The 72,089-nt window shown below is 35.5% G+C and overlaps 1 protein-coding gene and 1 long non-coding RNA gene across 2 annotated transcripts; both read left to right on the top strand.

Moving 5' to 3' along the window:
• Positions 1–33,998: 33,998 nt before the first annotated feature.
• On the top strand, positions 33,999–35,372 carry LOC143144191 (uncharacterized). Its single transcript, XR_012991358.1, has 2 exons — positions 33,999–34,464; positions 34,531–35,372. It is a non-coding gene; the product is annotated as an uncharacterized LOC143144191 (long non-coding RNA).
• Positions 35,373–35,710: 338 nt separating this feature from the next.
• LOC143144899 (uncharacterized) lies at positions 35,711–36,813 on the top strand. Its single transcript, XM_076307781.1, has 3 exons — positions 35,711–35,719; positions 36,033–36,093; positions 36,374–36,813. The coding sequence occupies exons 1-3, from the start codon at positions 35,711–35,713 to the stop codon at positions 36,811–36,813; spliced, it is 510 nt and encodes a 169-aa protein (XP_076163896.1).
• The last annotated feature ends 35,276 nt before the right edge of the window (positions 36,814–72,089 follow it).

Here is a 72,089-nt window from a genome sequence, read left to right as displayed (position 1 = left end):
TCCGGTGAGGAAATATAAAGAAAATTGAATTTGTTATATAACTTTGAAATGCTTTTAATTTCATTAGGAAGAGAAATATCAAACAAATTCATAAACCACTTATTATTATTAATGTGAGAAATAGCATTGTTGTTAGTATTGTTAATACAATATTATTTCAGTCTGAATTCGAAACTCTAGAGAATAAAGTTATAACATCTGTAATCATTTATATTGAAACGAGGTGTTATATTTACATACTAAAGAAATACCATAAAAAATGTAGTTTAAGCATTCTCTTATTGTATATAAAAATGCATCAATGTAGGCGGTTGATACTTTGAGCATTTTAAATAAAATAACGTAAGTTATATCGTTTCTATATTCTTTAAATTTCAATTCATTTTTCAATTGTCAAGCTCACCTCAAGGTTACGATATTATAGGTCATTGAATTCGTCTCGATGCAAATAATAACATCGCGTTGTAAAAAGTGAATGTTAATGTGCAAAACATGTTGATGGCCTTAAAAAAATCATTAAAATGACATTAGTAGAACGATTCTTTGTTACCAACAGATGCACACTTCGAAACCATTTAAATAACATTTTCTCGGGTTTTCCTACCTTTCATAATGACACTAATGACTTAGATGTTCAATTTAAGTGAATCACCCTGTATATATGTTTTAGTTCGGATGTAGAGAAGTTCTTTGATAATATTTCACGTTCTTTGTATCGAGTATTTGCTTAGCTCGGTGTGTTGTGTAAATACAAAAATCTAAAGTGATACGAACTGGAAAAATACTGCATATCTTGAACTCAAGGTCCAATAACTTCATGTTAAAAGAATTAAGTAAAATATAAACATTGGAATTTTCCAAGTTAAAAATGTTAGATTTGAACTTAGCAAGATAAAATTTATATCTATAACTGAGATTATTATGGTTGAACATAATATCGTTAAACAGAACCTTACAGATATTATTAACAAAGTAAACTGAATGTTGGCATTTAATTGGGAAGGAAGGTTCTTCGATGTCTCTTTTTCTTTAATGTTAGTTTTATATTTTTATTTACTTTTATCTCAAATTTTGTACGCAATATTATCATCTCTTATTAATACTATTGTACCTATGATTACATTTATATTGTAATTAATCTGAAGAGAATCAGAATAGAATAATTGCAAAGGAAGTAGCGAAGATATATCACAAAATTGCATTTTAATAACTACTGTAGTATTAAAATTATTTTCATTCAATAATGTGATTTAATACTATATCATACACATGCTAGTGTATGTAATTCAAATTGTCATTTACTTGCATTACTGAACTGAAAGACATTATCTTAACGATTATGCAAAGCGCCGTAAAAGAATATTTTCATTGTAAGTTTTCAAAGATAGAAAACCGAACGAACAGAAAATCAACGTAAGCGCATGAAAAAGAATTGCAAGCAATTGTTCATATCTCGAGTCAACGACGCGTCGATTCTTGAGTCGAAGAAGCCAATTGCGGGGCATCGTAGAAACGGAGCAAGAAGAACAGGAAGTGAGGAAAAAATACAAGCGATATTTATAAGATTAACAATAAGACGCAGGAGGTCGGAGATGTTTCAGATCTACAAAGACACCGCTTAGATAAATACGTGTAGCGCACCGAAACTGGCTACTTAGCAGACCCATTACGAGAAGCGATTTCACGATCGGCAACGTATTGCCAGTCATCATTAATATGAACAGAGAAGCTCATGAGATCGCCAGGAAAGGAAAAAATGGTGGAGAGTGAAGGAAAATTCGAGTGGAAGCAAGAGAAAGTTAGATGGAAATGGGGAGAGAGGGATGAAGGAGAGAGAGAAAGAAGAGAGTCATGAGAATGAAAGAGGACAGAAAGACAAGTACAGAGAATAACCAACTATACTCTTCGAACCGCAAGATCCAGGATCCGATATACCCGGCGGAGGTGAGGTACGAAGCAATAACTGGTCATGTCGCCCAGTAATTCAGTAGCCAATTAGTTAGACGGCGGCGGGAGAGTTGGCGAAGATGTCTATCTGGTCTCGTACGAGGCGGCTGCAACAGCTCGCTGTTGCAGCTTCCTGCACCGTTGCACCTACACGAATGTACGCGCACTTACACATAATCCTATGAACGGAGTTCAGCATGGGTAAAAGGAACACCATGGAGTCCTGGCGAGGGGTCCCTGCGAGAGACAAGCGTGTACCTCCTAGAAACTGATTCAACGGTGATTTCTGTTCTTCTCCAACTGGGACCGATCCTGAAGATATATTGATCCTACGCGGACACAAATCTCTCTCGTTGCCACTCAACTTCTGGCTGACTCGAAAACGATAGTCGATGACATTCCACACCTCACGCGGTGACTTTGAGTACGCGTCGTTCAAATTTCATACTTGAATCTAATTTAATTTTCCGTACGAGGTTGTGAAGTTTAAGAGTTACATTCTTAAAATCGTATTGGAAAGTCACTAGATTGTACAGAGAAATTTGGGAATGACTGTCGATGACATTGCACACTTCACGGGGTGACTTTGAGTACGCGTGGTTAAAATTTCATACTTGAATCTAATTTAATTTTCCGTACGAGGTTGTGAAGTTTAAGAGTTACATTCTTAAAATCGTATTGGAAAGTCACTAGATTGTACAGAGAAATTTGGGAATGACTGTCGATGACATTGCACACTTCACGCGGTGACTTTGAGTACGCGTCGTTCAAATTTCATACTTGAATCTAATTTAATTTTCCGTACGAGGTTGTGAAGTTTAAGAGTTACATTCTTAAGATTCTTAAGATTGTACAGAGAAATTTGGGAATGACTATTTTTGTTAGATATAGAAGTAATATACAGAGTGTAACATGTTACGTGGAAACCGCTTGAAGGATAGAGTAAATACTTTTGAAATACCGGATATCCTATTTCACTTTCACCTTGTTTTTTTAGTTATAACGCTCGTTATGTTGCAGTAACATTTTTATGAATTCTAACCATAATAATGTTCTTCTAAGAAAAGTAGGTCATTAAAAGTGCTGCTCACATTTTAATGAGAATTTATACGATGATAGTGTTCGATGTACCGAGACTGATAATGTATGATTTTATGTAGATGGTTATTAGTTTAGAAGATATTTAGCATTAAAGTTTTTAGGTGGTCTATCCTCTGTGCTATATGCAATATTACCTACCTACATTTATCATAGTTAAGCGTGTAATGTATTTATTTTTTGTACGCAGATCCAAATTCCCTTGGATGTTACAATCTCTCTTTAAACTTCAAACACTGAATTTGTGGAAAGTATGGATTATATTTAATCAATTTTTTTGTAATATTGTGTAAGTATCATACATTTAGACGATATTAACGAAAATATTACGTACAAACGTGCAAAGAAGAAAAATATATTTTTATGCAAGCATATGGTATAGGTTAAATTAGAAAAATTATAGAAATCTAAAAAGATGTATTATATTCTGTTAAAAAGTGGGTTCTTTTGAGATGTCCGCGATGTATAAAATTCCTATGATCTAATTGTTTCTATAATAAATATATGGAATTCGAATTTGTTCAGAAAGCATCTACGTATACCAATTGCGTCACTGGTTTATATTCCAATATTGTTCATCGAATAGAAGATATTCTCAAAAGTAAAACACAAAAATGGTTATTGTCACTTCGGGATTGTTCTATGGAATCGCAATATTGTCTGAGCAGTTATCATGTTATCTGCGATCGCGTGAAATCTCTGATGTAATTACAAGTGTCGAGCCAAAGATATAATAACGATCGAATTATTTATTTGTCTGAAATATTGTAAAACGTTTCAAATCGATTCTGTGACAACTTCAAAGGCAATACGATACTATGCGAAGAACATGTAACCGTATCTCGTATGCTGCCACTATTTTTTATTTATTCTAACTGTTTTTCAGTTTTGTCTCCGATGTACTCACAAGGGAAGATTGTTAGATACAAATTTGACTTCTCAGTGAAATTTTACACAACGATAGAGCTTGAAATATCGAAGCTTGTGATTATGGTTTTCTCGACATGTGGTTAACAATTTACTGTTAACCACATTATGTTAAGAGACTTAACATTAACATTTTAATAGTTTATTAAAGGTTCATCTGCTAATGCAGAAACACAGCTTCCAATGAAGAGCATAACATAATTGCTTAGACGTTTATTTATTATATATCGTTTTTATTTATTCTGATACGTTTTCTGGTGCAAGTTAGAGAATTATTAAGGTTTTGTCAATGTTGCGTACTTTCATCGGTCTATGTTTGCTTTTATTGTACGACCCTCATATTATATTATATATTTGAGTATCGAAACTGAATTTTGTCGTGAATATTGCATTTAATTACTATCTTTTTTTCATAATTTATTAATTGTAGTAACATATTGTGTAGTAACACAAAATTGAAATTTTTGTTTCTCACTACATCAATGATGACTCGATGAGTTAAATATGTCTACTACTCTTTTTTTGGACTTCCAAACAGTATTAATAATAAACACGGTTTAATGTGAAAATTGGTGTCTGTTTTAAAAATTTCACTTCGATGTTTCTCAAATTTCACAATATTTATACGCAAAAATTGAAACCATTATGACATTTTGTTTATTACAGCCATACACGCTAAACATAAGTAAAAAAGGGATTCTATAATAAGAAAAAGAAACGATAATAAAGAAACTATTTATATAATCCGAAAAAATCCTAAAGTGGCTCGAATCTGCGCCGTACAATTTTTTTATTGTAAAGAAACACGTTACCAACTGAGCTACACTTTTATTTCACAACCATGTTTGTACTTTAATAGATACATGATCATCGAAAATTCAACATTGAGTATCTCGTAAACTATTAACCATATGCCTACAAAACTATAATCAGTGGTTTCAAAATTTCAAACACTATGACTATGCAGAGTCTCATTGATAAGTGAGACTTGTACCTAGGAATATTCCCTTGTCACAGACAAGCGAGTCAAATTTCTGGAATATCCACCTATTTCTGAAACTGTCACGACGTAATCCCGAGCTTTAAAGCCTTAAACATAGCGGTCAACCTTGTCGATTATTCTCTCAAGCACTATCTTTCAGTACAACAGTACATTAGCATAGGTCTGTCATTTCAGAATTAGAATGACCGAATTTCCATTTCAAACGCTATTACCAATTTTCAACACGAAATACTCTTATCAAGGAAACGAACTGCTGTTGAAGAAATAATCCATAAAATTTAAAATGCAAAGTGTTGTTACAAAACTAGTAAGAATTTCTGCAAGTATTACTAGCTAGCTAGACAGCTATAATTCCAGAATAATGTGATTTGTACGTATACCACTGTATCGGATGAAAATATATATTAATGCAACTTACTGACTTTCGTATACTTTGTAAAAAATAGAATAAAATTCTTCAGAAAAGTCAGATGCCCAGAGTTAACACACAAATATATATTAGATTAGACATAAACAATAACATTACTGTTTAGTAACTTCTATCTTCACCACATTAGATTCTCATAGAAACGCTCACGAAGTCGAGAAACATTCCCCTTAATTCGTAGCAATTCTTAAATCACTTCCTGTCAGCTCCCAATGGCAGCTACTAGGTTGTTCGATAAGTTTTGTCGTTTTTTTGTAAATTGTAAAAAAAATTACTATGTAAAAACAAAAAATACTGTGACACTTGAATTTTGAACAACTGTAAATATACGAACGAGTCGACAGATCTACATGAAACTTCAGACATGTTTATCAAACACTAGTACCATTTTCAGAAAAATAAAACAACGAATCTAATAGCTCCATCTTTATCGAACGACGAAACTTATCGAGCTAACCTATTACTTATGTTTCTCAGAACGTATCATATTGCTCTAAAATACTGAAACCTAACCGTTAAACGAATTCCACGTATTAACTAACACCGTGTACTTTTCTTCGTCTTATAGAGAATACTATTCCTATTAAAGAGAATTCTACAACCTATTACTTGTGTTTGTCAGAACGTACCATATTGCTCTAAAATACTGAAACCTAACCGTTAAACGAATTCCACGTATTAACTAACACCGTGTATTTTCCTTCGTCTTATAGAGAATACCATTCGATCGATTATAATTACAGACGAAAACTGCGTACAACATAAATGTTTATTAAGCTTTGTTCACACTTGTCCTCTCTGCAACGTACCGACTAACTTGACGCAGATCACCATTTCCATTGAACGTAGCGAGCTCCGAATAAACAATGAAAAACTAAATACTTTGAATGTCATCGACGAATGGTTCCAAGAGACTACCAAGGTATCGCATCGAACCAGGGCGCAAGTACTTCGTCAAAAATTGCAAGAGAAATCGCTGGAGGGTTTTCGAAATCCCCGCTTGGTTAATCGAAGTCGACGAAATCGATCTTTCTGCGCGGCGGGTACCGTTTAATGTTTCAGCGAAAGATACCGCAACGTCAAGATACGAGGAATCGGCTATAAGTTTCCAAGCCGGTACCGAGCACTGGTCTTTCCGAATTTAAGAAAGTGGATTTCAATTAGCCCGAAGACTTTGGAGGCGGCCGGCAGCCGATAAAATAACGAGGAGCCAAGCCCTTACACGAACACGTCCGAGAGAGGTAGACCCACACTTTCTTGGCTCGGGTGAATTATGCTCTCTCCGGACCGTAACTTACCCACACGGAATTAATGCGTGCTTGTGCAATCTTACCTGCCACGGTCCAGCCTACCTGGGCTAATGAGTAGGTGTTTGTTGGACATTCTGACACGTTTTACGACTCACCAGATTACTTCCCTCCCTCCTGTAGTCGATAGATAGAGCCGCCGGCTGTTCCGAGTGTGCCGCCAACAAAGATTGGAATAGGACAGTTGATTTACTACGGTCAAGCCATACGATTTCATTCGAGGATACGCCTGGTATCGCCAGCTCGTTACTCTTTCGATCTTGTCGAATGGAATCGACTCGTCGATCTGCCAAAGGATTAAAAATTACGATTGATGCTGATTTAGTGTCCCGATGCCTTCTACCTCGCGGCTCGCGAAAATCTCTATCGTCGCGCTGATCTTCCTTTACGCATGGTCCAATGCGAGTACCTTCGAAGCAGGACTATTCACTTCACCCGGATACACCGAGTTACTCGGGTACTTGACACCAGAGTTGGACGTTATTCGAATAAATTTCCATCGAGACGATTAACCAGAGCAAATTTTATCTCTATTCGAGTCATTCGTTCGGAAAATCGTTACTCGTTACTCGTTACTCGTTACGTCGTAGCGTTCGACGTTGACGAATAAAGTTTCAACCGAATAACACGAACGAAAGGTTACTGGCATTCGTTGCGTGGATTAAACGGAGAATTTTCATCGCATCTTCGTTTTTACACAACGGTACACTCTTCGCGAGGTATTTCTACAATAAGAACGCATCTTCGTTGCTATCGAGTAATCTTTGATCCACTTTCTCTTCTCGCAGTACGATACGAGAATAATTAATTATTCGCAATTAGTAAATTTCACAAGTGATATAAATTTTGGAATTTATCACCGTTGTTACGGCCAAAGGAAAGATACATTAACGAAAATAATTGTAAACGATACGAGAACGAAAACGAAACGATAAAGCTTGTTGCAATTATGCGAAGTTTTGGTAGTTTACTTGGTCTATAGCGTAACAAGTATCGCAGAGTTGCATTTTAACGATGATCGTCGTCTTCCTGGGTCTGGATCGGGTTATCGCGTCCTGTGCGCTGTTTTAAAATATCGTATAGTTATCGCAATTTGTTCTTGTTAGCATCGCAATCAAACGACCTTCCTTTATTTTACGCGGTTTTGCACCGTATCGCGATTTCGTTTATACACTCCGTGGAAAAAGAAACTCGGGTCATCGGAAATAAAGTTAAACAACTTGTTTCTACTTGGCGCGGCAAAAGGGTACGATATTGTAGCATTCAGGTACCGACAAAAGGATTGCACGCTCTTCGAAGCGAGTTATCTGATTTTTGGAACTCATCTAAATAATTCTAAATAGCCGAGCGCGTCGTTCTTTTTAGTATTTTCTTCTTATCGAGATTCTCGCCACGGTTCCTCGAAGGAAGGTCGGCGCGTTAACGTCGGATGCGCTATTTCGGTTCGCGCCGTATCCGCTCGTAAAAGTCGCCCAAGGCGTGGGCATCCATCCTAATTAACAACCATGGAACCAGGTACGGGACCATCTGATACCACGCGGAGAGTATAATCCGCTCGTTACCAACACGAAGCCCACACGGACAAGTACTCTTTACCGCCGTAAACCGTCTCTTCGGCTCCTCTTGCAGTTTGGATGCGATAGGCTTGGCGCCTTAGGCGGAACGAACAGCGGACGCGAAAAAATTCGATACCTTGGACATTTAAAATTTCGGAGATCCACCTCGGCTGAACTCTTAACAGTAATATATTTCACTTTTTCACCATCGGCCCCGTTCAATTTTTATTTCGAAATTAAGCTACATTTTCGACAATTTTACGAAATCTACCTAATTGGTCCTACATCGATCCGGACTGTGAAATTGACTGGGATACAAGAATAATTTTTCCCTCGAGATAACTAATGTTTCAGGATTAAATTTTGAGTATTTTATTTTTTCACGGCGAATAAAGCCGTAAATATGGCCGAAAATATATAATAAAACGGAGCTAGTAAAAAATGGACCAGCGTCAGAAAATATAATAGGTTGTTCGATAAGTTTCGTCGTTCGATAAAGCTTATTGAACAGTATGGTACTGGATTGCTCGATAAGTTTCATCGATCGAATGTTATAACTAACTGACGCAAAAATAACAAAATATATCCGTGGACCTAGTTACTAAAAATAAGTTACTATTGAATTACAACGATACTACTTCAACTATCATCGATTCGAGCTAGTCTGACCATAGTTAGAGAGGGAAGCAAGTGTTCCAGAAATATATACCATTATATATTTTTGTAATAAGTCGTTCGCCTTTGAACACGTCAAAATGGTATGAATAATTATACAGACATTCAAAGTGACCATACTGTTCGTATAAACATGATATCTCTACTTCAAAAAATTGTGTATATTACAGATAAGATACACTCAAATTACATATTTCATCTAATATACAAATCGTATAAACTTTCTCGTTTAACGAATTCGCATATTTTCAGTTGACGTATCGAGCGTTTTATGTAAATTCAATTCTCTCGATATTTACCAATTGAATTGAACCGTTGAAACCGTACTCGAATTATTACGATTGCTATAAAAGAACGAAACTTTTTGTATTTTAAACACAGCCTTTGCAAGACAATACCTTCAATACACGTAAATCTATGGTACACGCGAGAACTTAGGGGGCAATAACATTGACGGTTTCGCAAAAAAAATTGAGTCTCTCGTGGTAGTTTTATTGCTCGTGTACATTGTCACGGAATGAATTGCACGTGTGTATCGTCGCCGCGCGTAATACATTACGCAGTAATCAGTTTGAAACGCGTAGCACTAACGTGTCCTCTCGCTTGAACGTGTATCATCGAATCGAAGGGAACGACACGGTTAAGCCTGGTCGTATCGTAATAAATTTTTGAACTCGCACCACGGTCGAGTCCCGGCCGTGGCACGGTCGATCAGTGCCGCGCAACTGTCGCTCGACAGCGCGACACTGGCGCAGCGCGGCGCGTTATTCCACGAATCGTTCCGCTTAATTCGTTGATTTACTTAGGGCGCCCCGTCGCGTCGTTTACGCCAAGTGTCTCGGTACAACGGGCCGCGAGACTGTCGAAAATTCGTAGAATCGTGCCAACTCGGCGAGGAAATTTCCATTCACAATTTGTAGACACGCGTTAATAGAAACGAACCGCGTTGGTTCGGCAACCAACGTGGCTCGAAATTCGTTTAACGGAAAGGAATAGTCGTGGGAGCAGTGCGTCCTTTATTCGCGCGGTAGGAGAGAAAACGCTCGAGGAAGCGAGCGGTAGGTCTGGGATGCAGGTTACGGGTCGCGGAGTTAGTCGCGTCGTAATAAATTCGAACGGTAGCGTCCCGACGATTTCGACTCGGCTTGATCGAGCACACGAAAATAAAGTAAAACACGGCAGTGCTAAGTCGGTTATAAACAAAGATACAAACTACTGTGTCTTGCGGGACCGCGACTCACGCATGGCTGCCGGCGATAGAAGCAGCCAGTTCCGCTTTATGATCCCATAAATATCTCAATAGGATCTTAAATTACCTCTCCGGCCGGAGTCTGCGACTCCCTCAACCGCTCGCTCGCTGCTGTTCCGCCACTGCCGTTGGCTGCTGCCGCCTCTGGATATACATTTACCCGGCCGAGTTTTCGGTGGAGACGTTACTGTTATTTATGGGCTCGTTTATCAAGGTGGCACCCCTTTCCCCTATCGTTGCTTCGATGCAGACTATCCGCCACTGCGAAGCCAATCTCGAGATATATCGCTTCGATACCAATCCGGCTCTCTGGAGTGAAAGAGAGTTACGAAGAAGCAATCGGCTTCGTCTCTCTGATCCCTTCTTTCAACTTTTCGCCCAAGGGCGCACTCCGGAACTTCTTTCGATGATAAATGCTCGTGAAGAATCGCTGCCGAACGATAGCGGCAATTAGCGGTGCCTCGTTTGTCTCCTTGTCCGCTCGATGCTTGACGAGCATCGCGGCTCCATTTACAAGTCCGCTGGAAAACTACTCTTTTATCGGCTATCAATTTCAACGCGTACCGTACGATTTATGTACAAGGTGTTTCGAAAAACGCGGAGCTCCGAAGGTGAATTTCATTCAACGAAGCAATCTAAACAGCTCGCGGAAACGTTTCAACTGTAGCGACCTTGTTTTTAGGTTATACCCGTTGTTGGCGCGTAAACGATTTTCATTTCAACGATAAACTACCAAACAGGTCATTTGACTCGTTTTCAATTTCTTTTTAAAGTTGCCTACTCAATTATCAACGCTTTTCACTGCAATATTCATAATTATTGAACGAGTAACTAATTATATTCGTAAACCAATTCGTCGTTTCTCCTTCTATTTTCCGAGATACGCATGAAGTCTGGTAGAAGTAGAAAAACTACTCTTTTATCGGCTATCAATTTCAACTGTAGCGACCTTGTTTTTAGGTTATACCCGTTGTTGGCGCGTAAACGATTTTCATTTCAACGATAAACTACCAAAGAGGTCATTTGACTCGTTTTCAATTTCTTTTTAAAATTGCCTACTCAATTATCAACGCTTTTCACTGCAATATTCATAATTATTGAACGAGTAACTAATTATATTCGTAAACTAATTCGTCGTTTCTCCTTCTATTTTCCGAGATACGCATGAAGTCCGGTGGAAGTAGAAAAACTACTCTTTTATCGACTATCAATTTCAACGCGTACCGTACGATTTATGCACAAGGTGTTTCGAAAAACGCGGAGCTTCGAAGGTGAATTTCATCCAACGAAGCAATCTAAAGAGTTCGCGGAAACGTTACAACTGTGGCGACCTTGTTTTTAGGTTATAGCTGTTGTTGGCGCGTTAACGATTTTCATTTCAACGCTAAACTACCATTGGGGCCATTTGACCCATTTTGAATTTCTTTTTAATTACTTGCTCAATTATTAACGCTTTTGTCTGCATATTCGGTGACAATTATCGAAACAAGAAACTAATTATATTCGTAAATTAATTTGTCTTTTCCCCTTCTACTTTCGAAGATATAAAGTCTGGTAGAAATAGGAATACGTTCACCGTTGGTAGTTTTGGTGTTAAATCAGCTTAATTGAATCGATTCCAGTCGGAAGGTATAATCTATAATATTAGATGCTTGATAATTTAAAAATGACAAATAATTAAACTTACGTACCTTGCGATATACGCTGCGAGTACACGTCCTTCGTATTCGATCGATAATATACGCGTCTAGAAATCGAATTTCTGTTTCAGGGCCGCGACAAGACAGAGACAAATGAGTCACGTGACCCGAACAGATTTGTCACAAGAACGAAAATTGAATTAATCGTTTCAACGTTTTACGACCAACGAATAGGCAAAGCCTCGTACTTCGTCGTTGCCCCGGGTACCAAAGATACTCAAGTACGTTCCTGCACGGTTCTAACGTACATAATACGTTGTTCGATAAGTTTTGTCGTTTTTTCCATTGTAGAAAAATACTACGACACTTAAACTTTGAACAACTGTAAATATACGAATTAGTCGACTGATCTACACGAAACTTTACACATCTTCGTCAAACAGTAGTACCATCTTTAGGAAAATAAAACAACCAAACTAATAGCGTCATTTCTTATCGAATGACAAAACTTACCGAGCAACCTATTATATGTGTATACTTTACTGGTTTCATTTGCAACGACAACAGCGACATTCGCGGTACCAAATTATATTAGAGAGGAACGTTAGATCATTCCAATATTAATGTACTTACTCGACGATGATTATTACCAAAGGTATTCTTTTGCAGGAAAGAAACAATACGTAGATACATCTTGGTCGTGTACCAATAAGTATCTTCACGATGTCGAATGTTTTTATGTTTTCGATGCACGTACTGTTTCGATAACTGTTATTCCGCATCGTGTACAATCAGTGACACAGATTCTTGCCGTTTGAGGGGTATACAACTCGGTCCACGTCCCCCTTTTTCCTTTTAGGCACGCTTCTCGGTTTCGTGTGGTAAAACGATCGATGGCTACGCAACGTGAATACTGTTCGTTCACGCGAAGAAGGCTAACGTGTGTTTACATCCCCACCCTAGTTTAGTCTACAAGCTCCCCTACCATTATATGCATTATGGTCATTGGTCGAGGACGGTGACGAAAATCAACAGCGTCCTTGAACGTGTCACGGATCGGTCCTAGGTAAACCCGTAATATGACTAAGAAAATCCGTAGAATAACAGTTTAAAGGTAAAAAATACTAAATTGAAGTAAAAGTTTGACCCATAGTACTTGCTACGTAAGTACTACTGCTACCAGTACTTGCTTGATAAGATTCTTTATTCGTACGTGGTTCTATAAAATAAGGTTAAGTCTTGTTGGTTTGACTTTAGGTGGTAAAGTACGAAGTAAAAGTTTGACCCATAGTACTTGCTACGTAAGTATTACTGCTACTAGTACTTGCTTGATAAGATTCTTTATTCGCACGTGGTTCTATAAAATAAGGTTAAGTCTTGTTGGTTTGACTTTAGGTGGTAAAGTACGAAGTAAAAGTTTGACCCATAGTACTTGCTACGTAAGTATTACTGCTACTAGTACTTGCTTGATAAGATTCTTTATTCGCACGTGGTTCTATAAAATAAGGTTAAGTCTTGTTGGTTTGAGTTTAGGTGGTAAAGTACGAAGTAAAAGTTTGACCCATAGTACTTGCTACGTAAGTATTACTGCCACTAGTACTTGCTTGATAAGATTCTTTATTCGTACGTGGTTCTATAAAATAAGATTTTATCTTGTTGGTTTGAGTTTAGGTAGGTGAAAGTTCGGTTGATGTTGTTTAAGTATTATCATCCCTGGACTGTGGGTTGCTTTGGTGAGTTACAAGGGTAAGGTTCAAATCATCTGGGGTTGGGTTATCTCCGAATAATGTTCCGATGCTTCACAAACGACAATGCGTGTGACTATGTAGGGGCCAGTAGGGTATAAACTAAATCGGAGATGCAAACATTTGTCAGCATTCTTCTCACGGGCGGGCAATAGCCAAGTTCATAAAATTATACCATCGGGTGCACGATGAAGGGATTCCAATCTTCTGAATGTCTAATCTGTGTGCGGCGAGACGAACGACTCGTTACGAAATAACAATGCCCCGCCGATAGCTCTACGATGTTTCAAATTGAAAATAGGTCATCGATTCGAGGATTAACTTGTCGTATACGTAAATGTTTCATTGCGCATCGAAAATTTATTCTGTTACATATAAGCTATAGATTGTGTGTTTTATTTGAACGACACGCATAAATAAATTTCACGTATTTCGTAAGTCAGATTACACGGATGATGATGCACATTGCGTTTAGAATCAACGTTTCTGTTACACGATTGCACCAACTACTTTCGAAACTTTCGTGACACTTTGCGTCAATTTCCTCGGAGAAGAACAGTTCGTGTCGGTTACTTTTAATAGTATCTTCCGTAATAGCGTTCGTTAGTTTTATAACGTTGAATTAAGTTTCGAAATTACGCCTATGTTTAATATTCCCCCTTTGTCGGAGAACAGACTACTTGGAACGTTTCTATCGAAACGATACTCCCGGTTATAAAAATACCATCGCGCGTTTATAAGTCGATAAGTGGTGAAAATCTCGATAGTAGAAGAAGAAAGGCTATTTTCTAACGAGTTTTACAAAGCGCCACGTTCACGGGAAACTTTCGTGGAATCTTTCGCATTAACCTTTCATAGTGTTCACGTAACACCGAAAAAGGATCGTAGTCTTGGGTTTCCTTGTCGGAAGACAAATAGCAGCAGTCGACAGGGAGCGCAGCACACTTTGTCCCCGACAGCGTGGCGAATAAACGCCCGATTACTTTACGAGCTCGACAGGGTGAGAGTAGAGCAGATAGTGCGAACGCGAGCGAGAGGAAAGCCAGTGAACGGACAGAGAGAAAACCCACCCTTTCTCAATTCGTACGTATCCACCTACACCCTCGAGGCCAACGATCCATTTCCGTGCCGCCAACACTATCCAACCCCTGATCCGAAACGGGAGTGTGGGAGAGGACTTCGGGGATCTCGGCAGGGCAAAACCGCAGTGTTGATGTGAAAGCTGATAATCCCGTACCTCTGCACTCTACCTGATTAATTTCTGTTTCGCCAATGGTGTGATTTATGGAGAATCGGCATTTTCATGTGCGCGACAGTATCTGCATTCTGTTTCGTTCCAAATACCAATAACGCGTCTACGGATTTACTTGCATCGGTGTCTTATTAAAATTCGTTGCTCCTGCGTCTTGTAATTTATGGCTTACCTGCACAACCGAACGGAGAAAATTACGGTATACTATAATAATTCCCCGTACACGGAGGATATTTACAAATATCTGGTACGGTAACTCCTCGTTAAAACGTCGCGTTCGTCACTCGATAAAATGTACCAAATAATCCTCCTCCTTCCCCTCTGCTGTTCGCGTCGCACAACGTGAAGTAAATTAATAGTATTGGTATTTACAAATTTTACATTACCAATGGACTGATTTTCTAGGCTTTTCTGGGAACGTAAAGTCTGATTTCGATATTATTTGTTTACCGGAATAAGGAATTATCCTTATAAATTACGAGGATCGAATTTCTGTTACGTATATCTTTTACCATTTATCTTTTCGCGTTTATTTTCTTCTTGTTTTCGTATTTTTGAGATAAAAGTATTTTCAAATTGCAGTAATATTTTATCTGGAAGTAGTAAGTGTAATATATTACAACAAGAGCACAAATTTTTTCCTCAGTAATAATAATAAATATAAAATGCGCGGGAGATGTAAAAAAAATTGATACCGAGTAACTACTATTCGGGAAGCAAAATTTCTTTCGAAAGTCAATCGTTATGTTCTTTTAAGAATTTCGATTATGACTCACGACGCGAATCTCGACGTTTAAAATAATTACGTATGAAATTGTTCCACGTGTATAATACAAGCTCTTCGATCGCTGATCGATTCTCTTCGATATTAAAAGTCTTATTTAAAAAATTCAACGCAAGATTTTTTTTCCCTTCTATCGCCGATCATGAATCGTTTATCGTCCATTCGTGTAACATAAATCGGGTAATTTTCTTCAATGTTATTTCAAGAACATTGCATTTATCCCCAGTAATACTGAAACACGCGCAAACAAAACTTGCATCGACGAAAGACAACTCGATGGTTGCTCGTATATAGTACAACTGAAATGCATATTTTCCTAGAATATCCGAGGCTCGAAAATGAGAATGTACGAACAAGTGCAAACTGTTTTTAGAAACTGTATAAAACAATAAAGATGCTGGTTCTAAAGAAATTTGATGTACCTTATAGTTCCATTTTGTAGTTCAAACTATAATAAATTAGAGAAATGAAGAAAATGGGTATTTAGGAAAGAGAATTTTTCAACATGATAAATATATTTACCTCCTTATCCTTTTACGAACATGTAGTTAACAAAACACTGTTTACTCTTACGTAGTTGGTTTATAATTAATTCCAATTCAAAGAACAATGCAATAAGGAAATGACAGCAATTTTAAAGGAAAATTTAATTGTTTTGAAAGGGACTTTAGTGACAGGTAAATAACAATAATTAATAATGTACTTATCTGAGTCGAAAGTGAGAACCAACGAGCTCAAGTGAGAAGTACTGGGTTGCATACATACAGACACAAACACATGTCCACCTTCGTATGTAACTGTTCATACCTCGATAACGAAGTTTCAAATTGTATAATGAAAACTTATATTTTCATTCACATCAATGGAAAAGGATCGATCCTGGAAAGAGTTTCCACATTGTTCAAAACATCCCGTATATCGAGATAAAAGTAAGGGAGAGTGAAAGCGAGTTAGAAACTGCGAGGCTGAGTGACATGCAGTTAACATGGAGGGGGTAGGGTACCCGCGTGACAACTTCTCAGAGAATATTGTATGCCGATTTGCTGTCAAGTAGAAAGACGAAGGGCGGTGACTTTGCAATCAAGAAATGGTGTATCCAAATGACGTTGAGGTGAGGTTTCAAAGCGTCGAATCGTTCCAGCGCTAACGTAAACTGTCCTACGATGGAATAATGGACGGGCAGAGAAAAGACAAGAGGGTAAACGTTGCCAGCGGTTGACGGACAAAGATAAATAAATAAAGGAAACGGCGTTCGCGCACAAAGGGAAGCAATATCCCTGCCTTTAGCCTTACGCAAAGCCCGGTGGCTCGTAGTTGGACGAGGAGTTAATAGTGGTTGGAGTAAACAAGCCGCTTCTGCCACGGAAACATCGTGTGCTCCGCAGACTTTCCTCTTATCCTCCCATTCCTTCTTTTTGTTTCTCCCGTTTTCCTCTATCTTCCGTTTCCTTCCATTTGATCCTTGCTACCCCCTTTCCGTTCCCTTGCTTTGCAAATGCGTTTCCCTTTCTTCTTCGCGACCATTTCCGTTTCCAAGCCACCTTCTCACACCTGCACGCGTTTTCTTTCATTTTCGTGCACCGTCTGTTCTTTGCCCCTCGAGTTCGATTTTGATCAACAAAGCCACCGAATTCGTTTCATAGTTCAGGGCATCTAGTAACCACGTAGAATAGACTTCACGACTGACATTAATTTAGATAAACAAGATGAGAGAATAAAGTGGATGGATGAACAGATGTATCGTTTTCTAACGATAATTCGATAATTTTTAATGGCTTTTTGATTGTCAGAGACACGCAATCAAACGTGAAACGTTATGTACAAAGACGAATAATTCTTGACGATAGATTTTTGCACAATTGATTTAAAATCTGGAAATTTGGAAATATCCGATAAATGTACAGGAAGATTAGATGTTATTGATCCGAACGACTTGAATAAAATCATTCTCAATATGATATTAAGGAATATGAATTAAGATTTGTGATACTTTGATATATTCCACTCGAGAATTAATACTATGGCAATCGAAATTCTGTTCATTTTATTTTCAACGGTTTCTCGATCACTGATTTCCGCTTGTTTGTTTCGTTACACATTCGTACAAAATATAAAACTATTTTTGCATACTCGGTGTGCACTTTGCATTTCTTTCGATCAATGTAACAGGAAAAAGTACTTATCGTGAATCGATTTGATCTCAGTGATTATAAATATTTCAAACATCTGGAATCGAAAGAATGCAAGTAACATTTTTCTAATGTTGAAGAAATCGAGTTTAAAATTCATATCTGCTGAAAAAATCCCATAGAATGTTACTATTAAAATTAAGTTATATTTAATGCTTGATATCTAGTAAAGAGCATACTCGTAAATTTCTAACGCATAATATTCTAAAGACATGCTGGTGTAAGAAAATGCCTTTATTATAAATACCAATATTTAGGATATTATTAAAACTATATTAAATTTATCTTTACTCGTCGAATTCGTAGAAATTATTTTCCTCGTTGACTACGATGATTTCAGTAATACGAATTGTTCCGTGTGAGATCCTTAGAAAATTGATGGTAAATAGGTAGTATGAATTGAAGTAAGCCCATTAAGTCCTTATACTTGGACAGTTTAATTAAACGAGGGTCCTTGAAGAGAGAAGTTAGTTGAACAATGCATTCAGGACGACCTGGACCAGATTTTCTTAGGTCCATTACGATAAAAAGGTTGTCTTCTTTTAACGAACAATTTGTAAAAAAAATATCCTAAAATTTACCTCCCTTTTCCTTTGCAAAATGAAGCCATTAAGTTGTCTTCGTATCTTTAATTCTGTCTTTCATGACGGTCATTATTGGTTCAAAAACTAAACAAAATCACCTGTGGTCGTTCTTACAATTATAAAATTTTTACTAAAAGATAGTAAAAATATGTGAAAGATGCTTTTGTTTTTTCAATTAATTAGTAAAAATTTATGGTCAATTGTTTCACTATCAGTGATCATTACAATGAACATCCATAGTTCGATTATAAGTTTACTTTTATTTTGTTCTTCAGAATCATCACTAAAAGCTTCATTATAAGTGACAGTTCGTAATAACTGAAGAATATACTTCAATGTACAAGATGTAATATTCTGAGAACCTCTCGAAACTTCTTCATGCCACACGTATATGTTTACTAGTCTAACTGCCAAACTATGTAGTCCTAAACTACATGCCCATAATTATCAAGAATAATAAATTTTACTGGAGTAAGTTATTTTTTGAAGAAGGAAACTGACAAAATAAATAGCTTTGATTGAACTATCGATGCAATTTGTTCTTCTTTATGAGAAGAAGAGGAGCAATTGTTTTGCTTGCAAGCGAAATAGGGTCTCTGAGGGAAGCTCGGTGTGATTTAGGTCTCTAGAAGGAAGACATTTGACTTCTCTGGATCGAAAGTGTACTGAAAGGGATCGAATATTGTACCGAATGAATAAGAAGACAGTAAATTGGCTGAATTTTGAATGCAGCTAGAAAAACACAAGTGATCTGAGTTTAAATGACACGAGACACCGCCACTTTGCTCGTGGTTTTTACATGGCCTTCTTCTGAAATCGAGGATGAATATCAAAGCGGAAGCTGACTGGAAAAGCCCACGCAGGTTTTGTTATGTTAAATATCTCTTTCTCAGGTAGGAGTGTTTAAAGAGTTGGAACAAGGAAACGAGTTTTTGCGGAAATTACTTGCCAGCCTTTGCTCAAGAAGAAGACGCGCCATTGTGCAAAAGCGAGGACACGGTTCTGCCTGAGAAAATTTTAAAAAAGAAGTGTCGAAATGTCAAATCTCAAGGGGAAGATCGAGGATCTGACACAATGAGAAATTGATCATCTTCAATTGGATAAACATTAACAGAACGTATTTCCTTCTTACATCTACTTCAACTATTGTACCTTTATGATGTAGTTAATGTTTAAATTTAATTAATGTTTAAGTACACCTTAAATGTGTAATAGCTGGAATGGGTACAATGAAAGGATACGTTTATGGAGATTTTTGTTTCAGATAGCAATATCTGTTTTCTTTGAATTTTGGCGTGCCTTGTGAGTTTTGGTGTGTCTCGTGTAGTGAGTCAATAAATGGAGATAGACAGTTGTTAATTGTCGACGAGACAATTAACGAAATGTTTGGGAGTCACTCTTGAAATTTCAAATAGATACATTTTATTCCTTGTCAACTAATTGATGTATATGTCACCTTGTGGTCAAAGTAACACACGTCGTGCGGTTATAATATTAAACTTTATTTGTTCTAAACCTAACAACTAACAAGATATTTGCAAAAATGTAGTTTATATTCAAAATGATGCCTACTGATTTCCTTTTCATAATCGTGTAACTTATTGGCATGTTCTAAATGTATTTGAATTTGCCTGCACGTGCTTAGGGAAAGAAAGTGAGAAAACTGATCGTCGAACAAAATATACTAACCTCGAAAAAGCGTGTATGAAAAGGGCTGTGGTACTTGTCTAAATAAGCTTCACATTAAACAAAACTGAAGTTTAGTAATCCTGAAAAACTAGATATGCTCCTTGTTTACAATACATATGGTAAAAAGGTTGAAGAAACTAAAGTTCATTACGTTCAGAAGTTTCCTAAAAGAAATCAATCATCGCGACAAATTTTTAAAAGATTATGCTAATCTTTGTCTAAACATGATCTGTGTGTCTAGAAATGAACAGTTAGTGAAGAAAATACTGTTGTAATTTCATGAAAATAAATACCATGTTCAACACGTGTCTCTTCGTCAAGAGTTATACTGAACCAATTTCTTAAATCATTTACGATTTTACCAGTGATTCCTAAGTAAAATGTACGATAACTCGTCCCTTCTATTAAATATCCCAATCAGCAATGGGGCAATATTTATGAGTAAGTTAATTTAAGAAATATGCATTAGCGATCACCAAAAAACCCTCATTAGTCTCGAGGAATAGATCATCAACGTCTATGGGCTGTCAAATATTCGGTGCGACATTTTTGGAAATCGAGTAATTGATTTTTGCTTCATTGATGGACATATGACGAGCCAAAAATATTCAACATTTTTTAAAAAGCTTCACCGCTTTCCTGGAGGATGTACTAATGAGGTGTTAACGAGTATTCGTGCAGTAATATGGTATCAATATGATGGCTGCTCTGCACATTTTTACATAAAATTTACGGTAAACCACCAACTACAATAGAAAATATGAGAAACAGAATCATTGAAACGTGTATAACATTTAGAGATAATTGAATCTGATGTGTTATCATTAATAACTGCAAAAAAAAATTAACAGGCATCGTTCTAAATATCCACTATAATTACGATATTTAATGATATCAAGAACAACGTTTTCACAAATATCTCGTTAATTATTAAGTTTGGAACGAACAAAGTTTGATACTTCTTTTACGTAGAATTCACTGTTCTTTTAAATGTTGACACAAAAAGATATGTATTCCATTCAAAAATTCATAATTATCTTACTATCTCGCAAAAGAACAATTTTTTTGAAAAAATTCATATGTTTTCTTCGATACTGTGCAATTTCTATATGAAACATTTATTTGTAGAGAATGTATTTCAGAAGTTATTCGTCTTGAACGAATTATATGTTTCACTCTATATATACATATACTGTAATACATTCAGTATTACTCTAACTGCTATACTCTACGGTTAGTAAAGTTTTAAAAGTGTATCTTTTCCTTTTTTTTTTTTATTTACTTACTTAATATCATATCAGTTCAAAAGTGATTAGTGACCACTGTGAGTCATATTCTTAACATTGAATATCAATTTCGAATAAAATTAACAAATAGACATTTTAAAATTAAAAGATATCTACTTATATTCTACGTTATCTGTAGCGATATTTGAATTTTTAGATTTGAAAATCGATTAATAAATGTTTATGGTAACGTTTCTTTTCATTATATTTATATTTTGTCGAAAACTTTGACAGTGAATATCCTAATATATTGTAATTAGATACACCGTTATACCTTATACTTGGTATACCAATACAATAAGAGCATCAGCCACTTTTCCCCCTCCACCGCACGGTGTTCCTTACTCCTGACACGGGATTTAGCTTATTTTTCTGGCTTCGCTGATTATCAGACCTTTTAAACCATACAACTTTTATATTATCAGTTTATACGTAAAACTTATACCTATACTCCTGTACCCACAGTACAATCTGCTGAAAATTCGTCGAAAATTGAAATACTTGAGTTACCAATGTTAGATCGCCAAGATGTACAGTTAGGTTAAAAATAATAAAGTAACGGTTGTGAAATAAATAATCAAGGGAGATTTTATTAATCGTTAAGCTTGAGCGTAAGTCTACCGTAAAATTGAAACGTTCTCAGCGTCTATAATAAAGAAAAGGTTAGTAGAACCTAACATTCTTGAATTTTACGCGTTATTAAGTATGTATCAAAGGAAACTTCACTGATGTGCACTACGAAGCCCTGTAAAGCAATCTAAAAGCACTCTGGTAGAATACGTCTTTGTAGAATTATGCACACTCATTAGCACGTAATAAACGGTAATGCACTTCACACTATCTTTGTGCTGTCCACCGTACTTCATTCAACAGTTAATGCACTCCGCTTCACTATCGGGGCATAGTAACAGTAACATGTAATAATCGGTAACCTTCTTCATGAATTATTGCAAATTGAGACGAATATTCATATAAACGGACAAATACATAATTCGTCGAGTAAGGAACAGAACATTGTCATTCTACGCAAAACCGTTTTAGTTGTTTATTCGATAACTTCAATTTTTATGAGGCAATACATTTAAAAATTTTAACTCCAGGTAACATAAATAATTTCTAGGCAACTGAAATATTATGCAACAAAATAAAAAATATTAACATAAGATCGAATTTAAAATAATGACTTTACTAATATATATTTAGTTATGTTCCAAAGATCTATCATTTAAATGATTTCGTTCACAAACAGGGTGTTTAATTGGAAACTTTACATCGAAATATCTAATATTTTCGGAACAAATTTTAAGTGCAAAAGTTTCTAATTTTTAAGGCAGAAATACGATTGTCCCACTTATTATATATTTGTTGAGCGTTTTCAAAGTTATTCGAAGATTAGACCAGTTTTTAAGGATAGAAATTTATAATTTTTTTTACGAATTTTTATTCTAGAGGAAAAAAAATAAAATTTTTGTACAGAACTTGATAAAGATCTTTATTTTCAAGATGGAGCATCTTCACGTCATACATTAGCGATTCTCCAATAGTTGAATAATAATTTTCTAGGACAATAGATCGGTACAAGAATTTAAAGTTTAAAGACATTTAAAGTCTGCAATATTCAAAGAAGATCGTAATATATCAAAAACTTAAAAAATAAAATAGTAAGAGAATGCAAAAATATTCAAAATAAAAATCTAAAAAAAGTAAGAAGTAAATATCACAACAGATTTTATTACTGATTAGCACAAAGTGGAGAACATTTTGAAATCATGCTTTGAAGATTATGCAAAACTTTTATGCGGTTCTTTTTGTATTATAAATCACATAAAAAAGTGTAATTGTTATTGATTTGATCTTACCGTTATTTATCTCCAAAAAAATTAAGACTAGCGATACTGAACAAATTGTTTATTTAATTAAATGTCTTTTTAAGATAACAAATATCCCATATAAAAGTTTCTTCTTTTTTCCCGTAAACTATGAATCTGTAAATAAAAATATAGGTTTCTATTTAAAAAAGCAAAGTTGATCTCTAAGTAATCTTGAAAGTATTTAAGAAATAAAAAATACAATTGTATTTCCCCCTTGAAACAGAAAAATCGTTGTATTTAACATTTTTCCTGAAAATGCGTTGTTTTCGAATTATTTAAATGTAAAATTTTCAAATGAATATCCTTAAAATAAATATATGGTATAACCTCCGTTGACGTGAATCATAAAAAGAAATTAAATCATACTATATAAGATACGTTGATCTTTAAACAGTTCTGGATAATAAACATTACAATTATATGGGTTAAAAAAATTACACACAATTCAGGTATTTTAATAAAAATATGTACGTATTTTCAGCTGTTCTTTTTTTTTAGTACCATTTAAAAAGTCAAATATCGAAAGTTTGAACTAGCAAAACGTTTCACTTGAACACGTAAATCATGTTCAATTTCCTTTTTCAAATAAACGTAGATTATACTGTTCATGGTAAATTGAAGGTCAATATATTCTATGTGATTTAATTGCTTTCTTCATGATCCACATTACTGCGTTAATGAAAATAGATCATCCAATTTAAAACAATATGAATGATCTTGGAATCTAATAAAATATGATCTTGAAACGAGCAAATTTCTCCTGTGATTTATTTTCGTACCATCAAAAAGAACGAATCTATTGTAACTGTTCGGTTCATTTCATCAACTTCTTACGTAACTCCCTGTGCGTACTATTAACACAATTTAATGCATACATGAACATAGTCTCATCGGTTCAAAGTACAAAACATCCAACAGTTTTTTATATTTGGTTGCTCGTTAATCGCCAAAGTCAATTTAAACGTAATAGTTAATGTTTTTTACTTAAAAGTAAACGTAAAAATATCATATTATGCCCAATCTGTTTGTCGAATTTAATAAAAAAGAACGTTATAAGTAGTCTGTCATGAATATTAACAAAATCAACGATAGCATTTGTTTCGAAGCATTGAAAATGACATGTTTTTAAAAACAAACTAACTGATTTCTTATGTAAGATGTAACGATAAATCAATTTAATAATTAAAAAAATTGATACAAGAGGATGACCATTCTGTAAATGGTTCGTATTTTTGTGTATGTGTTTATGTTTTTCATGAACATAATTTACTCGAGCAAACAAATGCAGTCTTACAAAACAACCCGTTAATTAAAAATTAATTAACGTAACAAACAAGATGAATTTGTTGCATAATGCTGTCGTGCCACTTATACATTTTTATTATTGCGATGACACGCATATCGTTAATGAACAAAGTCGCTATCGAATGATTACAGAAGCATGTCAAACTTGATTTATAAATTTCTCAATATTATCGTCGATTTGAATATGGATTTTTCCAATGATAATGACTCGTCATATGTTGGATTGCAAACTAAGTAAAAAGTATTTTTGTATAACTAATTATGTTAATGTGTATTTATTTTTAGAATTTATCAAAATTACTGTAAATAGTGAAAATTATTACCGAAGACCACACTGAAACGATATATGTTTATATAGTACGCTTCTGATTTAGAGACTACTCTATTACTCCTTATTATAATATAATTTTAGTTTCTATGAAAATTATTAATATCCAATATTTATCCCCGTTTGTATGTAGTACACCTCTCTCATCACTCGTAGTTAGTGATTTACTTGAATAAGGTGCTTCGTTAAATAAAAATATTTTATTTTAGATATTTTACATATGAAATTGAAGAAATTAGATATTCTCTTCTAAATTTATAGTTATATATTATTTGATTAATATAATGACATATATGATTAATTTTAGAAATAGAACGTCACACTGTTTATTAATGTTCTCAAAGAAGAATGGTAATTTACTGGTAATAGGTGAAAATTTAGGTACAAAATTTAGGTGAAAGTCACCTTTTCATTGTTGTTCATAAAATGTAATATAATATATAAGTATTTTTGTAAGAAGTATTAGAATATGTGAGGAAAAATTTGGTATATATTAACAAAAGTATCGTGTGTGTGTGTCGTTCATCTATAAATTTTACATTTTGTTATATTTCCCGTTTGTTAATATACGTTACTCTATCTTTGTAACACTGTTTCATTGCATAGTATATTTTAAGCGATTTCAATAAGCGATATTAATTTGCGATTAGACGCAAACAAATTTTTTTTTATAAAACGTATTTTCAGCGTTTCGTAATAAGAAAAATAAGAAAACACTCTTTATTTAATTTACAAATGATGACTCAAAACATTTTTCTTGTTTACATATCTACATATTTACGAGCGTGGAAACAAATGCATGAATATTAGAAAATTTTAACTTTAAATTGGTTTATGCTCTAAAAGGATATCGAATAAAAATATAGAATTCTATTAAAAGAAAAATATCGATGACTTTGAAGTCTGATTAAAAAAATGATCTTAAGGAAAAATTTCATTCTACCATTACACATACCTTTCGAAATAGTGTAACTTTATCCTGGTGTTGTCAAACAACACTTATCAACTTATTGAATTTTACATCGAAATTTTATCTTCTTTTTCGTAACAAAATTTCATTCCAATGTTATAGAACTTCCTCTTGATCTACTTTCGATTTCAATATTACGATAAGTACCTACACAAGCAAGTAAATTTATGTAAACGTTTAAAAACACGTGCACGAAATTTTATCTTCTTTTTCGCAACAAAATTTCATCCCAATGTTATAGAACTTCCTCTTGATCTACTTTCGATTTCAATATTGCGATAAGTATCTACACAAGCAAGTAAATTTATGTAAACGTTTAAAAACACGTGCACGTTGCATCGTGTACGCATTTGTTTGCTATGCTGTGACAGGATGGTAGATAAAAAGGAGCAATTCTTAAAGGAGTCTGAACGAGTGTGACACGCCGAGATTTTCAGACATTATCGAGATTGAGGGTGCCAACGGCAGAGGTCGTCGGGTTGGAGGGCGAGAACTGAGTGATTTAGTGGGGTGGCTACTCGACGACTGACCGAGATAACCTGCCTGTCCACGGAACAACCCCATTTGTCCAATGTCTTCCGCTACAAAACTGCTCGTCGCCCTCTACGCTGGCGTCCTTTTGAATAATGATCGTGCTTTGTCAACTAGCAGTTCGCTGATAATGCCAGATATGTTGAATGCGCGAAAGAAAAAGCTGGTTAAACTTTTTTCTCTTCCCGATAACATTGAACGAACATCGGTCAAGCAGAGACAAAGTGTGATAGAACGATCGATTCCTTTAATTTTATTTAAACGGTAGTCGTAAAAGTTAGAAAAATTTCTCTGCTCTCTTTTCCGAAGAAATCACCTTCCACTGTTGGACAAATTTTAATATACTTGAACAATTTCAAATCCGGATATTGAAATATTGAAAAACCAGACACACATATTTTTAAGAAGGTATCACTTATGAATATTTGATTGCAAAAACGAACGTTGTGTTTTACTTTTTTACGTTGTGCAAATTTACATTACTCGCATTCTTTTCGTTCTTTACTACGAGCCAAACACGATTATGGCACAAACATAACAGAACCTATTTGTACTCGTAGTAAAACTGATTGCACTTTGCACAATTGATTAATATTTAAGGGAATTAATTATTGAAGCTATCTTGTCGTGGCTCCGTTGTTATATTACGTATTTTTGTATGTTATTATAAAATATTACACATTTTATATTTGATTATTATATTACAGACTATAATTATATAAACGTATCATTGAATTTGCAAATAAATTCTAGTTAATTGCTATGTTGTATCGCTTCGAGGTTAAATTTATTCGAAGACGAAATTATCTCGACAATACAATTTCTTATCATTTGTAACTATACAAAAGAAAAAACAATTTTCGCCGGTTTCATTTGCAACGTACATGCATTTCGAGAATTTTTAACCTTGCCATAGTATCAATGTTATTATTGTACGAAATCTTGTTTAGAAAATTCGATAAAATAAATTATGTCAATCCTTAATCATTATGGAAAAACATGCGTCATTTTATAATTTTAATTTATTAGTAATAATTTATATAATACAATGAATATTATCAATAAGTATTTTGCAATCCATTTGTAAACATAACTGAAATTCTGATTGTTCAAATGAACTTAAAGCTCACATATGTACATCAACACTTGGACATTTTTTATCAATTATTTTATAATTGCAGTAATATCGGTAAGAAAAATAATGCCAAGATTATGCGTTAGTCATATTTGAATAATGAAAAAATAAAAATATTTCGTTGTCAGCAGGCAATTCTCGAATCTGTGTTAGGCTCAAGTAGAATCAATTGAAGCTCTAAATAGTTTAATTGATACAAAAGTCGCCGACAAAGTGCCGAGTTTATCAATTCAATCAACGAATTCTTTTATGTTGTATTTTTACTTTGAAATGTTTATTTTTAAATATTTTAATATTCCACATACGATATATAAAATTAACTCCCTGAATACGTATCTTCAACAATGAAATATGAAATTAAAACAAAGATTAGTAATAATTTTATTGTCAGTTGTTTAAAAATTCAATATGGAATGAAGCAGATACTAATATCACTTAGGAAGTTGTTAAAATTTCATTCGATAATTTTAACTAGTACTTCAAATTATTACAGTTAAGTTACTCGATCCAACAATCCTATGAAATTTGACCCAATCGTAACAATTTTTCAAAATTACTGGCTATATTGATGAATGCGAAAAAGTGGAATGGATTTTAATATAACGAGTTGTGATTTTGTAAAATTACTACTAGTGAATTACTAGTAGTGAATTTTGCAATACTGCTCTTTACCTTACCAGTCTACGTAAGTTAACAGTGAGAATTTCTCGGTAAACTCAATTCTCTTGTATTCTATTATGGTCGTACAAATGTCACCTGTTGAAAGTATCCCACCCTATACAAATGCGTTTTAATGAGAAACTTAGTAACTTCGTATCCAGGTAGAGATTTAACCTTTTACGATCCTATAGTATGTCGATTCTATTTCGACATCCCATTTCGTTTCCATCACTGCTATATCGAATCTGCCTCGACATAGAAGATTAAACCAATTACTACATATTCTATGAACCGATTTACTTAAACCATTTCTCGTAGCTCGTAGCCCTAACATTTCTTCATTCAATCGCAGCGTTTAGGCGAATCTGAGGCAGAGTTTATTGGATCAGTTCAGATAATGAATTCATTGACAACCCGGAGCGAAACACCAAAAGTGTATTATACAAATTGTTAGTTTAAAATAACGAAAAAGACCATCTCTGCATTTTATACAGGATATTAGTGATATTACGAAACAGCGTTTCTCTCGTACATGGTAAGTATTTGTGAAAAGATTGAAAGAAAAAAAGTTTTATTGTTTTTTATAGCCAACATATTAGCATACGTTAATTTTCTACGTTTAGAATATTTTTCGAGAAACGAAGGCATACACCAACACATGAGATTAATCATAAAGCACCCTTAAACTACCATTCTTGTTAAGAACGATTAAAGATAAAGTTTTACAACTAATTTACGAATTACAAATCGAAGATGAGCAAAATTTTGATCTAACTTAAAATTTCAAGTAACGAACAAGAAGTGAACAATTTTTTGTCCGTTACTCGTTAAATGCAAATTAGAATTTGGATTATAGAATGATATATTTCACGATAGAAGTCGAATAAACTTCACGAATATATCGCTCTGCGTTGATTTTAGTTGCGTTATTTTATTCGAATAAAATTTGTCCTATTTAGGACTTAATGTAACGGAAAAGACCACCGTCTTACGCACAGTAAATCTCAAATTATTTGATTTTTATCGCTAAAAGTTAGATCTTTATTTGAAGATACACAAACGCCTTTAAGATGGTAGGTGTTGGCACATTTCGAAAACGTACTTCTATTGAGAGTTGATTGGTTAACGCTATATCTGTTATTTAAAAGATCTAGTCAAATGTTTAGGAGCTTTTACTGACTCCCGTAGAAGTCATTTCAAATATTTTCTTTGAGAAGACTGCAGTGAAGATTTTAGCTCAGTTTGTAACGAGGATTATTGGGACATAATAATATTTTTTTCTTGAAAACAAGGACAAGTAGGATCAAGTGTTTCATTATTACAGTTCACGTGTGGTCGCGCCAAATTAAAATACAACCTGCAAAGTTTCAGAAAGGAAAATTAAAACAATCTTTGAATGTAAATAAAAGAATTGATTTGAAATTTTATACAATTTTTCGAAAATTCCAATTAACTGTTATCGGTAACACGATTATTGAGATACGATAATGTTAAAAGATATAATTAAATATGGTAATGAAATTTTTTTACACTAGTAACACGTAGTCACTAACCAGGTTCATATATGTATTTGTAAAATAAAAACTATTAAAAAATCAATCGGTACACTTTCCTTTTACGAAGTAATACCAAATTTTAACATTTTTTACGCGATCGTTAAGATTTTTTAGTCTTTCCGGTTTTCCATCGGAGAAACGTTAACTACAATGGATCCAAAGATGGACAATATTTTATTTGATTAATGACTGATTAATGAATACACCGTATACCGATTTATTCTTATCGTCTATTTCATCCAGCAATTATTAAAATATGCTTTCATGCATTTAACGTGACATATAGTTTATTTCATTTTATAATTCAAATTGTAATTTTAATTGAACAAATGGCTCAAAAGTTCTTTATCTTTTATACGTTATTCAAAATTGTTACCCTCATAAGGTAATTGTCTATTTTTGATTCGAGACTCTTATCAGTATTTTGGAAAATACAAGCAGTTCTTCCATGTGGATACAAACCGTTATCGAGTTGATTCGAAACTCTTTAAATATTTTTACTCGAATAGACAATAGTACTTGTAAGAAGTCTGATCCTTTCAGTCATCAAAGTATAGTAAAACATCCGATATTTACGGAGGATCGGTTCTAGAATTTATCACTAATAGCTGAAACTGTGGATAGCAGCGAACGCTATATATGTATACACTGCACATACTTATATATTTAAGTATTACTTACAGTATTTATTATTAGTAATAACTAATAATAAAGAATCATTATCAGTAATAACTTATAATAAAGTATTACTACCGGTAATAACTAATCATGAAGTACTATGATTAAAGTATTATTATCAGTAACAATTAATCGTAAAATATTATCATCAAACCATTATTATTAGTCACAACTAATAATAAAGTAAAACATAGTTTATAATACAACAAAACAGTAAAAATGCAGTAATAATGAACATGATGTCATGAGATAAGGTAAAATGTCAATGTCTATGAGATAAGATAAAATGTATTTAACGTACATGTATGTAAGTACGTATGTACATATTTATAGATGTACAGAAGGATCATCGGCTTTGATTAACAGACGCAGACGACTAACAACGGGCCCAATGGATATACAATATTTTGTATAATTTTATCCAACTATGGCCAACTTGGAATATTGAAACTGCGGGATCTTACTGTTCGTATAACTAAGTACATGTTTGAATCCTGCATGTACACATACTGGTATTCGAAACCAACTCTTAAAGATAGAGTACTTTGTTAACTTTGGTACGACAAATCAATTATTATTTTCTACGAGTAATATTATTTAAAGCATCGACTCGAATTCGTGACACGTTGAACTTGATCCCACGACTACTCAGAACCCAGGTGTACCAGTTGTGAGTCAGATAAGCGCATAATAATAATAAGACTGAACGAATATTCGTATAAATGCAACAAAATAATAAAAACATTCTACTACGATACTAGTTTCTCTCTACCCAATATTACCTTTAATGTGATTGCTTTGCGCGAAATAAACACAAATCATAATTTTCACTTTAACGTTACAATTTTAGATAAAGAGAACAAATATTGCAAAAGAGTAATTTCTGAAATATGAAATATTAAAATATTTATCCGGTCGCTTGATTTTCAGAGAGAGAATGTAAACATTGGCGATAACTACGATTACATTATCGAAAGAAGAGGAAAGAAAAACAAAAGCGTGTAACTCGCGAATCAATAAAATATTTCTTCGCACCGATGTTTTCTCGAATGGAGACTTTTTAAAATCCAAGAGAAGCGAGACAGAAAATTATCATTTGAAAATATGTAGAGAACTTAAATACCTCTTTTTATTAATATATCGATCGTCGGAGTTTAACACCTGCAAGATAGTATTTTCTTTATACTATTTTAAATCTATGTTCAAATATCTATTTTAAAAATATTTGAGCCTATTTATACCTACAAATTGTTTGTAAACCGCTGGTTTATACAGCATATAAATTTCAGAATCATGCTCCATAACAACTATAACGTTTAGATGTCGGTACAGCTTACGCTTAACGTGCTCCAAAATAATAACTACGATTTATCGATATTAATAGAAAAACACTAAAGTATTTTTATTCCATATTTTAAGAAAATTTTACAGTAAAAACCAAATAAACATTAATTTATAAGCTATAAAAAAGTGTATTCAACGAATACTTTGTAGTTTCTGCAATTTTTAGAGTAAACAATCAAAAGCTGGCTTCGCAACACTTAAAACACAGTTGGAAAGAAAAATAACATAAATAATGCAAGTATTGCATTTAGGGGAAGGTACTTATGTTGAAAAGAAACGATACTTGTATACTATTAAATAATATCTATACCTAAAAATTATGTTATTACTCTAAAATGGTAAATGGTAAAAATACAAAACTGTACAAAGAAGCAGTCGCTATCATCCTCACTTATATACATATATATATACAATATTACTCACTGGATGTACAAAGTTTATTATCGTTATCCATATCGTTGGAAAGAACAATAGTATATCTCGGAACCACGTCAAAATAAAAAACCACGATATTGTATATAAATAAGAAGTGTTACAACAAAGCTATACTTGGATACACGGGATTGAAACACTGTTATTATTGCACGAAATCTAAATCGACCGTACAAACAATTAAGAGGATAAGTACCAGTTGATAAAGCTCGATATTGGATGAAGATAATTATTTCGCGTCCTCAGGACCCAAGTGTACAATATCGATTATCAGTCGACGTTCGTAAAGTTTATTTAAAATAACTCCGCTTGTCACAATATGTGGCTCGAGTGTGAATCCACGGAAGCTTTTCAAACTGCTTCGGAGCATGGTCTATATCACAATTCGATTCGAACAGAAGGCGAAGTATAAAACCAACGTAGAACGTTTATTCTACCGAACGGTTATATTTTTATTTGTTTATCACGACATATATATATGCATTGTGGTTTTATATACACATATATTTATTATAAATTACATACTTTATACTTATTCTAATAATATGCAAATCTCACTCATTGCACGTGGTCATACTCACGCTCGCCACGTTACAGTCTAGATCTTCTTTCGTTTTTTCATTCTTTCCTGTACACACAGATGTCACCATCGATAGAAACAGAGGTATTCTCTTAACAATATATATACAATTCCGTAATAGAAATTCAATTTTTGACTCGTAGAGCGACGGTTAAAAAGTGAGCTCTCCATCGTGTTCGTTATTCGAAACTTGAATGAACGTGCACGTTGGAAGTAAACAGCCGAAAGGAAAAGATTCAGGGATCGACGCGAGGCGACGCGACGGTCGATCATTGTTCGCCACCAACGCACCAGTTACGGCGAGGAGTCTCGCGGAATCGAAATCGCGAACACTTTCTCGAGCCGGCGCGGCACGGCGCTGCAAGGCCTCGGTTCTCTCGAAAAACACGAATCTACCGCCTACCAAACGATCGGAACACCGCGAACATTATCATAGAAAGCGTGCATCGGGCACGAAATACGAGTCATCCAATAAGTATGTAGACGGTTTTGAGAGGGAAATATATCTCGGTGGAAGAAGAAGTCGAATCGTTGGCGATGTTCGAGCACGACGAGCGAGGCACAAGCGTAGCCAAGACGAGCGCCGAAGCCAAAGCGGTCCGAAAGGATGAGATCCAGCTCGGCGTAGAGAGTAAACGAGAGCAAAGGAGAGAGAAAATCCGAGCAGACGAGCGAGGTGGGCCGTGGATTTATATCCCGGTCAGCCACTTTGAGCCATCAGCGGCTCGTTTGAAGTTCAGCCGCGGCCGCGCAGACGTTATAAAGACAAACTATGCCTACGGCACCGTCATGCCCCACCACTTCATACCATAATTCTTCGGGCCGATCCCTGAAACGGCCACTCGATCTCCACGAGAGACGTACTGCCCTCCCTTCGGCTTTCGGTACTTCTCCACGTACAGGCTTCTTTCGACGTGTGCGTGACAATACACTCGGCACCGTTGGACCCGCTCGGCCGTCTCTTTCCCGCTCGCGTACGCCGCTTCCCTCGACTCGCTTCCTTTACGGTTAGTGCCCGAGGGTAATAAAGATGGTTCTGCTTATGTACAACCGGCAACTGGAGGCGGAGCCAGGCTGCCCTCTGTGGGCAGGACTAACGCAAATGACTCTTCCATGCAAGATGGCGTAGGCATACGCCGCGCCGCGCCGCGCCGCGCCACGCCACGCCGCGCCACGCCACACCGCTACGTTCTACCCGTGAGTTCCTTTTATATTTAGCATGCGATACGCATCCTGCGCGGCGAATGCACCGCGTGCAGTCCACGGTCTGTCTGTTGCTGTTCGTAGCCCGCCACTACTCGGCTCGATGTTTCGCGCGCTCGCGTCCCGTCGCGTCCCGTCGCGTCGATCTTTCCCCTTTAACCGGGGACGTCCAACTATTCGATTCGCGCTAGATTCCTCGATAAGCTAATTAACTTAACCACGCGTACGGACGAAATCTATATCGCCACGAGAAAACGCGGTGTTATTTTCTGGTTCGTTAGGCGGCTGATAGGATTAACACCACCGATGGGACACCGATACGATTACGCATCGACGAGACTCGACGACCCAAGTAATACTTAAGACCAACTATCCAAAGGTATCCGTGTCTCGGGTATATAGCAATTTTCGATATTACTTTTCTGACGATACTCGAACGATATCGATACTCCACGGATACCGAATAGACAGCGAAATGGATATCTACCGGAAGAAAGAGACAAAATCTAATCGGTTTGGAGCAGAGACAATCGCAAGAAAATATCATTGTGCAACTGTAATTCCTTTTCGCCTTTCCAGGACCTGGGTGAACTAATTATCGGTCACGGATCGAATTGTTTATTGAGAATAAACTGCATTTGCTATCGACGAGTACTCGACGACCCAAGTAATACTTGAGAGCAACTATCCAAAGGTATCCGTGTCTCGGGTATATAGCAATTTTCGATATTACTTTTCTGACGATACTCGAACGATATCGATACTCTACGGATACCGAATAGACATCGAAATGGATATCTACCGGAAGAAAGAGACAAAATCTAATCGGTTTGGAGCACAGACAATCGCAAGGAAATATCATTGTGCAAATGTAATTCCTTTTCACCTTTCCAGGACCTAGGTGAACTAATTATCGGTCACGGATCGAATTGTTTATTGAAAATAAACTACATTTGGTCTAAATTTTTTATAATCAAGGCAAAAAGTTCACAGAAATTTCAAACTGCCTCGAAGCAATCATGAGCAAGATTTTATACGAATAGAAGCAACGTAGCATAGCGATTTATTCGCGATGATTATTCAATCAAATCTTTATTTTCTCGTTACGAAATATTTCGTTGTACAATTCGAATTTTGATTCTTATTCGACGCTTGACAGATGGACAGCTGTGTATCTTTTATTCGTTACTTGAAACTTTTATATAACCTACAAACTTTATTCACCTTTGATACGAAACAACTGAATGGATGAGAAAATTCTTTGCAACTGCAATGGAAAATTAAAATTTACGCAACATCGCAAACAAAGACGCAAAAAGTAGATATCGATACGTTGTATCGTACCATCGATACATTTCACGTAAATTGGAAAATGGCCATCGGATTGACGCAATAAATGTATACACAATTTTCAGAAAGCATTTCACCCCTGTTAACCGTTTATTTATTTTAAACAATTGATTTCCAACGGATTCAGCTTTCCAGATATCTTACAGACAGATAACTAACGGTTAAGTTTAAGAACGTATAGTCTAGACATTTCAACGTCTTGTTCGGAATACCTCAGGTTCTCACCTTGGCCCTCTTATACTTCATTTACTTATTAACGACATAGCCCCTGTATTGGCTTACCGCAACAACTTGTCATATGTAGATTACCTCATAACCTTTCGTAAGGTCGAATCGCAATTTGATATCTCGCGCGTACCACACGATCTTGTATACCTTGTTGACGCAATAAAAAAATGTCGCTACATTAATGAATGCAGTGTTATGCGTTTTTATAGTCGAAGAATCATTTTGATACACCCTTTATTAAAAATGTCGCGCAAAATTTTCACAAATATTTATTAACCCAACTTACGAACTATGCCCTATTTTATCGATATTACTTTTCGATTTTAGGGAATGCTTCATCCCTTATATCGGAATCATTCGTTTTATTCGTACCTGCATAATTCTTAAATTACAAAAGAAATTTAAAAAATTTAAAATAACGGTCGAATCGTTTCTAGAGACATGTGAAATTTTTGTTCCAAAAATTAAAAAAAAATGTTTCCTTACTAATTATAAATTGCCAGATACTCTCGCAATCTGAGAGATATATAGGCACAAGTAAAACAAATGACTCCGTTATAAGAGGTAGTTGTTTCTTTAAAGTAATAAAGTAGCAACAACGAAATAGTTCTCAGGTTGGATCAATGAACATTTGTAAAAAATTTCATCAAACTCGTCGCCCAACAATTTGCAATGTTTTTTTGTTATAGAACTCATCGGTGCAGGATCTTGATATTCTTTCCTCCCTTTTATGAATTTCATGAACAACTTTGAAGAGTTTTGTAATAAAATCATAAACGAACTTCAAAAATTCTAAAATCTTAAAAATAATACCTATACTCTGCTTTAACGCTTCTTTGTCTAGAATACTGCTCTGCTATTTGGAATCCCTATCATCTTGTCCATATTGCCCCTTTGGAAAATATCCAACACAAGTCCGTACGTTTTACTGCATACAAATTAAAGCAATCTATTCCAAAGACGTGTCATGTATACGACTCGATTCTCACGACTCTATGTCTATTTGAAATTGAACAGCGTAGATCTATTGCTAGCTTGACGTTTCTATTCAAGGTTTTGAATAGCCAAGGTGTCGAGACACTGAGATCTTGCAACTTTTTTAAACTTAATACTCCACCTAGAACACTTGGGAAATTTATCCTCTTTTATTTAATGTCACATATTGCAACATCTGGTAAAAACAATTGTGTAGATTGTATACACAAGTTGCCTAATAATGCCTATCTTGCCTTAGATTTTTCTGGACATCATCGATTAGAAGTCGTTACGAAAGTTAATACATAATTTAGATCACATTTTATAATAGCATGTATTCATATTATATTTATTGCGTTTAATCGTACCTCGATTTTCTGCTCGTTTTGTATCTTTTATACACTATTACTACCAAAGGGTCCTTTACCCCTATAATATTAATAATAATACAGTTTCGTGAAATATTAAATATATTTTGATCCCTATTATTAATTAATATTCTTCTTAAAATTATGGAACTAAATAATATCGTACAAATACTATTCACATTGGATATCATTGTACACAAAACCGTTTTGTTACTTACATGAATATGTACAGATACTTTTTCAATGAAGATGATCCATAACTATATCGATGAAACTGATATACATTATACATTAGTGGTATGGACGCAATTCAATGCCAAACTATTCAATAGAAAGTATCAAAAAGTATTTGAATCTTAGATATTTGATATAAATTTTCTATTTTATATTTTGTTGTTAAATGTAACAAAAGTAAGACAAAATTTAGACAGTATGAAATAAACAGTAGAAACGAATGGACATAACTTCAAGTACGTAAGTATGCAAGGCAACAGCTTATTTGATATCGATTAAATTTTATTTTTAAATAATGTATTTACAATAATCTCGATGCTTACCAAATATTATGCAAAACTGGTGGCAATCGATACAGTGATTCTCACTTACGAATGACAAACTCGAGATAGCCAGTTTGCTTGAAAGCGGGTCGAGCGTTGTGTATACTGTCCAACGAAGAAAGTGAACGGAATAGATTGAGTGAGATAGAACAATAGCGAATGGAGTACACATTACTTACGTGCGGTGATTGAAACATAATCATGCCGCAGGCGTATGGCGGGTCGACCACTAATGTGAAATAAAAAATTTACTCATTATTCACAATGCTGACGATTTCATTTAATTGAACGATTTAAACTTACGATTAGGCATCTCTCGTCTTTACTTTTGAAATTGCAGACATTGACAGATAAGAGAGAAATAAAAAGTAATTAAAATTTATTTTGGAATTAGTAATATTTATTCGTCGATATTGCCTCAAATCCGAACCTAATCCAGATTGTTATTTTCCACTCTGGAATACTCAAGAATCTTTCTTCTTTAAAGTACCTTAACACCACTGAAATCGGTGAGATCGTTACGAATGTAAGTAATTATTGTTACTCTTAAAAAAAAAACAATGGGCTTGGTTAGGTCTTAGAAAAGTATCAAAGATTTCTACATCACAGATTTCTAATATTTATATCTGAAAAATGTTAACTCTTATTATAACCTTTAACATACTTCAAAATCATTGAAATCCGGGTGAGGATTTGCATTGTAAATAATTACTAGAAATTTTTATATTTTTCATCATACTTTAATGAGAGTATTATAAACGGATTAGCGAAAGCTTCCCCGTGAACATGAGTCCAAACACGACCTTATTCGAATTATTTTTAATTATATATTATAGGAATCATTCTAAAAAATCTTTTAATTATACATATAATTCAGGATAGTCCGTATGAAATTATGTTTGGATTTAATAACGCAAATTGTAGGAGAACGTTGGCCTAATCTCTTTTCCTGCAAGTTATCTCCATAGATTCATCTCCATAGATTCCACAATCTTCTTTCCTTTTACAGCATCTGTTAACAATGCCAAATAACTATACGCTGCAAAGCATCAGTCTTCTAATTGAAATAATTCTCGAAATATGATGTTATTTATGTTACAAGTCCTTATTTTATAGTAACATAACATTAGGTCTTTCTTATTCTTCCGTGGCATTATTTCGTTCAAACAGCATCAGATGATATCCAATAGCTATGCAACTCTAGGCTGAACGCTTGGTTTCATCTTCACCACTTAACCCACCGTGATCGGACCACTCCCTCAAGAACTTTTTCTCAATTATCGAGCTATACATACGTGTTGTTCTAATTGATACATAACGATACTTTCGTGTAAGTACAGAAACAGTTTGATATAAAATGATATTTTATTATCGGACATCGATGTTATTGATGGTATTAGTCAGCATTACATCAGTCTCTTCACTATCGCGTAATACAGATCAGTTTCGAAATTTATACACTCTACAAAATCGATAAATCAATTCGACGTGGGAATGTATCTAATAATGGAAAATATGTGAGTAAGTTTCGTAATAATATATACCGAGCAATTATTGATATTGAGCAATTATTTGTACGATAATAATCATTTTCATAGACTAGCTATATACATAGTTAGTATATACTACTAAAATAAATAAATATAATATAATATGTATATTAATATACTATATTCTTACAATTCTCTATAAATTAATATTACATTTTCTACAAATTAATTTCGCTTATTATGTACATTATATGTATATATATATTACACTATTTTTCTTAATGAAATTATATACTTTTCTTTTTAAAATCAATTCTCCAAAATGTGTTGTATATAATAGAATTTCGAATGAGTAAATACTTCACTCGAGTATTACAAATTTTTAAAAAAGAATACAGTGTTTATCCAGAAAAAACTCGCAGCTTGGGATCAGCATGAGCTTTTAGAGTAGAGGAAACACGTTCTCCGTAAAGTAAGAGCGAATAAAAAATATCACATTCATTGCAAGATAGAAAGTAAGTTTGTTTCAGAAAAACGTCTCAAAATGTAAATAAATCGACACTACAAAATCAAGAAAGGAGTAACAGCAATAATGTAAAAGATTAGATAAATCTACCTCCAAAGACATGCATGTCGAACGCAAAGAAACAAATTTACTTCGTATACGACGAATATATTAATAAATGAATACGATATATTTTATTAAAGATATTTAAACTGCAATTGCCCTAATATCTTGATAAGCAAAACATCCAAAAGAGCCGATTTATGAAAGAAGTAGTGCACACGTATTATAGTTTTATTTGAAAAAATATTTTAGAATTATTTTATTTCGAATAAAGACAAATTCCAATTCATATTTATCCGATACATTTATCAATTTTGTAACGATATCGCCGCATTACAGCATTAGTAAATTTATTCATTAATATTGTTTACATTTTAGTGGTCACTTCAACGTTACAATGTTTGAAAAAGTTTGTGAGAACACCCTATTAGGTAAAAACTGATTAACTGTAAATATAACTTTCTTCTTTCAAGTATTATAAGTGATTGAAAAATCCCGAATACCGTTACGATGAGTAACACCCTGTATATCGAGAGCGCCAAGTAATATTTCTTTCGTGTCGTAAGGTAAATATTATTTAACGTCACGCACTTTGAATGCAAATGTTTATAAATCGCGGCTCGTATTCTTTTATTTGTTCGTAACACAATTAAGAATCTATGAGTCAGTTTGAAACAAAGCTAAGAAAATTCGAAACAGTAATAAGAATTTAAAACTGTTGTCTTTGGATTTCAATATATTGTTTAAAATATTTATGTAGTTTCGTATCAAAAGAATCAATCAAATATGAAAAATCATAAAAACGTGGTATACTTAATTGTGTAAAATTTTTATTTAATATTTACTTTAGAATCTCCATTATCATAACTACTAGGGTGACTCTATATTTCAAATAAATTAACAAAATTAATGACAACGAAAACGAGAAGAGGATATAATTTATATAAATTACAAATGATTTTCTTAAATGTTCACGAATCCGCAACTTATGATCTAATATCACTTGGAAAAATAAAACTAATAAAACTTTTTTAATACCAATATTTGTACCTTCTTCGGTATCGTGTAATTTTTATTTTGCAATGCATTGATCGTCGTCACATCACATTGACGTCATCATTATTTACATCAAATTATTGTAACAATTAATTTTTAGTTTCTATAAAAGAGAAATACTCTACGACATCGTACTCTATTCGGATAATATAGATCTTTCGAATAGTAGAGTACTCGAATAATTGCACATTTGAATAACAGGTGTTGTACAATGGAGTAACCTTCAAAATCTCATGGTTAGATTAATAACAGAATACAGCTCAATAATATATTGTTCGATAAGTTTTATCGAACGACAAAACTTATCGAGCAACATAGTACATTTTACCTTTGTACCGCAACGTATATTTATTTTCAATCCTAAGCGACATTGTTTTTTCTCTACTCAACAGATCCTATCCTTTTCTACAAAATTGTATCATTATCATTATTATAAATATCGATCACTCAGTTTCGGTAAGCGACTCTCAAATCGTCTAAAATACTGCTGCGTTCAACACGTTGTTTTATTCGGTATTATCAACTTCGTGAGTTCGTTGCGAAAAAAGACAAGGTGCGGTGATTAAAATGTTGAATGGAACGGGTAACAAATTAACCGAGAAGTGTTACAGATCGAGGGCATAAAAAGAATGTCAAACTGTTCTTCGAAATAAATCGTTTAAACGACAGCTGTAGGAAGTCAGTAACCGGATAAAACGTGGCAGGAGCTGCCAGTTTCCCAAAGAAACTAAAGAACATCAATAGCTAAAGCGAAACGCCTAACGATTCTGTATACGTGGACAAACCAGACACAACAGTCGTTCTCGCTTCGAGGAAGTATTCCGCGTCACGAAGAAGCCAGCTGGCGTTTTTCTGAGCGATCTCTGATATTCGAGCGACCCAGGAACTCGCATTCCAAGTGCGGGACAAGCGTGTCTTGAATCGCTCGATGCGACTTTTCGTCGGCGGGAACAACTTCGCCTCCCAAGAGATGGAAACAGTCGATCGAAAGTCGCTGGAAGAAGTCTCCAGCTGCTAATGACGTTAAGGGATACGTGTCCCATCGATCGAAATTCTCGTAAATCTTGCTAACTGCGTAACCGTTCCGTTGATTCATCGATTCCAGTTAAGAAAAGGTAAGATACTGAATAGGGGAGTTGCGATTGCTTTACAAAGGAAACGACCGCGTTGTACTACGATTATCTTACAAGATTTATCCGAGCGGTTCAAATTGCTACGTCTGAACATAGCTTTTTCTAAGGAACGCGAACCTGTTAGTGCCGTGGAATAATATCATTTCAACTAATCGTTGGAACATTAACGGTCGTCCGTTTGCTACGAAACATTGGCAATTGAACAAGGTATAAGCAGGATCAGACGATCGAATTCGCTGGACCGGAGTTCGATTCGAATCTTTCGATCGTCGAGCGGTTGCTTTAATCAATTAAGCGATCCAGACCGCCGACAAATTCTTTCCTCCCCGATGCCTTGCAATCGCAATGGCTACCGCCCGTCTTATACCGAATTTGTACTATTACCAACTTAATTACCTGTACAAAAGTTTCTTACCTCGGATATTGGGCAAACGTCGTAATTCGTTGCTTGAAATTTTTCATCAATCGTTGCACCAAACGAGTAACAGAGATGGAAATAATACGAGAGCATTCGGTTCAATTTTTCGTTGGAATTTGAAAATGGCAAGTGTATTGCCTTTAGGAGCCAATCAAATTGCATTGCGCGAGAGACAAAGATTCTAAACTTTATATTTTGATCTTCGAGTGATCTTTGAACGTGTGTGGTAAAATATCGATATTGTAGGTTTCTTTCGTATTTTACAAAATCAAATTACCCCAGCATCGAGCACTTGTTTACGGATATATTGGTTCTTTTACTTCTAATTTTTCGTGTTTCGTTTTATTCATTGTTGAGCAACCGTGTTGGTAGAAAACGTAAAATGCAAGCTTAAACGAGATACTCCTGTATTTGATGAATAACAGATGTCAAACTTTAGATGCCAAAAATGGTTTTATTCTACTTTAAGAAAGTAGCTAGTACAATTCTGTCTTACGTTCCGTAGATTTCCCAGTTATTTTCGTGTTCGATACCCGGTGGTATATTTCGCTTAACGGAAAATTTGTACCACAGTTCGAACAGTATTTAACGCAGTCGAAAGGAAACGGTTAATTGATTTTTCATTTGAATTTTCAAAGTCTACAATTGTTACCTCTCGATACGAGAATCTTTATCGTTACTTTTAATTTTTTGACGAAAACAGGGACACGTATTGTCCTATTTATTTTCGCACGGTTTCCCCGATTTCGCAACGTACGCGTGTGTGTATTCGATGAAAAACTTGTATCGTTTTGACTAAGATCTCGACTAGATTTTAACAGGAACACTTTGTCTCGCTGTACTCCTACGTCTGTACTGACCAACCAGCTATTCTCGCTTTCCGCCAAGCCCATTGTATCAACGTTGTACCCTAGTCTGGAAAGTAAGGACGAGAGAAAGAGAGGCACGGCGGAGCGTAGGAAGGCCAAGACAGTTTTATAGAGACGAATTCTCGTCGTAAAAACGTCAAGGCCACCTCCGCAACTCCTGCCTGTCTTCACGAAAGCATTACGAGAGCCGGAGGATTCACAAGTTACCCTGTTACCTTTCCTCTTCGCGTTTTGCCGCGAGTAACGGACGAGTCTCCCGGTTTCAGTCCCGGAGAGTCAACGCGAAGTGGCGGGTAATTCGAAAAACGTTAAATAGTTTTCGGCGGCTTGTCATTCTTAGACTTCGGAGCGTTCAGAATTCTTGCACGACACGATCGCGATTCAATCCCTCCTTGAATTCTCCGTTCGTTTTCAATTTCAATCGAAGGCGATTCGATCGTAGATTACTAAGTATTTAATTGAAAAACAAGAAACAATTCTAATGGATATCGACGCACGATATCCTTCAATTACAATCAATTTGCAATGTAACTTCACGTTTTCGTTACCGAATTAATCGATACGGAAAAATTCTCTGTGCCGAATTAATTTTACAATTTGGTCCACAAAATTAAACACCACTGAATTGAACTAAACTCCACTGAATTATCCACAAAAGCCAAAAGGTTTATAAAGTGGATAATTTCATTAACGGAATCGTTATATTCGAGAAAACAATATTGTAAATATACACAAACACGTTATAGTTCTTAAAAATCGTCCACTGTACATTGTTGGAAAAGAAAAGTGTTCGTTCGACGAGCGATATGTTATTTGCAACTTCGACATCAATCGGAGAAGGAACGGTTCGTACCGTCCAAGGAACGCTATATTTATCGCCGGTGGTATCAAAATGATCGCAGAGAGGGAAGATCATTTTTCAAGCTGGTCGTTGATCGTGTATGCAAGCGCTGCGCGAAAACATTTATCGCGTTAAACATAATTTAACGGAGGATTTTACCGTACGGGCGCTACGGCGGCCTGCTACGTTAGCTCGAATCGCTTCGTTACAAAATGTGAGAACAGTGGCATAAACGGGGCGGAGCGTTGCTCGGGGGGGAGGGGATGCGCGACAAAAATCGCGGAGGAGCATCACTGTTAAATGTTAACAACTGGAGAATTTCAAAGGAGACGCGGCCCTTTGATACATTCGTGGAGGGAAGAAAAGGCGGGGGACCGAGCCAGGTTTAAGACACATGCCTGCTTGCTAAGTAGCGGCTTCTGCCAGCGCGTCTACGCGTCTTCGGCCTCCGAGCGCTTCGTCTCTCGCATTGCCGAAGACGACGAAGACAACGACGACGACTGATGTCGGTCCGCTTTGCCGTGCGCCACGGTTCTTCGTCTACGTCTCGCGACGATTGATGGCCCTCGTGCTACGTGCCTCGTCCCTCTCCTGTTCACTCTCCTCTCTCTCTCTCTCTCTCCTCGGTCTTCCTCTCTCTCACCTTTCTCTCCTCTCTCTCTCTTTCTCTTGGACGCTGCCAGCCGGAACCGCAGCCATTCGGTTTTTACATTTATGGAATATCTTGAAATCTTCGTTTCGCCAGCCTCGACAGTCAGCAATCAAGCGATTGTTCTACTGGTACGCGATCCGATGCCGGGGGCTTTTATCTTTGGGAACATCTGACTTTTCGTCGGATACCGACGGTTCAAGCGTACCGTTCCAATGGTAATAAGGGATATATGTAAATGCTTCGCCGGGCATTGGCAAATTTAGCGCGGTGCCACTTATCGAAAACAATAAAACATCGACGCGAGCTCATTATAGTATCGTAACCGTGCGAATAAATTTTCAATAATAAAAACTCTTCTACGATTCCACGAACAATGCTACGGGAGCTACACACCAATTGGAGCGATTACGTACGGTGGGTGTGCAAAAGGACTCTTTCTTTAGGAAATTTTCTAAACGAATATTACGTTTAAGGGGAACTACTTCGGGAATAAATGTTGCGATATATTTTCCAGCGACTATTAGTCGTGATGTAAAAACTCTATTCGTTACAGCCAAATGAAGTGTATCTGAGAGCAATGTACACATACGACTTGTCGATAAGAAATCGTACACGTTGATACGATCGCAACGAACCGGAAAATATCCGATCTTCTCGTGTCCAACTCTTAGCTACTCTTTCTTTCCTGCTTCGTTTAAGAAAATTTCGATGACCTTGAAATTTCGAGAAATATGACCTTGAGATAAGTTTCTTGCACGTCGTACTTGTGCTTTTGTATCAAATAATGTTTTCGAGTTACGTGGAATACACCATTTATACTATAGTTCTAGGTTCTTCGATACTAGGTAGGAATACTAGGTTCTTCGATCAATTTTATCGAACGGTGTAATACTAGGTTGCTCGATAAGTTTTGTGGTTCGATAACACTTATCGAACGATCTATAATCTTTGTAACGACAGACTCTCGTTTTGTGCAAGGGAGCGAAGAATAATTGAAACTAAGGAAATGTTTATTGAAAAACGCGAACTGCTTAAAAAGCTGTAGCGAAAGTGGCGAAATTGTTAACAGAAACGGAAGTACGTGTGACAAATAAAATAAGATAAGAAAATAAAAATATACTCAATGAACGTTGGTTTATTAAAATTGGCACGAATTATCTTGAGATACGTGTATTGATATTGTCAGTTAAAATTGTCGAATATGTGGATAAAGAAGAAAACTACGTAACGATTATTACGGTTGATTTGTGTGAAACAAACCATTTGTTAACGAACAGAGTAGAAAGAAGCGAATGGAATTTGCTGGGTAATATAATACTTAAAAAAAAAATTTGACTCGCGCAATGGTGTTATTCTTACTCTCGAATCGGAATTTGACGTGTTTGCATTTAATACGAACGATAAAATGTGCACAACAAATTTTAGAACAGTGTACAATTCGAAGGAGGACTTCAAACAGTGTGGCTGTATTTACTAGTTTCTGGAATCGAACATTTAATATTTGTAGACCATTTAAATATACTCAAGAATAATTTCAAACAATGTGCAAAAAATGTGAGAATTTTAAATGGTGTATTCCACGTAACTCGAAAACATTATTTGATACAAAAGGGCAAGTACGACGTGCAAGAAACTTATCTCAAGGTCACATTTCTCGAAATTTCAAGGTCATCGAAATTTTCTTAAACGAAATTCCATTTTTTTACCATCGTTACTAATACTATGGTGTATAGTATACCGTAATACCTACGATACTATAACCTTTGCGTGAACTTGAATACAACAAATTTATAAAAGTTGAGCAATTAATGCAAATAATGAAATAATTCTAATAGAATTATTAAAGAAGACAAATTTTTTTTTACACGTGCTTGAAACGATATCTATTAATTTCGATACATTTTTCTAAACTCTCAATGAACGATTTATTGGTCCTTCTTATAATTTATTTACCATTAGCACGTGCAATTCTAATACATTCCTTTATATTTTCCGGCGTTGTGGGAATGTCCGTTAATTATATTCATCCTCTAAGAGATCTGGCAGAACCAAGTGCAAGAGTATCTTTTTCTTTTACCACTTGAAACCTACCACTTATCTCGATCGCAGACATTTTCTTTTTTTTTCAGGGCGACGCCTTCTAAAATGTTTGGAAAGTTTTCAATGAAAGTATATGCTACTGTAGCATTTATCTTCAAAGTAGATTTATCTTGAATGTTTACGTAGAACATTTTACAAAGAAAAATTCTTTCGTCAATGTATTGTATTAAATTAAGTTCCAAGTATGCGAACGAATCGTAGAGAAAACGCAAATCGTAATGTTAATTGTGAGTAAAATTTTGTTTTTGTTACTAGTGTTTATGTTCCATTTTAATTTACAGAGGAAATATCGCGTCAGGCGAAGAACTGTGTGGTAAAAGGTAAACGGACAAAGTTTCTAAAAATTAGAAACTGGAACGGAAACAAGTTTTGAAATCGCTCTTCTATAACATGCGAAGTGTACCGATATACTTTATAACTTGCACCAGTCCATCGAAATGAAAACGATGAATGAACTGGAAGAAGATCAAGAAATACGTGCCGAGTAAATTAAGATGCTTTCGTAATTTCGATCGCGAGGACACGAAGCTTGGGATATTGAATTTTCGACTAACGAGATTTGGCCACGACCCCTGTTCGATGTTCTCACCTTGTGTTAGCCAACTTACAAAGATAATAGATTCTCTTTATGAATCAATCTGTTCGTTAAACGTACGAGTTAGCTAAAAATTGAGAAAAATGATTTACGAGATATAAATGCACAACTGCTCTATATATATGTTTACATGCTAAGTAACATAGAAGCTTATGTACTAATTAATTATTCCATTACCTAAGCAAAATAGGTAACTTATTGTAAACTTCTGTTCGGCGAAGCAAATGTTAATCTGTTCCGTCTAGAACTGAATCGTTTGATAATATTTAATTTCCGTAAAATATTTTTATATTGTTAACGTAAGTAGCCCATAAAATACGTAATAATACATTATACAACTCTATAAAATGTTTAGAAAAAAAGTTGGGTATTTTAAAAGCATATAATGCTTATTGGAAATAAATTAAAAGAAATTAGTCAATATAGTAATATACACGTGTAATTTGCATTAATTCGATAAGCAGTAATATTATTCTACTCATAAAATATCTAATTATTATTACCTTGGTATATTATTATAACAACAGGTATTATAATAAAAAGTTAACATCCATTAAATTTTGTATTAAATTTAACATTAAATTACCTAAATTACCAAATAAAAGGTATATTATCCCAAACAGTATAGTCATTGGCTGTTGTATCAATAAAAGAAATATTTTTTATTTATTTTTATCGATATTATATACTTACTACTAAAATCCTAAACACTTTGACAATTTGGAAAAAATTTTCAATTCGTAGTAAACAATTATTCACATTCTAAATTTTTCGAAAATAAATTTTAAAATGTAAATTATCAAACAAAGCAAGTACCTCTACACGATCTCTGCAATAAATATTATATCATTATATACCTATGTGTATTGCAATAACTTTCAAACAACTCGTTGTTTAAATTTAAAATACCACCGTGTAGATCGCTGTACGTGATCTAACGTTAATATAAAATATCGAGAGTCACAATTCTAGTTCGTGTAACGATTGTCGAATTAAAGGTACAGTATCGTTTGTGTTTGCTTTCGACATGGCCGTTGCAAATGGTTAATGCTTTCGATGTGTACACACCGTACTGCCAGTTTCGTGGGGCAAACTGCAAAGTTTTTTTGCACTCTGTTGACACGTTGTCGTCCATGAAAAATTCCCGTGAATCGTTTAACATTTCCGCCCTTTTCTAATGTACGTAGCACGACCTGGCCCCACCTTCTCGACTTCTCCACCTCAACGCCTATTCTTATGGTACGTAATGGAGAGTGCGGGGTCCCCACGTTGAATCTGACAAGCTTTTTGCGGTACAATAAAAGTCAGAAAGAGGCAATCTATTACCATCCCCCTACAGCCTATCCCAGAAGAGGAGGGCTGACTGCACCGAAGCATCGAGTTGGTCGGCGCTCTTTGATCCACTCTGCCTTCAGTCCGGCTACTGGAATTTTCTATTTACTATTTAAGGCCGTCACTTATTGCCGTCTCGTGTTTCATTAATTTATATGTAATAGATACACGAACACATAGACGTATATGTATACGCGCAACACGCGTGTATTACGAGGGACTCGTTGCCTTCTTTCTGTGTCGTTCCCGCTTTGTTTCTTCTCTGTCAGCTTTTCAAGACTATAACAACGTACGCAACAGCGTCGGCGAGTAAATATATCGGTCTTTTGTTGTTAACGGAGAAGAGAAACACGCGGGGTACGTGCTGCAGCCGCCTAATGGTTTCATTATGCTCCACTATGTGCGTACGTATACCTAACCTTATTATAGCGCAACCCTTAATAGGGCATTGCACTTTGCGAGTAATTAAATAAGGTTGTGACACAACCGCAACGTTTCTGTTGCGCAATGTTGTCTAACATTCCGCAGCGTCGTCCAAGTAGTTTATCAACAAAGCTTGCTTCGTTACAACGAAACGCGTACCATTGTTCTCGAACGATTGTTGACCAGTTTTATGAACAAAATTCAAGAACGAAACGGTTCATCGGGCGGTTCTTTGAAACCCTCTACGAAGATTTTCCGAAACGCGCCATGAAACTATTCGCGCGACCATTGCCGCGAAGTAATCGTCATACGTTGCAAGAATGTTCGATGGATGATGGAATCGAAGGAATTGAAAATTAGAAGGGCATTCCTTTCACGAATAAAACGTTGGTAACTTGATCCGGGCAATGACCGAATGGTCGGCAACGGCTCAACTATCCGATTGCGCTTGGTCGGTTTGGCAGCGTGCGGAGAGAAAGATAAAGATAAAGAAAAGAAAGAGAGAGCGAGAGAGAGCGAGTGACAGGGGCGGGAGAGTAAGGGAAGCGGGAGGTGTATGTGCGTGCGCTGCGTCGTATACAGAGGGGAAGGTAGCGGAGAGGTAGAGAACTACCAAAACGAAAAGAATCCAATCCGTTTGGTAAAACTGAGGCCGTAGATCTCGCGGCGCCGTTGATGTGACACGCCAGACTCCCGCGTTCCTCCACCCCTTCGTCTTCTGTCCGGTACTGCCGGCTTCGATACCCGTCCGTCACGAGCCGTCATTAAGCTCCGACCAGATTCCTATCTGAACAGACAGCTGAGCCCCGATCTGGACGAGCAGAGAGAGCGTCGGCTCCCGCTGACCGCGAGCATTAAAGCTGCCGACGGAAGAGCAGGGTCAAGGCTTCGACAACCCCTCAACCGCCCGTTAGGAACCTATCGATCAGTGTCGTTCTCTTCTCCGTGCCGACTAACTACTCCTGCGGTTAGATTTGCGGAAAGCCACGAGGGATCGCTGAATTTCAATGATTGACGGACGTCGAACGTGATTAGTGTTCCCCTTTTTGATCTTTGCCTTTCTTTCCCTTTCGGCCGATTTCGTTTCGCCTTTCTAGCGTAATTGGGAGCCAACGATAGAAGAAAAAGTCTCACCGATATTATTCGCTCACGTTTCATTCACGGATTACCCGCCGATTCCGAGCAGCGATGATTCCGTTTAGATCGCTTCGTTCTTTTCTGTACGATTTTTTGTTCATCGTCATCCAGTGGACGATGAAACGAAAATACGAGTGGAGAATTCTGTACGATTCTTTACTTCTTTATTGAACTTTTCTATGTATTTGTAAGTACAGTTATTACGAAATAAATTGCGAAAAGGTTAAGAGAAAGTATGATTTAACTGGAAACGTTTGAACGATACGAGAACAAACAAGTTAAGCTGTTAGATAACGACTGAAACGATAGAAGTTGTCTTTGACTTGAAAGATACAAACTACAATTAATTTTCACGTGCGATTTAATCTTGCGACTAGCTATCGTCCGTCAATCGATCGATAACAAGATCGTAACACGTACCGATTCGTTTGTAGACCTACACTGATCTCCCTCTTCGATGAAATATCAGGATAAATGCTATATTTCCTCACGATCGTGTTTCTGACGATGAAATTTATTTTTGAGGATTATCTCTTAATATTGTCAAATCTGAATAGCTTTTCATCTTTTTTAAACGGTTATTTCGAAATTGTTTAAATCCCCGTTCGCATGCACGGAACATGCAAACTGATTACATTCGATTAACAATCTTTGGTAGAATTACACACACATAAATACGTGCCCGCATGAATGCTCGACATTGAGAAGATTATTGCACTGATATTAGAAAAATGATATAGATTGCAAATATCAATTATGTAACTTTAGTCTTTTTCACAGTTAGAAGCAAAAACTAAATTTGGGAAACTTTATGTTGATTATTGAATGTTTAAAGATTATAAAAGTAATATGTCTTCAGTGTTCACAAAATATATTAAATTATTCAACAAGTATGAGTGTTGGCAATAGAAGTATGGTTACTTCTAGCATAGGTATTTCGTAATTAAGAATTCTGTAAGTTGTTAAAGGCCCAGTATTATAAAATGCTCTGAAGATAAACTAAATCTGGACGATCATTTGGTTCGTTTATTATGCTCCGATAATTTTACGGAAACGAAAGGACAATCAAAATTGTCGTCCAAGACAAAAGTATATGCAAAATTTCAGGTTTCTAGCACGTTCCGTTCTCCAAATTCTGGAACTCTTCGTTAAAACGTCGCGTTTGTCCCTCGATAAAGCATACTGGATTATCCCAATCGCTGTTTAATCTGCATATGGTCGTGTTTGAACTCATTTTCATCGAGAGAATTTTACCAATCCATTGATAATACTTTTGTAGAGATACAATGAGAAACAAAAAATGTTTTAGATAGTATTAGTGTTTTAGATTGCATTGTTATACCGATATACGTGTAGTATCGCTTTGAAGATTAGTGACCGTACGCCTGTAATACAAGACCTGCTCATTGTTCCACGTTTCTTGTTATAGCGATACCATGAATAGAGTGTAGAAATATACACTTCAAAAATTTGATAGAAAGCTAGTTTTTACTTAATTGAGAAACAGGGAACGAGAGAGAGAGAGAGAGAGAGAGAGAAAATCTGTTTGTGAGTGTAGGATAACGTTCGTTTTCTTGATAAAATTTAGTATTTTTACGGACTGAAATTAAACGAAGTGTTCGATGTATCTCAAAATTTAGACACAATTCCTCGCTTTTTAACAAGTGGGAAATATTCAAATGTATGGATTCAACTCAAGTGAATATCTATATTTGCAATCCACATTTTGTTTTACGTAACGCTTTTTATTTTTTATTAAAAGTTTTCTACTGAGAAATAAATATGTCGAGTAAACGAGTAAAAACTGGAATTATTATACGGATTTAGTAAAGTACGATAACCATGTGCTTTGTGTAATTAGTCTACGTATATTACGCTATTCTAGTATTTAATGCTGATATTCATGCACGTATTGAATTTTGTCTAGAAAAATCGTTTTACGTCACAAATGTGATATAAATATTATATGAAAGGTATACTAATATCGAGGAGGAAAACGATACTTATGTTTGCAATTTTCATTATTAATATAAGTTAATGCGTAAAAATCAATATCTATTTCGTAGAATAAACTAAAAAAATAGTTTATAATTATACAACAATTTACATAGCTTTAAACGAGTACCCCATTTTACGCTACCCAAGGGGCAGAACAGGATATTTCGACACTTCTGAAAAATCTTATTTCCATTACTAATTATTTTTTTTTAGAACAAAACTCTTAATTTCTCCTGACCTTAAATTTTTTTTTACATTCTGGTTTGCTGTTAGCAGAGACGAATTTGTTGGTAACCCATTTTACTCTACTTTCTCCTACTTAATTCTAAAATATTATATTTTTACATGTCTCGCTAATAGGACAATTTATTTTATTTTAGTAGATCAAACTGTTTCAAGATACTCGGAATATTTGAACAGATTAAAGTAATTTGAGTTACTTGATTTATTTTTATCTGCTAGATAAGAGCAGATGGTGCTATAAATGATAGTGGGATACATAATCACTTTTTCACGTTACATAAGTGTGTCATTCCTTTGGTATGACTGGGTAAACTACATTTTGTTATTTGAAGTACATCCTTTATCAATATCGTAATATATTATAGTTCATATTGAGACACGACTAGAGTAATCTATCACAAAATTTCGTCTGTACATATTAACAGAGATCCATAAAATTACTTCAAACGTGGATAAAGTTACGAACGAACGATATTTATGTACGTAAAGTATATAATAAATAGATAAAAAAAATTAATACTAGCAAATCAAAAATGAATAAAAGAAAAAATAATGATAATACTAATCATGGTATAATAGATATGTATTACCATGTACTGTATACAAATAGGAATTGAACTTATATCGTTTTGAAAATGAATATTTTATCGACATAATGCTAACTTACAAATACCAGTCGATTGACACGTGCAAAAAATACAAATTCCTTGCAATGTTCATGATCACGCGCGTTGAACATGCTCGTGCGAGTTTCAGCCCTACTTTGCACACATCATCAAGTATTTACTTGATTGTTATCTGCACAAGAATGGGTAAAGAAAAGCATATTCCTCTCAAGCTACAGGAATCGGCTGAATTGAGTCTGAAAAACCTCAGTATAGTAATTCTTGTTTTCGTGTAACAAAGTCGTAAGCGGCAATTCGCTTCAAAGCGGAGCAGGTAGCGATTTTTATCTTTAGTCGAGGTCTCATCTCGCGTATACCGTTCAACTAGAAAAGTAAATAAGATACACCGAGAGTGAAACTTATCACAAATTATTAACAAGGCGAATGTGTAAATTATACGTGTAAATTAAATTCGGTAAGTAAATAGATTAAAGAAAATTAAAGTTGCAATAACTTCTGAACTAGTAAACGCATACATTTAAGTAAAGAATCTTAATATTTTTTTGTAAAGAATCAAGAAGTATGAGGTACGGTATAAAAAATAGATGCAGTCGAATGTTTTTGATGTATTAATGCACAGCAATACATAAAATTAATATCAGAACATACCTCATTTTAAAGCATTTAACTTTGCCCCATGACATTTTTTTTCTATCTATAAGCTTTTTAAAGATATAGCTTTGACTTCTTTGCATGGAACATCCTGTAACACTCCACCAGTTACATTATCATAATTGCTCTTTTCAAATCATATTTATTTAAATCATTTTGTAAAAGTATGTCTCCGTTACGATTCACCGGCAAATTGTTACAATATCGAAATCCCTGACCGATTTATTTACATATAAGGAACAACGTTTTTGATCGTTTCCGTATAGAAGCAAGACAAAATGTTATTTATTTATTATCATTCATTTGCAACTCGACGAAAACTATCTATTGAACGAAACAAGTGTGTGAATTTTGCGTTCCAGAAGGTTAGTTAATACCAAATTACACCTGTGTAAATTAATACTCTTGTTAGTGAATTGCTAGAGAATTATTTCTGGAAATACCTTGGTATTATTTAATAAATTTTTTCATTTAAACTATCGTGGTACCAGCACGACATCATCAAAATTCACCCAAGTCTATTAAAGTTAAATTTGAGAAAATAAACAAAGAAAAATTACTTACAAAATTACTTACAAAATGTGTATTTGGATAGTATTACTGTGAAAAATGGTCGCGAGTCCACTGATAAAGAAAGAACGAAGTAAACCGATGAACGTGATGTGGGATGTAAAATACTAGTAGCGGTGTAGATACGGGACGATGTAATTAATTCGTGAACAATTCCTTCGTTAGAAATAAAAATAGATTCCACTGCAGGTCGAACAAATCGAATAAATTTAATTGCAACTCGACCAGGAATCTTTTCTGGACAATGTTCGGAAACCTGTGGGGCAAATCATAACTTTGCACCTACTGTTTTGCAAAGAAGTAATTATTTTTACTTTATTAATTGCATTTACGACAGAATTTAATATAAAAACTAGCGTAACGTTTGAAAAGATTGTTGTCGCGTGGAAGTCGTGTTTTACAGAAAAGTAAAAGAAGTGACATCAGTGGGCAAGGAATGCCGAGGATCGGGTGCGTGTCGTAACGTCGTAGACTAGGACATAGAAGTTTCGGTTGTGATTAGATAGTTTGAGACGAGCTGCTAATGACGAGACGTTAATTCAGCCACACGAGAAGGAAACGTCCGGGGTTTGGCACGGTCATCTCGTCGCTTGCTGTCAAGCATCATGGAGGCTTATGCATCAGAGTGATAAACGACATCCCGCGGCCCTGCCACGGTGAACGAAAGGGAACATGGAAGGGGACCATCTGCACGCGATACGTGGATCAGGTCGATCCTTCAACGCCGTTCGAATAAAAAACTCTCGTTTATTACTGGCTACGCGGGTACCGGCGTATCAGTACCCGCTTTCGCGTTTTCACCTGCATTTAAATTTCTCGAAAGTACCTTGTATAATCTATGGTCTTTCGAGTAGCAGATACGCTGGCCGTAATAGCGGATATTTTCGAAATTGCATCCGGTTTGCATATCGTTTATAGATATGCAATATCGTATCATTGTAATAATACGTCATAGTTAATGGCGCGAACGCTAAATAACCCGTTATCTGCATAATTTTGTATGCATTATAGTGTCATTATCTATTATCGAAGAAAGAGCGAGTCGAAGGGACGTCGATTTAAAAATGAAACGAAACGGAGCTTTAATTTCGCTTCGTGTTCCTTTCTTCTTTTACGTTCCGGTTCACGTTTATTCGCGATGATAATAATTGCTCCGCGTCTTATGAATAAAAGAACGCGGCCGGTGGAATTTCAATAGTTATCGAGACGATACGCGATACAATTTACGTTTATCTTTTTATACGTTTGAAATATCTTTTGTGCTTCGCCGAGTGGCGGCAATTGCGCACAAGCCGATAACACTTGTCCCGGGACAATAATTCATTGCATCAATTACCGTGAGTAACATTACGTAACGAACGAATTAATCATTTTAACGATTGTTTGCGCGAAACGTTAAAAGTCGAAAAGAGTCGCTTCGTGAAAAATGCGAGACAGATGGGACACGTATTGTACGTTGTTTTGTCTATCCTTATCTTTACTGTTCCGAATTTCATGTATCATTAGAGATTTATGTTCATCGGATCGAAAGTGTTACGTACTTTAATTAATCTCTTCCGATATAAATCATTTCGTTGAACAAAAATAACGCAAAGACGGATGTTTGTCGCAAAATTGATAACGAAGAGATAAATCTTATATTCGATGTCTTATCGATAACGCCTAGTCCCCTGCAGATCATATAAATTGAAAGACTAGATAAGATTTAAGTTAATCAGCGAAAATTATTACGAAAACTGAGACCCCGTGGAAACTTTAAAATCGTGTCGTACTGTCACGTTAGGAACGTTGAACTTGAACCAACGTTCCGCATATGGATATATTTAATTAATTATCTATGAAAATAAAAGGAAAATAGAAATATATATCTTTAAACATTCTATTTGCTCGTAGCTCGATCTCGATTATAAAATCGACAAGATTATCGAGAAGAATGATAGAAAAACAATCTTTCTTAAGAAATTTGCTTCTATTTTCGAAAAAAAAACGAGTCGCTATTGCGAACGAACAATGTTACGCAAATACAAAGAATTGAACGCTACATTTAACACAAAATAGTATATTGTGAATCGAGAACGTGGTTCTATAGACGTGAAATAATCGATCCTCCCATACTTTGGCAGACATTTATAAAATATATTTTTGCATCACGGTGCGGCATAAGATTAATTCGTTTAATTTACTTCGTTATCTCGCACGGCTGATGCTAATTGAGTTAATTAAAGTAATTGAAACGTGGGTTCGTATTCTTAGCAGCGTTTCCCAACATTTCTTGACAGTATGTATTTCTGTCTCCCCGAAGAGAATTAAGGAAGATGCGGCGATAATAGCAATTGGCATACTTGTGTATGCATGGAATTGCGAAATGACGAAGGGACAGGCACTAAATCAAGATACAAAGCTCATCGGGTAGCCATGTGTTGCGACAGTTATACGAGCCATCCATCATCATTTAGAGGTGGCATCTATCAGTGTCACCACTCGTGAGAGCGATAATGACGATTCCACGGCTTAGCGGCTTGCTTTGACCCAAGGTAGCCTCCACAATCGTTAATTTACGAACATTTTCCCTTCTACTCTTTCTTCCCATTTTACGTCTGCGTATACTTTTGTGATAATATTGACTTTCCCATCATCGCAGTGTTCGATGCTTCGTTAAATTATTACCTTCGCCTTCCAGTTTTCAATCCTACTTTATCTTACACTCCGTTCTCTTTATTTACGTTTGAATTGTTTATCGATGTCGTTGTCGAAAGGTATCGGTACCGTTTCCCTGTTACGGTAGACTGGAGCATGATCGTATACAATGCGGATACGAATCGTTGATGTCATCTACGCGAGTCACTTATTGCTTTTCTCAATTTTTTCCATTCCTTTTTTTTATTCGATTTTCCATCGAAATATGTCCGAGAAAAGCACCGCGTAACAAAATACAAACGAGAGATTCATAAACGAGAAAACCGAGTTTCCATAGATTTTAAAATGATTTTTTAAAACCTTAAGTCAGAGAGAAATGTTCGAATTATTGTCAACAATCATGTAACACAGAATTAAATCGTTCAAATTTTTAATAGTAATTTAAAAGGAGGAAAGCATTCCGAAATTGTAAAAGCGATAAAGTGAAATACACGGTACGATTACTCGAGCTGGTTTAACGATCTCTTTGAAATAATAATTTTAAAATACCACGAGTGTGATTTTATTCTCGTCGCGAATTCAAAGAAGCATTCCAATAAGAACAATGCGAACTAGAAACTTTCCAGACTGTCGTGCGTAGAACAATTGTTCACCAAATGAATTTCAATGTAAAAGTAATTTTACATTCGAATCGTGTGCAATCGAAAAGTACTCTTAAACTATCCTTTTCGTTAAGAACAATGAAAGGTAAAGTTCTTCATCTAATTTACGAATTAAAATTCAGAGATAGGCAAAAGTTGCACGTAGATAAAAGTTTCGAACAAAGGATAAAAGACGATTCTTAATTCGTTACTTGTCGAATAAAGATTAAAAATTGATGCACAGAATGCGTTGTTTTATAATCGAGAAATATAAATTTAACTATGAAATTGTACAAAAGTCACGAATAAATTACTATACGTTGCTTTTATACTCGAATAAAATTTCACCCATCCCCGATACGAACATCGTGTCCCGCGCGGAGAGCGTAGAAACCATTTTGTACCAATTTCGAACACGTGCACGTTTGTGCGTTACGAATCGTAAAATTGTCGCGAATTATTTTCGAACAACGAGCTCACACTCGACCCGAAACCGTCGAATCGACGACAACTAGACCCGAAGCGTATGCAAATGCCCCAACAGCTCCGGACGAGTGAACCGGATCGCTGGGAATATTCTTCTTACACGGCTGTGATTCCAATAAATCTAGATCATCCGTAACTGGTAACGAGACGCACAAGAACAGCAATTACGCCGGAGGAGTTAGCCGAAGTATCAGTCATGCCCTCTTTTCGGTTTACTCTGTCGAGAGAAGGTTGCGGCGCGTCGGAAGGTTGTTCGGTCAGGCAAGCACCGACCAAGCGGAGAAAGAAGAGAAGGAGGAGGAAGAAGAAGGGGCGGAAAGCAAAGAATAGGGCGGGTTGGGTTGAGCATTGTACGCTGATAGATGTGTCAAATCCGAGCCGTATTGTGCCGGCGGAGATAAATGGAGCCCGAGTGAAGAAGCAAAACACGTGCCTTTCTTGCCGCTCTACTCATCGAAGGTAATTTAAAGCGCCTTTCTTTGGCAATATCCGCGCCAGTATTCCTTGTCCGCGAGAGTACATGGACATATGTTACTTTGATTCGACTGTGTCGCCCGGTAACGACCAATCCATTATCGCGATTGCATACCGAATCGAGCGGGAACGTCGTTGGATACCACCGTGACTCTCTTTAATCCCTGTACAGTTGCTCCTCGGTCGTTAAGACGATGAAAACTTCGTTACTCACTTTTTATACACAACCTGGTATACAACCTACCGTTCTATGATAAATAAATCGGACGTAAGTCGCGAAAGGTATCGTTCGTGATTCGCGATACTTAACGCGACTGTCTTGGACACGGTTGTGGCGTCATCGAAGGGACCGCTCGTAATAGGACCGGTAGCTTCGGTAAACGATAAACATCGAAAAAAAAAAGAATAAAACTGTTTCTCGAGGGTAGCCCGTAGCTCTTAAGGGAACCAACTAAAATAACTTTTCAACGATCGTTACAGAAATATGTACGTTCGTCGGATGTGAATTCTTTAACGTATCTCTTCGGTAGGAATCGTTCGTTTAGAATGTACATAACTCAGAATGTTTGTCGTTGCTATGATTAGCCTCTTTTCTGAATAAACATTCGTGCGTGCGTGCGCGAATAGAGAGCGAGAGAAAGAGGGAACGAACAAGAGAAAGAGAAAGAGAGAGAGAGAGTGAGCGAGCGGCGAGGGAAAGGGGAGAGAGAAGGAAGAGAGGGGTGAGGAAGAACAGCACGGTAGAAGAAGAGGAACGAGGGTCGGTAGTTGCACGTCATCCAAGAAAGATGCATCGCAGTGCTCGCGGCGATGTTGAGAAGACTGAGCGAGTGAAGGCAATGCCACACTCTGCCACCCTGGCGACACGGCTGGGTGCAGAGCTGAAAGCGAGAATTCTCCCGCAGCGTGGAGACGCGGCACTCGCTCCGCATAAATCATCCTGCTTCTGCTTAGAACAGGGAGGCGAAAATAGATGGAGCCCCTCTCTCTCTCTCTCTCCCTCTCTCTCTCTCTTTCTTCTTTTCTCTCCCACCACACCGCTCTCTCTCTCCCTCTTCCCTTACTTACCTATCTATCTGTTTATCTCTACGGTTACCCATCTATCTATTTATCTATTTTTTGACGATCCTCCCACTCCGGTTTCTTCGTCTATCAATCTTTCTTTGCGTTTCACGGATACAGCCTCGGAAGCTACGACGTGTCTCGAGGTACTGCACAATCCTAATACACGCGAGTACGTTCCTTCTCTCTTCGTATCCCTTCCGTTTGCACCCCGAAGACCCACATATTTCCGTGATACCTTCAAGCAGGTATTCGGCCCAAGCCACGGGACACCTTGCGAATGGTTGCGCAAACGCGCGACCTCGGCTCCGATATCTACTTTCAGAAGAATGCTTCCTTACGACTAAACCAGATATACCGTTACGACAAGCTTTTTTGGCTAGTCCACGGGTGGTGGTAAGTGTGCAACTTTACGTCGTTCCGAGTTTCATAGATCACCGTTTGTCAACCGTATTGCTAACCTCCGTGAAAACCCACCGAAAGGCCATTAACAACCATTTGATTCTGAACTCGAACGCATTGTGTAGAACGAATGGTCGCTAGTTTCTCGGAAGTTTTCATTTTCTGTCGTTTTGTTAGCTCTGACGATTACTGTACCGAGTTTACTTTGTAATTGCAGTCGCACAATATCACCGTAACGATTTTACAACGAACGAAATTTCGTTTAATCTTTTCTTTGATAGAAGAGATACAGAAAAGGGTTATTTAACCTTTTTTTTGTGTCAAATTTATTCCTCTTTAAAATTTATGCGAACCTTTCTTCTTCGATTTTTACAAATAACGAAAATATATCAGAAAAATTATAATATTACAAGAGACAACCATTATATTTTTCCCAAAATTGAACCCGGTTTTGAAACGAGAATATAAAACTTAAATATGACATTTCATTGAAATACACTCAGCCGTTTAGATGTAACTGAGTTAGAAAGAATGCACACCAACATAAGCATTTTTAAGTTAAATTTTATTTTTCGAACAGTTCAAATCTGATCAGGGCATTTTAAAATATGTTTTTCTTTAACAAAATGAGAATTCGTAATTTACAATGATACTTTTCTTTGTTAATGGACAGAAAGTGAAAATTGACCGAGCTTATGTCAGTGTATTCGTTTTGATCGCTTTTAAAATAGTGTAGACAAAAATACAAATATATGTTTTTCTTTGTTCAGACAAAATGATCTCGTTTGGAAAGAAAATAATTTTTCAATTTTTTCAATTTCAATAAGCATTCGTTAATAAAGTTCTATTTTCATAAATCATTTTAAGTATCTTAAAAATCGTTACGGCCCTGCGACGAACATTACATACTTCGTATAATATTCAAGTCTATTTTCGATAGTGCATTATCATTTTGGAAAATAATTTTTGTATCCGTACAATCTAACGAATACAGCGTGTATAACTTGCAACAAAAATTATTTATATAGTCGAAATTCCCCCGGACTAATTATATTTACTATTTCATTTATTATTTGCAAATTTATATGTCTTCGTGATCTCAATTCACGTTATGTTTCGACTACAAGAGGTGACACTTGGTCAACTACAAAAAATTAAAACTGTTTCAAATTTCTGCATCGCAGCAATTCTTCTTGTACGAAAAGAAAAGAAAAGTCCATACCGCCTATTGTAAATACACAATTTCACCGATACAATTACTGAGATTATGTGTTTTGTATTTTTAACATTCGAATGTGCTGTAATTGTACCTCATTTACGAGCAACTGTGTCTAAGAAGAGCCTCGGTGAATTAAACAAACGCAAACGACGAATGTACAAATTCGTTTCCAAAAATTTGAGAGCTTACGAAACATGCTAATATTTCATCGTCGATTGTACGCCTACGCGTATTCCATTTGTCAAAGTCGCCCAAGACCGAGGTTTACCAAAAAAGATTCACGAGTCGAAGGAAAATTACGTAACCTTGAAAATCGTTTCTGAGAATTTTGCCTGTGTCGGTCGGTGAGCGCATTCGAAAGACACGGATGAAAAACGAAACGGTGACAACAGATCGACGAAAATCAATTGGTGTCTTCTGGTTTTCCAAGACGTGGCACGATCTCGGCGAGCTGTATTGCGCTTGTCTCGCAGTATTATTCTCTTTATGCTCGGGGAACTCTAAGCTGACCTGCCGTTTCTCTTTCTAGAAGGACTCTCGGTGGAGTCTCTATCCAGTATCACGCTGAGCGAAGCGTGGTGCGCCATAAATCTTCGCCCTGTTTTTACGTGTTTGACCCCCGAGCGACTGTACCATTATTAGACGCAGCTTTCAACCTTATCCCACTAAGAATTTCACGAAACCGCACTGTAACTAAGCTCCTATACCTCACCTTGCTTCCTCCGCTTTCTGACGTTTATTGACCGGCAACGAATTTCCTCTTGTCCTCTTCGATAATGCATTCGATTTATCGCCTCGAGTCAACAGCTTTGATGTCCCTTGTAATCGCTACCGTCTCACCGTATATCAAGTTTCACCAAACTATAACCACACGACCACTAAAATTTTAACCAAGTCGCGCGAAAATTAACGACGAGATTAAGAAAATTATTTAGTGTGTTTTCCTCGAATGTTTTCCGTTATCGATCGATTCTTTTCGTTAATCGATCGCTGTATACGTCGACTTCAATTGAAGCTCGTAATAATAGTTATCGTTATCGTACGTTTTTATTTGATCAAAATTGTATCGATTTGAAAAAAAGGAACAAGAGAAACAAAAAATAATGGTACAGTATTGAAGGAAGAAAAGAAAGTAAAATTAATTATACGCTGCGTAGCAACGGCGAGGTATAGCTATGGGATGCTATTAATCTAACTTTGAATTTGTCTGTATAACCGCAAATGCGTGGGAGTCATCGTCAATCAGCTTATCGATCCAACTGTATTCCATCAATTGGCAGTTGCAGCGTTACTACGAACATATTTGTCATAGTGTGAACAAAAGACTTTATCAAACATCGATGAAATCCTTCCCTCCTCTCTCTTACTGCTTTCGGATGATATATAGTAGAGTTTTTACGAGTTGCCATTATTCTATACGATTCTCTCAAAATTTTGACAAAAAGTTTTAAATTTACCCTGTTCACTGTTCTTTAATGATATTCATGTGTTTGGCGCAGTACTCGTCAGGTTTGTCGATCGAAGAATAGCGTAAATCATGCGATGAAAAGATCAAAAAACATAATTGTCTCCAAAAGCAAAACGTTATTAATTTATTAGGATTAATTCTTCCCTCCTTGTTCCACTTCTTATAGACTTAGAGGAAATTTTACATAAGAGATTGATGACAATCACGTGGATTTACAAATGTGAAAAATTTGTGGCAAATCCACAAATCCACTCCAAATTGAAGAAATCGGAGGAGGGAGAATTTTTTCGTTTCTGAAGAAGATTCTTTTTTTAAAGCCATTGTAGAACCAGTGAAAAGATTTTTCTCGGATAATTGAAACAAAAATTCCCCATGATTGTTTGCTTTTACAATATAAGTCAATCGTTCACTTATCCTTCGTTTTGAATAGTATACAGGAATTCGGTCGAGATACGAGATACATTAGTGTTTCGCATAATGTTCAAAAATCAGGACTACCAATTATCGATATACGAAGCATGAAAATTTGTTGTCAAAATCGGTCGAATTCAAATGAGTTGGTCATAATGGACAACGAATGTTTTTATAGATAATATATTTGAAAATGACACATGAGTTGAGGAAGTATAAATAGTGGTGGGGATAACTCCTCATTGAAAATTCGAGCATGAAATTTTATCGATGTTTGAAACATTTCTGGAAACATCGTTACTTACCTCATTTTCATGTGGTCTTTCGTATAAAGAAGAATTGTTTTAATCTATAATTTATTAATTTTTGATAACAATCGTATGCAAATATTAGGTAACACAACAATCGTGCACTGTATACAATACTGATAAAACATCATTTCACGAATAATTTTCCTCGTGGAGAATCGTTTTACTTTTAGCAATGAAACCGTTATTACATTTTCGTATTAGTTCCGATACAAATAGAACATCTAATTTGTAAAGTTAAATTTCATTGGAGCACGATCAGAACGTAATTAAATCCGTCAACGTTATCAGTTTTTCGTTTTGGGAATGTGTAAGCATACGTCATTCTGCAATCGCTCGAGTGTTTTGGTCATAACTCAACCGGGGAACGAATTAATACTTTGAAGGAACGCGTCAACAACAGTGTTTCTCAAATTTATTTCACTTTACCGTTATGATTTACGATATTCGCGTTGACAGAAAATACGAATTGATCGATGAAACGACGTGAGACTGCGTAATTAGGAAATTAACATTACTGTTACAATTCATATAAATACTACTTTCTACTTTAATCGATGAAACAAAACAATAAATTATTTTTGACTTTTGTGTAACGAGCACTTAGTTAGACGAATGTTAGATTGGACTTATAAATCTTCTATATTTAAATAATTTCAATTGGTACTGTCAACATGCTAAATAATTACTACTTTGTCAGTAAATTTGTTAACTGAATATAATTAATATGTACCTGCAAAGAAACGGATACTTATTAATGATTGAAACCCCTATACAATTTCAGCATACTAACGCTATAGGTACTATTGTCCTACAATTTAAATCAGATTTCCGTCTGAATTTGGTCTCGTCATTCTTCCGTAGTGTTACTTCTTTTATTATATATATATATACATGAAATATTTAGTTATATATTTACACCAAATATATAAGCCTATAGGACTGGACGATAGTTTCAGCTCTATCTCCACGCTGAGGCCATTTTCTTGGGGATCTTATTAAAGTCACTGGATAATACAGTACTGTTCATTAGGTTGTCATACAGTTATGCACTCAACATTTCGTGGAATTGGTCAAAGCAAAGGAAACATTTCCATGTCTTTTACTTTATTATTGTAACAATTTTTAAATCGAATAGGTAAGTTTCTTACGATGAAAATGATATTAAACGTGATTACATTTGAATGATTTTGAACTAGACACGCAATATGTAGTTGTATATCTCTAGCTTATATATTGTCAGTTAGTGAAGGATTTAGGGAGGAATATAAAATAGATATTTAGTTACTCTGTATCATTCGTGCAAATGAACGACAAATTCAGCTAGCTAAACAACTTTGAGGAAAATTTATCGGTTTAAATGAAACGGTAAAATCTAATACTTGTAAGTACATTATAGTATACTTCAAAATTGATACATATAAATATACTCTGAAACAGTTTTATTATTTATATATATATAATATATATTTTTTGATAGCTACCTTCGTAACCCAAAGTTTTTCTTGTCTTCCTTTAATGGTTACTTTTACCCTTTCAATATGGACATTTGTTAATAAAAAATACCTGTCAATTATTTTGAAGGAACTACTTAATACAAGTTTCACAGAAAACCACGCTTATCATTATTATTTACAAGTAGAATTGTGTAAAGAGTATTGAATACATTATCTGCAGACCATGAAATGCATTTATATACAAGATGTCTTCAAGTTAAACGGATAAACTCTGAGAGTGTGTCTATGAATAAAAATAAGACGAGAATTTCATTGGCTAAATATTGATCTAAAATAACTCATCTAAAATTTATAACAAAATTTTGAAAATAAAAGCAACGATTAGCTTATTGTATTTACATTACGAAACGAGAACAGGACGGCTGTTTATCTAATCTTCGAGTTGTCGACCCGTGAACGAAAAAGATCATCTTCTTGCACTGCGTGTAAATATGTACCATTCACAAAATTCTAACTGCTTATCATAGTTAACTGGCAGAAATTTCTGCATCCACGTATAATGGTGTGTACTTGGCACGAAGTTTTACGAAGGCTTTTTGTGGCAATATTATCAAATAAATCCAGAGTTTCAGATCGATATTGTTAAAACAGAACATCCAATTAATACCCTATGGGTAAACGACGATATGTACACATTACTATCCCCATAATTTCTATTTCATTTCTGCTCTGTTAAGGTGAGAGTAAGATGGAACGAGAACGAGTCGCAGGGACTGAAAACGAGCGACAAATGGTACAAGAGAGAAGAAACATTAATACTTTATCTCGTTCCATCTTTTGGACGACTAGCACTCTGTCCTTTGCGTGCAGTAATCTTTCATTTGTTTCATACCATTCTTCGTTCGTTTTCAAACCCTTTAACTTGCTCTCATTCGATCTTGCTTTTGCCTTCAGCACGAAAGACGCAAGAAACGAATGCTCGAGAATCGTTTTCCTTCTACGTTAATAGCAACAAGCAAATGCGGCTCTTCGTTAAGTGCAGCTCTCACTGAAAATTTAAATCCGTTTTTGTTTTATTATTTCAGAACTTTTTCACCATATACATTTTACATAGCATTTAAGGCTTGGGTAAAATATGTAACCATATTAATTGAATTAAATTTGAATTTGTGTATTTAATACTGTGTAACAGCGGTGTGGTTTTTTATAATATATGAGGAACCAGTATGAGGTTTTCACTGACCTCTTGCTCTTAACGAATCAATAATTCAATGTTGTTACATTTCTATTAGGGAATTCTTGCTGTTAATGATTGTAAGCTTTAGTTGGTTGTTAAAAATAATAGTTATAGTCTTCTTGTTAGACTCCAGTATTGCGTTTATTAAAACGTTTTTATCTTCCTGTTCTTTATGTCTTCTTCGATAATGTACTGTATTTGCCTAAAATTATATGCAAAGAAAACAGAGATTCTTTTTATACGAAACATGTTAAATTTAGAAGCAAAAGATAATTTGTTTGAACAAGATATTTTTGGAAATTTACTTACATGTGAACGTTTTTTGTGTTTATAACTAACCAAAATAATGCGTTGTTACTATAAATTTATTATTTGAGTTTCTTTGACGTCTTTCCTTATTGTGATGAAAATATATTTAACATCATAAATGTAAGAATATTTCTGTTAAAATTATACAATAACACATACTAGGTATCAATTAAAAACAATAATTACATACATAATTGTCTTTCAGAAGTGAAGAATTATATATGAGATATATAGTATATACGGATGCATATATTTTACTTTAAAGCTGTGAAACATACTAATTGTTCTCGATATTAAAACAAGTAACGTTGATAATATTTTAGAATTTTATGCAGTAAATAGAACTAGGACAGAGATTGTGGACTTGTTTTTACATCGTTATGTAAATATGTGAAGTCAGTTACTGGTTTCTTCGCTTTAAAAATTATGTTTTAATTTTTAAATGAAACTGTTTTGAATGTTTTTATACCATTTTCATCTCATATTAATTTACAAATCATACTGTCAGGGTTTGATTTTTTCATTCATGGATATTCTGTCTATTCCGTATTATCAGTTCTATGAAGTTGAAATCGTTAAGAATGCAAATAATTACTAAATTTTTTATTTTGCATTAGAGGTTGATATATAGATACACGTGTGTTATCGTTTCAATGTTTCGGCAAACAAGCGTACATAATGCGAGACTCGTTCGTTCATTCTTCATCTCTCTCGCACTCACTGTATCCCATTCACTTTTCTTCTCGAATGGTACACGCAACACTGAACCTCCACTATAGATAAAAATTGTCAATTACTCGTCTTTGATACGTTCAATCGAAAGCCAAAATGACCGTCAGTGTGGTACCGTCTCTTTGGATCGATTGTATTACTTATTGTACAAACATTGATCACCGCAGTAATTTTCAGTTCTGTTCTCCTGCAATAATTACAGTTCTATTGTATCTCGTTCGTTCTCGCTGTTAGAAATGTCGATTCTAAAATTTTACCTCCCCTTGCACGTCACATTCACCAACTTGGCGAACAGTGTACAACATGGAAAGGTGAACGCGCTTCGATTATTATTTCGCGCGCACCGTGTAAATTTTTAATTTTAAAAAACCAATTCCAAGCTTCCTCTACGGTTTTACGTCAACACTCTCGCCGGGGTGAAGCTGAAACACGTTCCTGCGCTTTTTAGCGAGTGACGTTTAATTTGCAAGGGCGGAGCATTTTCACCGTAGCAAACATCGTGGTATTTTGCAGGCCGTGATCCGATAAAGGTTGATTCGAAGGAAAAGTATGGCGCGGCGTCGACCTGGGTAGTGTGACATACAACACGTCTCGTCTACCGACGAGGCGCAACAGTCGGTGTAAATCCAAAAGTTGACAAATCACAAGGGTGGGGTGAGATGGGGGGTCAAAAAACGAGCGACGTGAAAAATTGCCGGTGCTTCCATAGAAAACTAATAACGGGCCGCCACATCAAACGCGATTCCGGGAAATCATTACTGGGGCTATACCGGCGGCTTATACGAGCCGTAACGTTTAAACGGCTAAAACGAGAGGTGGTGCGGCGTTGGCGATTCAGCCCTGCCGCTCCCTGCTTGCTCTACCCTCGCCGCGAGTATCATCCCGAGTAATATTACGATGACAGTAATTGCCGCTTTGATCAATGCAAATCCAGCGGCGAGTAGGCAGCAGCCCGTCACACTACTGGGATTCCACGCGATCCTTTCCGGCCTATTCAACCGTACCGCGGATGTATCGCGGACCGTTTTATCTCGTACAGAGATCTTGAATGAATTTATGGATAGTTTCCCTCGCTTTTTATCATTTTTCTCAGCCAGCTCCGAAAACTTGTCGCGTGTCGCATAATACGATGATTTAACGCACGCAATTTACGTCGAATAGTTTGCAAAGCTATTAAAAGGAACCGAAAGAACCTTATATTTTCAACTTTCCAGCCAGAAGAAGCTTATATTTGGGATTTATTCCAACAATGTGGCACGTTTCATATAAATGTTTCGTACACGTGTTAAGAGTATACGCGTCGAACAATGTCTCTGTTAACTTTCACTAGAAAATGTTAACGAGTACAGGAAATATAAAATGTTTTCTTACTTTTTACATTCTCTTATGTTCCAATACATTTTAATTTTTTTAAGCATGTATCCCACTTTTCTTTTTCTTCTTTGTGAAAAGCTTAGGTGAACTTTCAGGTTCTGGGTTTTATCCATTTAGCGTAGCCTTCGTGTTATCCTAAATCGTAAGAATAATGACTAATTTGTACGAATATGAATTTATAAAATGGTACTAAAGATAATTATTAAACAGAAATCATCGAAATGTTCATTTTGCAATAAAATGACGAAAATTATTTACTTTAGTTATTTTTATCACCAACCGGTGGTAACGATCAACAAAAGTTATTCTTTTTCTACGGTATTGAAACAGAAAATTGCTGAAACGTTGAAAAATAAATCAAATTATTACTTCCAAAAGAGTATGCTCTTATAACCAAAATATCTCTACAGGAGTTATAATCTTCTTTTTATTCTCTCGTTTTCAGTGTAAGAAAATTTCACAATTCGGTTCCTAAATTCAGATCAGCACATTTCACTTGTATTACTACTGTGTAGAACTTCTTCTTCTCTCTCCTTTTCAATACATAAATCGATGAAGTATTTTCTACTTCTCGGCCACTATCGCAAACTTCTTCACCGGGTCTATAATTAGAATCTTCAAACGAATTGTCATCCAAAACACGAGTTTTCACTTTCATTTTCAAATAATGTAACTATTGCAATTTATTTCTTGGGATTCATACCAAGGAAAAATTGATGCGTGTCTCTTCGCTAACTTTGACTAAGTTTGACTATCGATCAACGAATGAATCTTCCAATACATGTCACGAATATATGTACCGGCACGTTTGCTGCTCATGTGATATTAGAATCTATTATAGTATTTGTACGTTTGTCCGCTTTGACGGTGTCATCGAATCGTAAACGTAAAATAATACGCCTGTCAGTTGAGTCCGTGTTTGCAAGCATCGCGTATCGATATCTGACACGTTTATTTCTTCTTCTTCGCACAGTTGAATTTTCAGAAGTCATCCCACCGAACGAACGTCCGAATTTGATTTCGGACTGCGGTTGGTATAACAGACACTAATTGTATTGTATTCTTAAAAAGAAAAAGTGATAAAAAAAATAGATCAAAAACTTGAAATGTTTTATTTACATCGTGCAGGAACTACTGTACAATATTTTTCATAAAATTTCATTACAGAAAGAACAGAAATACATACGGATAGAAAGAGAAGAGAGAAATGAAATTGATGTATTTATAATAAAAATTGACTCGTGTATACGTATAATATATTAGACACGTGTCATTTACCCATATTTTAAAATCTATTAAGTGCAATCGATAAGATAAAAATTGAGATATCCGTTTCAAAAAAGTGATTTTAGGAAAACGTAACATTACTTGGGCGGTATGGATGATTATTTAAAATGGTTTGGTAACGAAAGTAGTAAAGCTCGTCATTTTTATATCATTGAAAATGTTCAAAAGGATATGACCGATCAAGTAAACACATTAAAAGGTGAAGACTCTCAGCTTTGCTTCAAGGAATAACTTAGAAAAACTTTGATAAATATGATCTCGTTACTTTTGTAATACACGACATACGTGTACTGTTAAATTCTGCATTAAGACGTATTATAAATATAATTAAGGCAGAAACAATGAAACCCATAAGTTTTGAGTTACATATGTATGTGTATACGTTTACTCTACCGATTACAATATGGCTGCTTTGACACTAGTGCACACTCACACTTATACATCTTAACATCCATCATATTTACATGCATGAAATTATGTAATAATCTTGTGTAAAATACTAAATTGTCCAATAAATTTTGTCGTTTTTTCCATTATAAAAAAAAAAAATACTGAAACTTCAACTTTGAACTGTAAATGTACAAATGAGTCGACAGATCTGCATGAAACTGCACACATGTTCATCAAACAGTAGTACCATCTTTAGAAAAATAAAACCACGAACCTAATTTTCTTTATCGAAGGACAAAACTTATTAAGCGACCAATTATTTTCCAAAACTACTCGAAAAAATATCATCGATTAACGAGATCCTATCGAAGGTAACGTTTAAGTACCAGATCCTCGAAAGGGTTAAATGAAATGGTAGCTAAAAGCGAGTCCCGACGAAACTGATAAATTTACCATTCGTTTCACATCCAACGTCTCTCTCCTGTCTCCTGTAGAAGAGGATATTCGTGTCTCGCGTCGCGTCATAAAATGCTAATATCTTGACAATGTTCGAGACGGCACCTCGATGCCGATTAAAAATTATGATGCTAGAAAATCGCCGATGCTATTAGGTATCGACGAATGACGACGCGACGCGACGCGACGCGACACTCGTGCAAGGAAATCGAAGCTACCGACCTAGACAGATCGTTCCTTTTCTCTCCCTCCTTTGCTCAACCCCTTATCATCCTCTTTCTCGCCCTCCCTCCACCCCGGAGTTTTATTTGCGGCGGAATAAATAAAAATTTACGAGCAATTTACGGAGGGTCCTCAGCCAGGTCAGGGGGATCCATCAATTTACTCCGAAGTGCTCGTTTGGCGCGCAGGCTACAAAATCGTCGACGAAGTTCTCTTTATGAAGCTAGAATAGATTAATGCTCTCGTTTGTTCGGTAATGGCCCCGATAAATTATCTTAATAGCTCGAGGCGGCTATAAATATATTCCTCAGTTCCTGCGCTCTTACGCTTGTTTTCCTGGTATATCGTTGTCTCTCTGCACGCCGTCGAACTGCCATGTTTTCCGTGTCACTAATTCTAAGAATGAGTGGTATACAAAGGGGGAAGAATGGCTCGAACAAAGGCATTTGGTGTAAACGATGTCGTTTTGGCACCGGTGTGAATTATTTCTGGTTACCCAGCGCTGCAATTGCTATACACCTAGATCATTTTTACCAACTAGTGGAAATACCATTGGAAATCTAAGCTGTTACCGTAGCTTCAATTTTAAATAATCACTGTCAACTATTGGTTTCTTCGTAATTTATTATTATCGTTACCAACCGATTTCTAAAGTTCGAGGGAAATTTCACTTTTATTACTTGTTGTTAGATACATCCTTCTGTTGCGATATTTTAGGGATCCATGTTGCATCTTTATGGAAAGGTAAACGGTGCAAACTGTGCACGTGGAATACAATCTGTAATGTAAAATTATGTTGGATAAAGACCTTAAAGAATTGAGACACTCTTCTGGTGTGAAAATGTTAAACTTGAGATGAAAATATGTAACGATGATAAATTCGAAAAGTGAAAACCCTGCAAACATTGTTACAGAGGGAGTTCCTTACGAAGATCTTGTAATTTAGTTTTGTTTACGAAACTATTTCCAATATTACTTAAATTTATTTTCCGAGACACTTTCCTCGTTAATTTTATACCAAATTTGTCGCTGGTTTCTTATTAAATCCAAGATGTACGTAACTTATGCAATACCGTCTTTAATTGGTTGTCTTCTCCTAATTGTGTTAATATTATGCTTACGGAGACAGAATTTATTGGCAATTTAATTGGTAGAGCAGGCTGTCGACAAGTGTACGCTCTTTGTACATAATATAATTGAACGTGCACACATAAAATTATAATAGATTGGCGTCACTGAAGAGACACTCCAATAACAGAATTTACGACAATTAAACCGAAGGTCACTGATATTTAAAGAGAAATCTAATATTAACACATTGTCGAACAATCGAGTAGATCTTTCTCTTTGCTCACAAACATATACTATATAATAGACGACTTCGTA

Source organism: Ptiloglossa arizonensis, chromosome 3, assembly GCF_051014685.1.
Source record: "Ptiloglossa arizonensis isolate GNS036 chromosome 3, iyPtiAriz1_principal, whole genome shotgun sequence".
In the NCBI taxonomy this organism is placed as follows: domain Eukaryota; kingdom Metazoa; phylum Arthropoda; class Insecta; order Hymenoptera; family Colletidae; genus Ptiloglossa; species Ptiloglossa arizonensis.
The sequence above is the reverse complement of the archived record's forward strand: the minus strand, read 5'-3'. Positions and strand labels throughout refer to the sequence as shown.

Coding starts and splice junctions, on each gene's coding strand:
- LOC143144899 (XM_076307781.1), top strand. Junction 36,094..36,373: donor AAATGACTCCGTTATAAGAG/GTAGTTGTTTCT, acceptor TTCTTTGTCTAG/AATACTGCTCTGCTATTTGG.